Raw genomic sequence first — 72,089 nt, 5'->3', positions numbered from 1 at the left:
TCTGAAGAAGGAAAATTTTGTTCTCCTATAAACAAAGGTCTTCCTGGCCATTGTTTGTGTTTTAAAACAATTCAGAAAGGGGCTTTTTGTGATGTGTTCTCTTGAATTTTGTCATCACTCTTTTACCCTGCAGTTATGCTGCCTAAATATAGCCGAATGAAAGCCCTTCTAAGTAGAGATTTGGAAAGGAAAACCCACACAGGGTCTTTTCAAGCCACAGGTGGTGATGGGGAGGGAACAGGGTGAAGCTATCAGCCCTTTCTAGCTTCAGTTTTTACATTGGGCTTTTAACTGCTGGTTCATTTTGGCAATAAGCAAGTTATTGGGGCTTTTTAGTAATTTGTTTTCTTTGGAGATTAAAAAAGAAAGGGTGTCTACTCTGGCCATTTAAGTCTTTAGTGTTGGCCTTACCCTTGGGGTTTAGAAAAAAAAAAAAAAAACCAATATTTGAAGTCAGAGCACTTGTTATGATACTCTTACTAGCTTTGTGATTCTGTATAACATTCCTGAACCTCCATTTCCCATCCATGAAATGGGAATCAAAATCCTTATTTCATGAGTTTGTCATGAAGTTTAAAGTCAATAGTATATGTAAAATACTCAGTTCAGTGCCTGCCTGAAGTTTAAGAAATGGGAATTAATTGCATTGTTAAAAAGTAACGAAGACTAGTATTCCCAGTTAACAGAAGTAATACTAACAGTGTACTATTCCCTGTTTATTGGCCAAGACCATTTATAAAACTCTTTCTTATTCTTCAAATATTTAGCTTCTTTGCAGCACACATAAGTAACAATAGCAACAAACGCTGTGTCAGTAAACAAACAGAATGGAAAATAATTGACGCAATATGCTTGTGCCCTTGGAATTCTCTATTAGAAATTATAAAATGTAGGGTTTAAATTCTTCTAGAAGGCAAACTGAGCTCAGAGTGGCTTTGTATGTGCATCAGCCATTATTTTATGTATTCTCAGGAATATCTGCTATCTGTGGTTGGTTGTGATTATTTGTGAAAAGCAGACATAGGAGGAAGAGATAGGAAACTGTGCTGGCCTCATAAGATAATGCCGGAGGTATGAACAGCATATTAATATACTCTGCACAAAGATGGCTGACCCAGCTGAGCTCAGATATCAAACCTATCTGTACACACAAAGCCGTTAATTTTCAGTGAAAAAACCTTGGAAGGATGGCAATAAATTCTGGGAAAAGGAAATAGTAGTATACGGATCCCTGCTTAGAAATCTTTGATGTCTGCAGAGAAACCCTTCCTGAAAAGACAATTATTTTCTTCTTTGGTTCATCTTTGAACCTTGCCCCAGCGAAGTCATTTTGCATCTAAAGACCACCACAGAGTTCAGAGAGGGTAGGAGGGGCCTTCCTTTAAACTCTTGGTAAACCATTTGCATTTTCCAAAAGCTAGTTGACAATTACATGGTTTGGGGACTTCCAGTTATAATTGTAATGTAAAAATAATAAGAAACAAGCCGAGGTTATGTTAACAGGCCCCTGGTGGCTGTCAAGGATGTGTGGTTCAGCTTTTGAAGTCAGTTTCAATAGATTTTCGTGTGAAATAATGTAATAAAATGCTCCCATTCCAGGTTTCATAAGCGATATTGTTGAATGTACTGACGCCGTTTCTTATGAAATTATTTTACTTCCTCTGAATAACTACTGTTTCAGAAATCAGACCTCCTCTGTTAGACTAAATGAAACAGAGAGTTGTGATTACATTTCTTTTTATTTCTACTTTTATATATAACAAAATTAATTTCAGCACCCGGTTTTTAAAAAATAAAACTCAGAAAGCTGAAAGAATGAGAAGTTATCACCTCCTTTCTCTAGCTTTTCTCCTCAAAGTTATCACTTTCAAAAAATGTTTTTCTGTATATCTAGAAAATAAAAATAAAAACAAATTTTATGCATGGGTATATGTATATACATATATATATTTAGCTTTTTTTATACAAACAGGTAAATGATGTACTGTTGAGTACTTTGACTTTTTGCTTAATGTATCTTGGAGACTTTTCAATATTATTATGTACAGATCAGCTAAGTACATGTTAGCATCTGCTTACCTTCTGTTAGTTAGATGTACCATAATGTTACCAGAATCTAACCAGTTATTTCTATGTCTTGTTATTATATATTTGTAATGAATAGTGTAAATTATTTCATGCAATTGCTGAATAAAATGGTAAGTACATTTAAAATTTTAACTTATATATTAAGTTCTAAGAGTATGTGAGAGTGCTTATTTTAGGCAAATATTCTATTATCTCTGCGTGTCCTCCTTTACAGCTGGATAAGGCTGTGGAACTTATCAAGGTTGGCAGAATAGGCAAATTAAGGATAAAAACTTGGGATGCAACAAAAGTGTTATTTTACAGGGTCCCAACAGGGAACAGAAGATGCACTCAAATTAAGATTATTTATGGAAGAGTCACTTACAAAGATGTAGGTAGAGATAGGAGAAATCCAGGAGACAGTGCAATAACCTGGAGCTAGTAAATCATGGCTAAACTATTACCATCCCTAAGCTATGACGGAGAGAGGAGGGGCTGATGTTGACCCTCCAGAGGAGGCATAGAGAGAAGCTCACCAGGAAAGAAGCAGCAGTCTTAGGTGGAGGCCCCGGCATGTATGGGGTGCCCTTTTTCTCAATGTCCTTGGAACTTCCTGTGGGTTAAACCAAGCAGAAGCCAGAACATATGCACTCTGATGGACCAGTCAACTTCACAAGGCAAAGAGGAGGGTTAAAAAGTATAAAGAATAGATCTGAAGGGTCAAAGACTTCAACTGATCCCAACCAGACATCATTACTACCATCACTTTGATTTTAGGAATGGCCCACTCCAACCCAGATAAAGACCCATGCAAGATCTTTGTCCCTTAGAGCAAAGTCTATAATTTCTTTTGGTAAAATAGTTAATTTATCCATTATCTAATTATACTATTTTGTAAGCTGTCTGAGGGGAAAGACCATGTCTAACTTACTTATCACAGTTTCCACAGAATCCTGAACAGTGCCTGACACAAATGAATTTCTTAATTCATATGTATTAATAAATAAATGAATATATGTATAAATAAATAAATAAATAAAAGTATATGGCAAATAGTTATCTCAACTTGATATTTTATATTGCTATTTAAACCTATTTGTTCATCCTGAACAAATTATTCAGTGCTGTTGCTATGGCACAAATCATGGGAAATTTCCTTCCAGAGAGTGGCTGCTTCTAGTGCCTTTATGAGATCTCAACCCTAAGAGATCTGGAGTCAGACATAGCTCTGCTCTTTTATTGGACTCTTCCATATGGTGAGTTCCAGGTATTTGGGTTTTACCCACATAGGGAAAATAAGCAATGAGAAGAATTCCTGATATTTAAATGGCATTCTATGCTATGGGAGGTTTCCATTAATACCCTCTACCAAATTTTCTGAGCCCTACTTTGAGAGTCTCAGGCATCTGTATATCCTGTGCTCTTCTTTGGTACACTTTTCTTTTGTTCATGCAAATGGAGGTTATTGTTCTAGGAAGCCTTTTCTGTATTCGGTTGACATTCATTCCATAAAAGCAATGATCACATTCAATTGTGTTTTTTCCTTAAATGACTGTGTTAAATATAAACTTGTGTTTTCTAGATGCCTATGGGGGTTAGATCTTGTCTTTTGCAGCATGGTATTCACAAACACAGAGTCTGACACATAATAAAGATTCAGTGAGTAGAAGTTGAATTTATTCAGGAGTTCAACATCCTTCAAACATTTTCTCTGCTATGCTGCTACATGCCTACACTACTAAGATGCAATAAGAAGCTGATTCTCTCTGTTTTCAGCTGTTGAACAGAAAGCATGAAAATCAGCATAGTAAGATAGAATAAACCAGGGCTTTGATACGAGACTGACCCCAGCCTCACATCACAACTTTGCCATTTCTAGCTCGATAACCTTGAGCTTTATCCAACTTCTTGAGGTTGCTGGGAGAATGTAATGAGATTATACACACAGTAAATTTGCTGACACTTGACAAAATACTAGCTTCCCTTCCTCTATCACTGTCCCCTTAAAAATATCAAAAATTGTACTACGGTTAAAGTCAAAGGATGGGCCAGTGGATTTAAATGAGTGTTTTAAGGAGCTTCTTATAATTTTAGGAAAAGGACAGGAGATAATGGTAACCAACAGCATTCTTTTAAACTTTCTTATCTGTGGAATGTGAAAATTTAATCTTTTTATTACGTGATGTTTCTTTGCTTTTCTCAAGCAAAGTAAATAAATAAATAAATAAATAAACCAACTGAGCAAAACACATGAGTTTATTTATATGTGTTCACCCGTTTTCTATATAAAATGACATTTGAATTTGCCTCAGGAATTGAACCAACAGATGTGGTATCTATATGGTAATGTAATACCTGAACCTCTCATCCTCATCCATTTGTGAAGCCTTGTCTTTTGGTGTAATCTTCAATAATTTATCCATGAGCTAACCTCTCCACGCCAATTACTCAACACCCCTGAATGAGAGAGCTAGTTCAGTTCCCAAACTCACCATTTCTGCCTATCTCACCAGGCCACCCTTCCAGTGCCCCTCCCTCCAAATTTCTCACTTGGCTCCTGGCACCTTTACCTTCTTTGACACTGTACATGACCACCTAATTATTATTCATAAAATTCACTATAAGTGATTGTATATATATATAATAGTAACCATCTTAATACCATCTTACATATATTATGTGTATATATAATAGTAACCATCTTACTACCAGCATTAAATGACATCCCCAAATTCTTTTCCTACAGAATCAGGGTCCACAGTCCATAGTATGTGCACTCCTGCTCAGGCTCAACAGCCCCATCTCGCACCATGCTCTCCCTTGAGTCTTCACTCTAGCATTGTAGGATCTTCTTTGGGATGCTTTAAGGCTTTCCTTTTTATTCTGGAACATCTTCTTCCTTTAGTCCCTCATGTTCCCACTCTCAATCCCACCCACATTGCCAAGATCAATTCATTTCTATTCATGATGCAGTTTTCAATTTGAAACACCTGCCCGTCCAGAAGCCCTCCCATTCACTCAGCCAGCTAGATCATCCATCACACACTGCACTGCCCAGTGCTCACATAACCGCCTGACTTCCTCCAGCAGACTGTGAGCCCTAAGAGGGAAGGAACTATGTCTGCCTGATTTCTTATTGTATACCAGTGTCTGGAATAGTGCATTGCCTATAAAAGATGCTCAACAAATAATTCTGGATCAAAAGTCTGAGCTGAGATATGAGGAAATTTGGTGGAGAAAGGTATTAGTTTCTCTTTGCTGCTGTAACAAATTACCACATGCTCACTTAATATTTTAAAAGAATATGAAGGTATTATTTCACAGTTTAGGAGGTCAGAAATGTGTCTCCCTAGGCTAAAATCAAGGTGTTATCTATCCCGGAGGCTCTGGGGGATATTCCATTTCCTTACCTTTTTCAGTTTCTAAAATTCTTGGCATACATTTCTTTTTCTCCATGTTCAAAGGTAAAAACATGGAGCCAAGCTGCTCTTATGGTGCTGTCTCCCCATCTTGCTCTTCTTCCTCTCTCTTCTACTTATAACGACTTTTGTGATTATACTGGGTTCACTGGACAATCCAGGATAATCTCTCTTTTAGGAGAAGCTTATTTAAACTTATTTAAGTTATTACTTCAATTTCATCTGAATTATTAATTCTACTTTGCATGTAACCTAACACACACACAGGTTCTAGACATTAGGGCATGGACTGTCATTCTGCTTATCACAAGAATGTTACTTTTTTGCTCAAGCTTATATGATTAAAGTAGAGGGTGAGGTTAGTGGACCTCTAAGAAATCTTATATCTGTAGCCCAGGTAATGCAGATAATATGAAATTATTACTCCTTTCTTTAAGGTAAACCATGTTGTCTATAACTCCAAGTCATAAGCCTTAATACATAGGGTAGTAAAAAGCAGTTTCCAACCACAATAATGACATCATGACTTAGATTGGATTCTTAAACTAGCTATCAGTTTATTTTTGGTTTTGATGACCTAGCGTGGCCATGATGTCAAGACCAGACATTACTGAGAGAAAAAAAGATTTTCTCAATTCTTTAGTATCTCATTGGTACATCAAGGTAGCAAGTTGAAAATGTATCTTTATTTTAAACCATGAAAAGAGAAATCCAGGATATGATGCAAGGATATATTTATTATAAGGGAAAGGGGAAAAGCCCACCCACTCTTGTTCCCTGGTGCACAGGAAGATAAGGGGAAGGTAAGTGAGAAGCATATCATAAAATAGGTACCCTGGGCCCTCCTCTCTGTTGAAATCTTTAAGATGTACATTCAAGGCTTTGAGCAAAGAGAGTGTAATGAAAGGAGCACTTACAGGGATGGCTGGGCAGGCTTAAGGTACCAGCTAGAGACAGGGAAATATCCATGGCTATCAACAGAAGGGAAGACTCAGGAGCTCTGGCTGTGGGTGTAGGAAAGGGTCACTGACATGGCTGTAGCTCCCCAGGGTGCGTGTAGTGGGAATACCTCAATTTCTGCCCCACCCCTCCATCTCCAACTAGTGCTGTTTTTCTATTTGGCAAACTCAACTGGAATCCACAGGTCAAGTAAGACTATGATAAGATCTTAAGAGGAAAGTCCTGTAGGAAAAAAGAACAAAACACGTGAAGAATAATGAACACAGAGTGAGTCTTCAACACAGGGGACTGTGCATGGACACAACCGGAGTAAAACTTCTTATTTCCTTTGGCACCAAGGTAAAGGAACACACAAGCTCTTGTCTAAGGGTCTGTTTCTGGGGAACTTGACCCAAGAGGTGGAGCTGAGTCGGTAATCTGCGTCTGTCTTGCTTCAAAGCCTGTACTGTATCTACCACCGCATGCTGGCTTTGGTGTTAGATATTCTTGAAGAAGCATTTCCTTTCTTCCTTTCCCTAATATGTTCTGCCAATGATTTAGTAACATTTAATTCTGGATGAAAACCTTACCTGAAGGTCTTTTAAAAAAAATATTTCATTCAGTATATCAGTTTAATGGCGAAACACTTTTAGAATGCATTTTAAATATTTATATGAAGTGGACATAAACAAAGATTTACTCCTTAATAAATTGCTAAGTGCTAAGAAGTTTGAAATCTTAGGTTTTCTAAACTGTACTTCCTGCATTCAAATTCTCACGTTGGCCCTTAAAACAATATGACCCTGTTATACTGCTCGGATTATTTGTACCTTGCTTTTATGTTTATATAAAGGTGGATTAAATAACTTACCCATAAAATTGTTAGCAAAATTAAATTTCTTTTTCTTTCCTTTTCTTTTTATTTTGAGACAGGGTCTCACTATGTCACTCTCTGTGAATGCTGTGACGTCACAGCTCACAGCAACCTCCAACTCTTGGGCTTAAGTGATTCTCTTAGCCTCCTGAGTAGCTGGGACTATAGGCACCTGCCAAAACACCTGGCTATTTTTTGGTTGCAGTTGTTACTGTTATTTAGTTGGCCCAGGCTGGGCTTGAACCCGCCAGCCTCAGTGTATGTGGCCAACGCCCTACCCACTGAGCCACGGATGCCACCAGAATTAAATTTCTTAATATACCTAAAGTACTTAGGAGATGCCTGACCTATATTAAAAATTAAGGACTAAATAAATGTTATTATTACATAGGCTAGCAAAAATATCTTTTTGGTAACAAACCTTTAGTGAATACCTGATTTATGGAAAGAAATAGAAGAAAGGATTTCTGTACATAGGGAACACCAGAATTTAGCAGGAAAAGTAGTATGTTGATATACAGGATGACTGTAAAGTTTGTGTGCAATTTAAAATTGTTTGCTATTTAGATTTAAAATATTTTACTATTTAAATTGCACATGAAATTTATGGGCACCCTGCATAGTGGCACATGATAAGACGTAAGGAACAGTAAAGGTTTGGTTTATATCAACCATCTTAATTTACTGAGGTCGTCACAAAATTCAGACTAGCCATATATAGAATGGGAAAGGACATAGGGCGGGGAGGAGGGGAAGCATTTTTTAAGTGGTGCCTCCAGCATTTTAGATTAATACAGCAATTGTGCTTTATCATTGACTATGCTGTCAATTTTTGTTTCTTTAAGGTTTTATTGAAATTATTCACTTTTACGTACCAACTCTGGTTTGGGGGAACTTGCCCTTAGTAGCAGCCCAGAGACATGAATTCCAGTGCTGGTGCCACCATCTGCTGGCTTTGTAACGCTAGATGGTCCTCTCTGACCATAGATGCTTCATTGGTAAAGCGAACCCTACCAATCTCCTTCAAGAGGATCTATTATGCTAAATAGTTGGAGTTAGAGTTTAGAAACACTTGATTTTAAATCCTGGCTCTGTCACATACTAGGTGGGCAGGCTTGGCTAAATGATTGACCTGTTTTAATCTCACTCAGTCTCTTCATCTGTGTAATGGAAATAATTATGCCTATCACCTAAGATTGTTATGAGGATTACTTGAGATTGTGTAGATTGTGTAGATTTACCAAGCCCATAAATCGATAAATTCGTTTTATTAACTATTCCATTTACAACAGCATGGGTAGAAATGTTTTCCAGTAATCAAATGAGGAAGCGATCCTGCCTCCAAAATTTATAACAAAGAGTCGCCACCGAGAGAAACCATATGTATTTGTATTTGTCTCCCTGGCTGAGCCAGCTGATTTGAAGTTTTGAAATGTTAGAGTTCAGGCAGGCAGTATGGAAAGACAACACACCACCCCAAATTGTGCCTGTGACATATGCAGAAAGCAGATAAGACTTATCACTTGCAATTTGAAAGGGAGGATTTATTAAACTAGATAAGGATCTAGAATTTGTGATGAATCCTATTTCTGTTTCTTATTCAACCACTTTTATGCTTTTAATAATTCACACCTCTAAAGTTATGTGGGCTATTTAACTCTATTTCATCACACAGTACCTCCAGAAGACACATAAAAGATTGCAAGGACTTGCAGACACCCAGAAACAATAGCAGGAAGACAGAGAATTTGCCTAAAAATTGAAGCTGAGTCAAATGGGAAAAGTTTTGTAACCAAGAGCAACCAGACAGCGTCTACTGTGACATTGCCACATAAGAGACCCTGTTATAATACTAAAGCCACCAGTATCCAAAACTGTAGAGTTTTGCCAAAAACACACATGAAAAATCATTTCCTGTCTGTCACTGAACTACCAAGTTGCTATAATATTATGTCTCTGGTGTGACTTTCAATACAGATAAACAATTTTGCTTTCTTTTCAAAGATAGCACTACCAACAGTAAATTCCAGACGCAAAATCTGGCTATTTTTTTCTTTAATATTTTTAAAATGTAATGTTCTTTTCATAGTTAGTCTATGTGCTTACATATGAATATGGATGTATAAGTATGCACGCATACACACATGTGTTAAATGGAAAATTGCAGGGCAGGGAAATTCTAGACCATTAAAGCTAGAAGAAAGATCAGTGGTGACTTAGTTAAACCCTCAGCTTTAATAGATGAAAATATTGAGTCCAAGAGCTTACTGAAGGTCTCACAATTAGAAGTAGGACTTGGACCACCAGATCTTTTTCTTTCTATTTCTTATTTATATTTACTTTTTCATCATATGATGCTCGGGGTAGAAAAAAAATATTAAAAAAGAGAAAGCAACAAGAAAGAAACCATTTAAAATAAGAATAAAACCACTACAAAACAGACAGACAATAATACCTGAATGCAAAGGAGATATATTTACTATTTTGTATGTCTGAAACATTACAGCTAGGGAGACCACATGTCACAGGTTGTCAAGAATAGTTCTGGCTTGCACCTGTTGTGCTGTTGTAATAATTAACAGTGCCCCGATGCATTCTCAAAAATGTGCTGGTTTGGAACATAATTTATGTGGTTACTCTAATTAAAGCATAGGTTTTATGTTGAATGTCAAGATTCACATTTTACTTGCAAAGAATGTGAAAATATGTTCTAAGAGTTGGTGTCTCATAAGGAAATACACAAAAATTGTCACAGGATTTGGAGATTAAAAAGGGGGGTAGGTGATACTATGTACTTGAAAATGAGCAAGAGTACATAGAGTGAAGGAAGAAGAGCTAGCCCTCACCCCCAAAAGCCAGGAGGGATGGGTAGCTTTGCAAGGTATCTTCAGTGGAATTGTGGTTCTGTTTTTGCTTTTTTTTTTTTAACAAACAAAATGAAAGTACATGAGAGAGTAGTAAGGCCATGTTGTAATTAAAAAAACACAGCCAGGAGTTGTCTCAAGTTCTGTCTTAGCAAAGTGTGCTCTGTTTTGCTTAGGTTTATAGTTTCAATCATCTATAAAATAAAGAGAAGAGTTAGGCAATCTCTGTCTTTCCAGCCCCAATTTTAGACTCCCACAGACTTCCTCAATTTTATCTTTTCCTGGAGAAATGTATTACCTATTTATCCCCAAGTTAGTCCCAATTTCTCAATGATGAAAGAATTTTCTCAAAAACTTCAGAAGGTAAGGACAGTAGGTAATATGAAAAATGTCTCCTCTTGGAATTAGCCTCTGGCATTAATACTAAGAGCACAAAGTTGGAACCAAGAGGGTCTATCTCACTACTTCAGTGTCCCAGTTGGGAGAAAGTCACTTGCATGTCTCCTGTTCTATTTTATCAGCTCAATGGCAAGGTAAGCCTCTGCCTGTGGGCATGGAATGGATAAAATGTGGCATGGCCAATCGGTTCAACTCTGCTTTCTCCTCAGTTAGTTCAGACCATGGAACAGCAACTCATGTTGACAACACAGAAGCTGAAACAATGGCATTAGATATGCTATAACTGTGTTTGATGGCACGAATAGACCTTGCTTCATTGTTTTAGCCTGGATAGCTGAATTTTAATGAGAAGTCCAAAGGTCAATTACTTTTTCACCGCATGTGTACAGACAGAGAATTGATAGCTAGGGAAGGTTGATTGTATTATTCTTTCTGCACACACAGCAAATTGGTTTTCTATTTATAGAGAATGTTTTTTAATTAGTGCTTGAATTATGTATTCAAATTGGGAGTCTATAAATAGTTAACAGATGTGATATTTTCTACCTTAACATTCAAAACTTTTTTCCCCCCTTATTTGATGAATTCCAACCCATAGCTCTCTGTTTACATGTTTGCTATTTCGGTTCTGTGTAATTCTAGAAATAACTAGTTTCAGACAGTTATGGTTTAGTGAATGCAGGGAATTGCTTTAGCTAAAATTATTGCAGCTTGTTTCTAAAACTCCTACAGAATAAATCTACAGTCTTTGGAAAAGCAGAAGTTATTTCCAATGACACATACTATTTGCTGAAAATTTACGGTAGATTGACTCATGCATCTTTGCATTGTACTTAGATTAAAATACTATAGCTTTAGTTGAGAGGTAGATGTGTCAGTGGCTTCTCTGTGGCTTAACGTTTGTTTTGATAGGACAGAGAAAGTTTACCTAATTATAGGAGGCTCATTATTGGTTCTGAAGGAGGAAAAAAGTCATCTCAACATTGATTTCTTCTGGAAATGAATCATGCCGCTGTATAACTTTTAGCCCTGCTGTCTGTCTCCATCTGTGATCTTTTTTTTCTCTTTTAGTTAATGTGAAGTTTGTCATTTCAAATAATGTCTGATGTCTGGCTCTAGGCTATTTGTAGATTTATCCTACTCAACATGTGTCACTCATCTTTGTTTAGAATCTGCAACCTTCGTCCTAGCAACCTCCTTTTGTTTTATTCTTGCTTCTGCTTCATTGGTGGCTGTGTACAGATCATAATGGGCTCTTGCTGTAAGGCCGTGATTAATGGTGGGTATCATAAGTCCATAGTTGTATAGTAAATTGAAATCCTTGACATGAATTTATCATCCAGATAAATATTGGCTGCATCTTATTTCAGCAGATAACTTTGCCCATATTTTATACTGACCAACTCATCCTTTCAGGAGTGCCTCTTAAAGAAACAACAGAAAGTTCAAATGTCTCACCCCACACATTTGCTGTGGCAGTAGAACCTGGAGACATCAGAATTCTTCCAACTATGAAAAACAGATACCTTGGATTTCCAAAAGATTATACTCTTCTTCTGAGTCTTTCATGATTTTTATGAGATACTTTGTTTACCTGCTTGCAAACAAACAAACAAAAAAAATGGATTCCAGTATGGTGTTATCAGCAGGCCCAACATACATTGAACCACAAAATTCCCACCTCACCTTTAGACTTGCTAAGAAGTCAACCAGCATGAATTTTCATATTAAGAACTCAGCTAAGAATGTGATGAGGCCTTGGAAACAGCCAACCTCGGGGAACTCCCTAAATACCGACTTAACTCTCCTAAGTAATTCATCACTCCCTGTTTGAATTCTACTCAACAATATATTTTTTTGGAATATAAACCAATAGATGTTAACGGGTGCCATCTCCAAATAACATATCACAATCACAGAGGAGCAGGCACCTTCCAATAAAAGAGTATTTGTACAGCATACAAGGCAAACAATTTGGGTGCATCTGAGCCTTGGTGAAATTGGTTTACCACTTTGGCTCTCTTGCCACATGGGTAATAGATCAGGCAGCCAGAAAATCATGGATTTATTTCAACTGTGGAAGTTCAGGGCGCTATTCCAAGCCAAAAGTGTGGCCCTGGCCAGCTGTCTCAAGCCTCTATGTGTACTCAGTAACCAATAGTATGTTACAGCATATGCTGTGTCAAATGTAGCCATTAGCCTTCCAGCCCAAGTTACAGGAGATTTTACTGCACTCAGTGGGCCAGCAAGGATGCTTCAGTTGGATTATTGGGCTCCGGCTGTAGAACTGCAAAAAGACTAACGATCAAAATAAAATTTGACTTCTCAGTTTCAGGCTCTTAATAGTAGAATATCCATTTTTATCTCCTAGAACTAACCTATATATGTAATAGGCAAATGCAGGTTTCTCAGACCCTTTTCCCATCAGTTGGAATGATGATAAGTTTTCTCTCTGAAAAATGTTTATGGGCAAAAGGAGAATGTGTTTATTATTTTAAGCATAAACTCCTCCAAAGTACTGGTTCATTTTCTGTACTAATGCTCTTTAGTTTTCTGCATTTTACAGTAAAAAAAAATGAAAACCTAATAGGATAAAATGAATAGCTTTGAGAGTTTAATTTCAAAGTTATCATGCCAATTATAGTAAAGAACAATAAAACCATAACACTCAGCAATAATACAAATAAATAAGAAGTCCAAATTCCCTTCTTTTATTAAAGACAGAGAAATATCAGGAAAACAAGCTTATATCATGGATGTTAGAATGACAAGCCTTCAGGTGTTTTCAGCAACCTCAGTCAGGGCAATAGGCTTGTAAAGTGTGTAAGGGCCATTTTATTTAAGGATGATAGAACATTAGGATCCCTCAAAGCACGAAAATTTGAGGATCCTTACATGGCTGGAATCTGGGTTCCATATTTCTGATATCTACAATATGAAGAATTGTGTTTGAGTTCTCATGAGTAATAGTTCTTAAGAGGGGCTTTACAGTCAACAATGGGAGTTTAGACCCTGACTTCACTACCTTTCTCCAACACTGAAGTCAGTTACTAAATCCTTCTAAAACTAGTTACCTATTTCTAAAGTGCAGATAACACCAGCTTCTCAGTATTGCAGGTGTTAAAAAATGATATGAGTCTAGCACGATGGCTTGCACACTGCTGAACTTACAAAATGACCTCTATTCTTTCCTGTAGTCTTGATTTAGTTAATCAACTTGAAGTAGTTTCCAATAGTCCCTCTGTTATCCATAGGAGATACTTTCCATGATTCCAAGTGGCTACATGAAACTGCAAATAGTATTGAACCCTATATATACCATTTGGTCCTTATATACATATCTATGATAAAGTTTATAAATTAGGTGAGGTAATTTATAGTAAAACAGAATAATTAGAACAATGTGCCCATATCAATGCTCTTGCCCCTTGGGGCCATTTTGAAATGAAATAAGGGTTACTCAAACACAGACCCTGCAATACCACGGCAGTCTGTCTGACCCTGGTAATAATTACCATGTAACTAATGTAGAGTAGAGAGAGCGGAGACAGTAGACAGCATGGGAATTCATGTCCAGATGAGACAGAGGGGATGGCATGAGATTTCATCATGATACTCAGAACAGCACCCAATTTAAAACTTGAATTGTTTATTTCTGGAACTTTCCATTTAATATTTTCAGACCACAGTTGACTATACGTAGCTGAAACAGCTCAACCGGCTAAGGCGCCAGCCACGTACACCTAAGGTGGCGGGTTCGAATCCCCAGCCCGGACCCACCAAACAACAATGACGGCTGCAACCAGAAAATAGCCGGGCGTTGTGGCCGGCGCCTGTAGTCCCAGCTACTTGGGAGGCGGAGGCAGGAGACTCGCTTGAGCCCAGGAGTTGGAGGTTGCTGTGAGCTGTAATGCCACGGCACTCTACCCAGGGGGACAGCTTGAGGCTCTGTCTCAAAAAAAAAAAAAAAAAAAAACAAAGTGCAGATTAGAAGGGGCTACTGTATTTTAAGAACACAACTTCTGAATGTAATTATTCACCGGGGAACTCTTCCATATCATATTACTTATTAAACACTAATCACCTAACAATATTTATATTTTAAAAGATATGTGATGCAGGCCCGGCACCTGTGGCACAGTGGTTATGACGCCAACCACATACACCGAGGCTGGTGGGTTTGAAGCCAGCCTGGGCCAGCTAAACAACAATGAGAACTGCAACAAAAAATAGCCAGATGTTGTGGCGGGCACATGTAGTCCCAGCTACACAGGAGGCTGAGGCAAGAGAATCGTTTAGGGTGAAGAATTTGAGGTTGCTGTGAGCTGTGATTCCACAGCACTCTACCAAGGGCAACATAGTGAGACTCTGTCTCAAAATAAATAAATAAGTAAATACGTGATGCATACAGAAAACTTGTAACAGACAAGGAATCACACCACAGACCTGGGATTGGTTTGAAAAATCGGACACAAAACCAATATTGAGTCGATCTCATTAGTATGATCCAGAACGTACCTGCCTATGTATCCTTAAGACAGCCAGAATTACCCACAGCAATCTTGCTGGAAATCCATAGATTTTAGTTTCTATTTTCTATGATGTATTCTTACCTCTAGAATTAATGTTGAAAAACTTTTTTGCAAACAAAATGCTCACTTATAGACAAAACTTCCTTTAGGTTGAATAAAAATTGTGCAATGTCCTTGTAAGTTTTTGGATTCTTTGACATAAAAAGTAATTGTCTGAGTAAAGACTTAAGTATCTGTGCATGTTATTAAGTAGAAATCTTAGTCATTTATGGGAAATTAGAAAATGAAGGATATTTTCTTGATGACTAAGTTTAGACCTTCCCAAAAGCATTTCTGGAAAATATGTTTTGAGAATTATATATGATGTAAGTGACCAAGATCCATGACATGAAGTCTCTAAAATATAAACAGACCATTAAAAAGGGACATATTATTTATTAAGCCCCTGCTTCCCAGCAGAGCTGAAATAAATATTTATCTCCATACAGCAGAAAATATTTTCCCAAGACTGGGTTATAGTCTGTGTTTTATCAGTTCAATGAAGGCCTGGTAGCCTCTCTGAACTCCTCTGTGCTGGATGTCAAACAAATATAGTAGGTCAATTGCATACTGTTCAGTCTATGTGGAAACCCTGCTTATTGAGGCTTCTCAGAAGCCAGGGGTAAAGGAAAAATGGGAAGTTGCACCTACCCTGAAGAACACTGATCCCTGACCTCTGTGTACCACAGGAAGAGAGGCAAGGATGCTTTTTAGTAACTTAACCTTTATCTGCCTTTTTCTTAGCAACCCATGTACAATGAACCTTTGTTTGACCTATCTCCACAAAAGGAACATGGACCTCATTCTCTGTATTTGAAAAATGGAAAGCCAAGATGTAGAACAAGTAGATAATCACCCTAGAAGCATGATTTTAGATGGAATTGAAAGTTGGCCCAATGCCTTTAAAAGGTCAGGTCACGACTACTATTTAGCATAATTTCCATTAAACATATTCGATTAAATCATCTCTCGGTCCTAAACAGCATAAACCAATTTAAAGGGATCATGTATTTGAGCTGACTACCAAGAATCAAAAATGCATTGTCCAAAAAAGTACTATTGAGTATAAATTTCCCCTGCGTACTGCCAAAAGCATCAAAGAATCTCCCAGTTATAAATCTGAACATGCATTCTCTTCACAGAGTTGACAAGTTACCAAATCCTATTAACTCTTTCTTTAAAATATGTTGGCCATTTTTTTATTTCTCATTTTCGAATTTTTGGGATCTCATCCATTCCAGTGGCTTTCACTGATATATAGATGACACTTTAGGCTGTACCTCTGGGTGGTATTTCTTTTGAGCTACTAGAGAGCGCTCTTTGAATATTCCAGAAAAATGTTGAGCTCAACATATCTAAAATTCAATTTTTCATCTTCTCACCATTTGCATTTTTTTTCTGGCTTCTATAAATGGCATCACATTCAATTGTTCAAGGCAGGAACCTGGGAATCACCCTGATTCTCCCCTCTCCCTTACCTTCCATTTCCAGAGAAATAATAAGTCTTCTCACTTCCACTTTCATTAATACCTCTTGAATCTACTTGCTTCCCTAGAACTCCACTGTCACTGATAATGTCCAGGGGACTTTATTTATAAAGTCAGGCCCTACAGGTTGCTTACCCAGTATCCATTCTTGCTTACCCAAACCATGATTTACTTAATTAAAATATTTAATCTCTTTGTCTTCCTTGCTGCTAGCCCAGAACATAATTCTGGCCAGTGAAACATAAGTAGATTTCACTGCAGAAAGTTTCCCAGAAGATTCTTTAAGATTTTGATTAACTTAGCTGTCTTGCTTTCTCAAGCCCTTGATCCATAACTTTTCCCTTCATCTTTCCACATTGTTGGTGCAGCGTCCGAAACTGCAGCAGTCTTCTTATGACTATGAGGAGAAAAGCCAGATGCAAACGATGAAGCTGGAAAGTAGAATTCTGGTGAAAGCATGGGGCTACTCTGTTAATAGCATGGGGCTATTCTCTGCTTCTGTATTTCTTATAATCTGAAAAACACAAACACAAACACAAAACCAATAAATAAACAAAACACTTCTCACTAAGCCAACAAGCCACCATCGCTGGGTTTCTATTAATATTCTATAAAGACAATGAGGCTCTACCTCTGACGCATCCCCTGTATTCTGCTTTCCACTTCTATTAGTGAAATCTTCTCTCTCTTAAAATCCTTCATGGGCTGCCATTTCCCTCAGGGTATTTTTCAAACTCCTAAGCAGCAGGTACAAAGCCTTTCAGGATCTGGTCCTCACCTATGGCTCCAGCTTCAGTGAACTACTTCTAGTTTCTCACATACATTATTGTACCTCTCAACTAACACTTTGCATATGTATACTGTTCTATGTGCAATATCTTCCTTTCATTCTTCTCCACTCTGCTGGGATAGCTCTGACAGGTTTTGCAAAATCCTGCTTAGGAAACATCTTCTGAAAGAAACCTTTCCTGATCTGCCAAGCCTTGGTCAGGTGCCTCTCTTCTGAGTCCTCATGACAACTATATGGCCGGGATTTATCCCCAGTAGAATATTTCCCACACTAATGGCATCTATTTTTATATTTCTGTGTACCCTCAAGTAGATGGAAAATGATGTCTTGTAAGTACCTCATTTACTGTTAAAACTTCAGAGCCCATCCCAATGTCGGACAAATAATATTATATAGTTGTTGAAGGAGTAAATGAATAAGTTTTCATTATGTATATCAATCAAGCACAACATTCCATCATTATGTGACGGTGTAATTATTCATTCTAATGTATCCAATATTGTTCAAAACATTACTTTATATAATTAATCACAGAAGAACCATAAAGAAAATCAAGAACTTGCCTCTAGCTCCATTAGGAGAGGGTATTGATTCCTCAGTAAGTAAAAAAAAAAAAAAAGTTTAGAGACACCCGTGCTATTTAATATAATTACTTTTCGTAATTAACTTTATTAGTAGGTCTATTGAAATAATAAAATTTAGTTGTATCTACACTGTTTTCAGGTTGTTCTCTAGCCATTTCTTTGACTACAAAAGCCCCACCTACAGAACCTAAAAACATTTCACCGGGGCATACAGAACTGGAAACAATCTGAAGCTTGCTTACTTATTGAACCTACAAGGACTTCTCTCTAAAACAAAGGCAAAGCACAGTTTGTTTAATTGACTATTTTCAGGTTTATAAACACTACTTGAGAAGTATAAACATTGCAAGAGTTTTGAAATGCAATTTCCATGATAGGTTTCCTTATCTCTAGTTTTATGGAGGTATGAATTATATATCATTCAATTAACCACTTGTAAGTGAAGAGGTAGAGTTTTTAGTGCAGTTATATGTTGTGCAGTCATCACTGTAATCCCATTGTATAATACAGCCATCACCTCCAAAAATTCCACTGTGTCCATTTGCAGCCAATCCTGCTCCCACCCTCTGCCCCAGACAACCACATATCTGCTATCTATGTGTACAGTGTTGCCTTTTCTAGAAATTCCATATAAAGGAATCATATAGTATTATCATTTGTGTCTAGTTTTGGCTCAGTATAATTTAGAGCAGAGCTGTCCTCCGTGTGTCAGTAGTTTGTTCCTTTTATTGTTGAACTCTATTCCATTGTATGGATACAACACATTCTGTTCATCCACTCACTGCTTGATGTATGTTTACCTTTTGTTCCATTTTTAATTATTATGAATTTTTTGAGAAAATTTATGTATTCATGGGAACATGTTTTTATTTCTCTCAGGTAGATATCTAGGAGTTTAAATATTGAGTTATGCTTTGAGTATATACTTAAATTTTTAAGGAGCTGCAAAACTGTTTTCCAAAGTGATTGTACCATTTTAAATCCCTACCAAGAATGAATAAGGGGGCCAGACATGGTGGCTCATGCCTGTAATCCTAACACTCTGGGAGGCTGAGGTGGATGGATTGCTAGACTCACGAGTTCAAGACCAGCCTGAGAAAAAGGGAGACTCTGTCTCTACTAAAAATAGAAAAAACTGAGGCAAGAGAATTTCTTGAGAAATATTCCAGAAATTAGAAGATTAGTCCAAAAGATAAACATATTCATGATACATAGTCCTGAAAGAGACATAGAGAGAAAAAGAGAGACAGGGATGGGTACAGGTTGGTGAAGGAGAGGATATTATCAAGAACTAATACAAGAAAATGTATGGTACTTACAGAGCCTACAGATAACCTGATACAGTAAAGGAAAAAGCCCACATTATGGCTTTATTACTGACATTTCAGAACATGTGGTATAAAGAGAAATTTTTTAAGCTTCCAGAGGAAGGAAAAACATTCTGTACAAAGTTTAGAAAATCTGGACATCAAATTTCTCAACAGCAATACTGGAAAATAGAAGAAAATAAAACAACATGTTTTACACCACAGTCTGAAAATTACTTTCATCTTGACATTTTATACCCAGCCAAAATGGTACATAATTTGAAGGTAGAATTGCTGTATTTTTAGGCATGCCATGTCTCAAACATTTATCTGTAGTTCACTCCTTTTCAGAAAACTACAAATGACAGACTACACCAAAATGAGGGATGAAACCAAGATAAAAAAGATGTAGCTATCAGAAAAGGGGTCGCAACACAGATTCCTAGACAATGATAAAGCAAAGTCTCAGGGCAACCGCTTGACAGCAAGCCTTCAATCCAAGTGGAGCAGTGAACTTGAGGGTTCCAGAAGAGATATGGAAGCTAATTGAACATTTATGTTCTCACAGAACTGACAAATCTCAAACAATTGGTAGTTGTTATGGGATTAATACATAGAAAACCATGCAAAGGAAAACAATGCAATTATTAAGCCTAGGGAAAACAAAATTAGTACAAGAAACGAAATGCATTTATAATGCATTATGCTATTCTGCTGTGAATTGTTGCAGATCCATTATAAAATAATCATTGAATATTAAATTAAAATTATAATATTAAATTACTAGAATGGAAAAAAGAATAATGTGTATGGAGAGAGACATACAGATGAAAGGGAAATCTCCTTCCATGCTATGAAGCCATTCACTAGGTAAATTGATAAAAATGAAAACCAGAATATTAATTTCAGTTTATCATTAAAAAATATGGAGAAAATATGGAGGAGATAAATGAAGAAGCACTAAAATGATTAAAACTGTTTCCTTATCAGAGTAAGAAGCAGGAGTGGAGAGTGAACAGAAATAAGCTTCTGTTTTGGGCTCAGCCTGTTAAAAAACCATTTGGTTTTCTAAAAATATACTTTTATAAATATGAAATTTGGAATATAAAAAACATTATTGTGTGTGCTTTTATGTTGCTTTCTAAATGTGGTGTTATTTTAAAAGCCATCCTGCTAATTTCCATTTCTTACAAACTAAATTAAGTTAAATTAAATCACAAGAGAGAGAACTTCAATCCAATAAAATACACATGGGAACGAACAAACCCAAAAGCAGGACCAAGGTTGAGTCATATCAATTTTTCAGGAAATCTCTTCTGGAGAGGATTGTCCTTATGTTACTGCTCTGTTTTAACTAATAAAACGCTTCTGCTTTGAATATGCTTGTTTCATATTCTAGATTTTATTTTCCTCCCAGATATCATGAAGCTGGATGCATAATAATTAAAATGCACAAGAACAGATGTTTCTGGGTATCTGTCAGGCACTGAACAAATGTTTTGATGTGCCATTTTGTCCAGTAATTGTGGATGAATATCTTAAGAATGGTATATAAGTGTCCTAGAGCTGCCTTGACAATTACCATAAACTTGGTAGCTGAAGACAAATTTATTACTCACAGTTCTGAAGGTCAAAAGTACAAAATCGAGGTATAGCTAGTGCTGAGCTCACTCTGAAGGATTTAGGGGAGAATGCCTCCTTGCCTTTTACAGCTACTAATGGCTGCCAGACCTTTTCTTAGTATGAGATTACATAACTCTAATCTTTGCCTCAGTCTGCACATAGTTCTCAGCCCTATCTCTCTCTTTCCTTTGAGTATCTTATAAAGACACTTCTCATTGGATTAGGGCCCACCCAGGCAATCCAGGAGGATGGCATCTTGAGGCATCTGGCTTATTTACATTTGCAAAGACCCTTCTACCAAATAAGTTCACATTGACAAGTTTGGAGAAGTAGGGTGTAGACTTGTGTTTGGGGGACCACCGTTCAGTCCATTAAAAACTATAGAAAAACAGAATAACAGGAGTCAAAATCACTTATTCACTTCATAATGCAGAGCTTGAGTGTAGTGAATGTAGAATGTAGAATGTTGAGTGAGACATTCAGGAATATAAATGGTGAGCAAGCCCACATTTGGGGCCAGAAGGAAAAGGAGGGGCTAGCAAATAAATCCGAGTGATAGCAAGATTTAATGGAAGCCAAAGAACAGGAAAATTTAGACATATCCCTGATGCCAACTAGTACATGGAGGCATAAGATGAGGGCTGAGAACCATCTGGGGGGTTAGGAGTCCATAATTTATTATAATCATTTGTAAATATAACCTTATGAATGAAATAGACCATCCAATGGAAAGATTGTAGAAAGACAGGAAGAAAGGAGTGCTATTAAAATGCCGAATGGAATGGCAAGTAAGGCAATGAAATCTAGACTAATTTTCTAAGAAATTTTTTGGGAAAGAAAAGAAAGATAATGTGAGGAAAGTATTTATAGACCCCGAAGAGTGAATCATCAAAGGGAATATTATCTATGGATGAAAATTGTGAGCCTAATGCCAACATGATTTTGAAAGGTTTTATAGGTTTCTTGATATCCCATAAATATGGGATGACACAAATTTGAAAATGAGACCAGTGACTTCATACGTCATACAAAGTTGTTAAATTCTGTTAAGTCAATTTTCTTTAGTGGACAAAAAAATACTGAGTGCTGCCTGGAAAGATTTCTACTGGCATTGAGAGTTTACTCTCAATTATCCAGAAAATACAATAACTGAGAACTACCTTCAGTGCCATTTTTTGCGTTAACACACGGCTTTAAAATAGGCCACAAGTCTATCAAGTTTATGGCTGGCATGAATAGGAAGAGATCAGTGGTAAATCTAAAAATAGCAGAATCGGCCGCTGACTCATGGAATTGTTCGGGTAGCTCCACCTTGTTCTGACCGCCTTCACCTTCCCTTTTCCACACAGATTGAGCTGTAAATACGCTCATCACAGTGTTCTTTATTCTAACAATGTTGAAAAATACTTAAATTGCCAAGAACACAGCATTGGTTTATTAATACTGTATGTATAAAATAGGGGGTGAATATGCCAATTTAAATTTGGATGTAATATTTTCTACCTTGATATGGGAAGGTATTTATATAAGTTATTGAGTAGAAGCAAAGTTTGGAAAGAAGAGAAATAGAATATGCCGGGGAAATTACTAAGGACTATCATTTGCTTCGAATGGCACCCAGTGAATGGTGAATGTCTATGTAGAAATGTAATGATTCTGTGTTCACCTGTGCCAGTGAATGCTTGAAAAGAAGAAAAGGAAGTGAAATGGATTTACAGCAGTCTACACAATTTAAAGAGCACCGATTTTCAAAGAATCATAGAATTCAGAGAGACCATCGAATGTGTAGTCCAAACTTCCTTTATCTGCCTTGTGGCAATTGAAATTGAGTGATTTGCTCTGTGTCACATATCTGGCTATGACAGACATAAAATTTGAGGCTTCTAACACCATTCTATTAATTCTTACTATTTCCCTATCACAGTTAACCTGACAAACACATCCATTCTGGACATTTTAAGCATGTGTGAAAATTAATGCCTCTCCAAAGCTCGAAAATATTTACCTCTATGGAAACCAAATAGCATTTTAAAAGCAGGTGGTTTGGAAATAGTTTATATTTGATATTTTTGTTGATCACTTTTTCAATTAATGACCTTGCAAAAATTGCTTAAATATTTGAGCCTCAGCTACAGTGCTTGCAAAATGAAAGGATTACTACCTAATCCATGGAGTTATTTTGAGGCTTAAAGGAGATAAATTTGCCACTAGCTCTTAGCCTGTACATAGTGACTATTCAATCCATGCCAGTTTCTTTCCCTGCCGCTGCCTGGATTGCTTATGAAAAGACCAGCTCAGTCATATTCTATGCCTTTTGTTATGAGTTGAAATGTGCTCTTCCCATCTCAAAATCCACATACTGAAGTCCCCGCCCCAGTTCCTCAGAGCAGATTTCTGTTATTTAAATCCCTCAGTTTGTGGTACTTTGTTACAGCAGCCTTGAGAAACTAATACATCTGTATTTCTTGAATTGATCATTACTTACACTGACATGTCTTGGGGATAATTCTTTGACAGTCAGTTCCTACCAAAATTTGTAAGGTCATTGTTTTCCAATTTCAGGGCAAGTAGATCCAAAATCCCTTTCCCTCAACTTTCAACATGCTTTTTCAGAATTGCAGAAGGCTAAGGAGCCTCTCCAATAAGAGGGTTCTGGTTCCAGTCTTCCAATGTCTTACTAAACCTGTGCTCTTTCAACCGGTTATAAGTTGGTGGAATAGGTTGATGACAAAGACCTAGGTCAAGTTTATACACAAATAATCTATTTCCAAATCTATTCTGCTTTTGAGGAATCATAATACCACAAACTTGTTCCTACCATTTATCAAAATCTTGCTGGAAACACCGCTTTAATAAAATTATCATGACATACAGCATTTTGCCATGCATAATGCACACTCACATGTTTTACCCAAATTTTCGAGGAAAAAAATCTTTCGTTTTAATTTTTTATTTAAATTTGTATTTGTTTCTATTTAGGTACCTGGGTTTTTTTTTTTTTTTTTTTTTTGTATTATAGAGGAATTTTAGTACTTATTTCTTAACATATTATTTAACATATTCTTATTACATAAGAAATTTTATGTAACAAATAATTACAAAGCATAAGAACAGGTACAAAGTACAAGACATTTTATGTACTAGTAACAAATTTATGATAGTTATGTACCATCTAAAGAGCTCTTGTCACTGGCAATACCTGAGGTATTGTCTTCTTCAATTTTTATATTACCAGTGTCTCCTGAAGACTCATCTTCCTCATCTTGGTCAATTTTATTATCCTCAGTTCCATCCGTAGCACTGTTGATGCCATATTTTTTAAACAATTTCACAATCACTCCCTTTTTGATACAGTTTCATGATTTTAGGATCTAATCACAAATGTGAGTGCTGGATGCTTTCTTGATTCTGCCTACAGGTTTTAAATCACTATCAAATGAACACATCCACATTGCATTGTCCATTCTTCCTTCATTACAACCTTACAGGGTTTATTTACCGGCACATTCAGAGGTTGAAGTTGGCTGGTGAGTCCACCAGGCATTACAGAAAGTTGGGCTTTCAAGTCTGCTATGAATCCTTTACACATTTTTCAAAGGATTTTCCAATACCTTTTGTAAAAATATCAGCTAGATTGCTAGCTCCTGCCTATAGTACACAAAGAGAAATACCTTGGTCTTTGTTGGCCTAAAATGCTTTCATTGTAAGTCTGTCATAAGCTCAAAGAAACTGATTACCATATTCCAGGGTATTATTTTGCATATGGATATTATTATTGCTTTTAATGTATAAGTATAAATAAAATAATTATAAACATTTATAGAGATACAGAATTAGTATTGCCTATGTATAATGCTTATCCCTATTTTTCCCTCAAAAATTTGGGCAAAAATGTGTGCATTCACAGTACTCTCTCATGCAATTCTATTTACCATAATTTGCCAATATTTAATTTACTATTAGGCAATTGATATCCCTCCCCTCAAATAAAGCTTTCCCCACATTTAGACTATACCCTTGAGATAGTGTACCAGTCGCACAATTACCAGGCCAAAGGTTATAAACATTTTTAATATTCTCCATACTTACTCCAAATTGCTATGCAGAAAAGCTTGTTATTCTTTCCTTTTAGGTTTAATCAGAAGGCCCATTCATGGCAGCACGATAAAGAAATAAGGTCACGGAAAGCCCTGGAAGCATTAGTGTTCAACTGGCACAAGCAGATAACAAATATCACCTCACAAAAAGCTCAAAGCCCTGCCTGGTGTTTGCATAATATGTGGCTGAATAAAGACCTCTCTGGCTCACAACCTTTTTGGAACCCAGCGTTTAAATGTAATACAGCCTATTAAATTGTCAAGTACTGAACAGAAGGCATCTCTATCCTCTTTGCTCTTGGAGATGTTTCTCCTGCACACTTGAGGGCTCAGTTCAGAGATAATTTTTGAATAAACTGTTGTCACTTGAAAATAAACAGACTGGACAATGTATGGCCTATTTGGAATACTGAGAAATAAACAATCTAGGATATGCTTCGTTCTTGTCTTTGTAACCTTTTTGGAATGTGTCTTCCAGATAGTTCCTTTTCTTCCCCAAAGCAGGAGGTTTCAGTTAAAATAAAGCTGTTTATTTGCTTCTGGAAGACCCTTTTCTGAGAACCGTAGCAATGAATACCTTTGGAGTCCTGCTTCGAAGAAACCAATTTATCCTCCTGGTACTATTTCTTTTGCAAATTCAGAGTCTAGGTTTGGACATCGATAGTCGTCCTACCACTGAAGTCTGTGCCACACACACAATTTCACCAGGACCAAAAGGTGAGGAAAGAAACGGAAATTTTCATATATAATAAATGTGATCTCTTTCCATATTGCCCGACCTCATCCCAACTTTCAATGACTTTCTTTTCTCTTCTCCCTAGCTTTCTCCCACTTTGCTTCTATTTTGGAAAATCGAAAGAATTTTTTCCCAAATCTAATCTGTTTAAAGCTCTCCCTTGATGTTAGGTGGAGAACGTTGGGAGGGGGAAACCCAGGGTGGGAATCTGATAGAATGCCAGGGCAGGGGGGAAATTCCCTCTTCCATTCTGCTCCAGGGGAAGACACACAATTAAGGCCTTGGTCTTCGGGAATCCTTTCTTTAAAAGCATCTCTATTCTTGGGCTGCTTTCATCCAACTCCTTTCTCATATTGATGCTGGTAAAGTTATTTAGGCAAAAGGTCAGTAAAGTACAAATTATGTATTAATTAATTAACTAATAATATACAAACTATATGTATAAATCATGTATTTCATAAATTAATGGGCTCCTGGGTTCCATGGTAGAGGACAGGGATTTTTGTCAAGCAAGGGAGGTAGTATATAACGAACATTGCTTTTTTAAAAGTGGAATCCTTGGGGTCAAGTGCCTTCAGCTGAGCAATGATAGACTATTATAAAATTTTTTCAAGTAGAGCCGAGGTCCAAACACACTTTAAAGCAACTAGTTGATAAAAAATCTGTTTTCCTGGTCTCAGTTCTTACTCTTTTGTTCTCAAAGTGGTCACTGCACTGCAGATTGGTGCTACCTTATTAGTAATTCATGCTATGTTTCCCCAGGATATAGGGGGAAGGAACTGCAGCTGCTTAAAATTTTAAGTAGAAAAGACTCTTTCCAAAAAAAAAAAAAAAATCAAAGATGCATTACCCTATGCTTGTCAGTTATTTAAATGTGTATTGCTTAAAGTGCATTTTTCTTAATCAGTGAATTAATTTTCCTCTAAGATTGCAATCCCGGTTTTAACCTTTGATACGATAAAATAAATGCTGGAAGGAACACTGAGACCTTAGAGCTTCCAACTAATTTCTTGGGTGAATAAATGAATAACGTGAGGGCAAACATTCAGGAAAGAAAGTTTCAGTTAGAAATAAAGTATTTACTTAAAAGCATTGCTGGACTTTCCATAGAGTGTAGGGAACTTTGCATTATTCCTGGGGTGTCAGGGGAGGCGCTGAAAATTAAAGCAGTGGGAAAATATTTTCGAGACTAGCACTGTTAAACAGTTTCTCTTGCAGAGAAGCTGCAACTTTCAAACTGGAAACATGAGCAAAGTGACGTTAATGTCCAAAATATAATGTGTTCTAATTCAACAATGCCATTTACTCCAATTTAGCCAACATACATCGAATACCTGTTCAGTGTCAAGCACTATGGTATTGTAGGCACAAGAATTACCTAAAATAATATGCACTAGTGGTGGACACAACGGAGAGATAAATCATTTAGGAGGGAAACTGAGGGCCAAGGAGATTTTCTGAGATGGGAATTAATGAACTGAGCTTTAGATCTGACTCTTTTAGGCAGCTGAGGAAGGAATGCATTCCAGGGAGTGGGTAGAGCTTGCCAAAACCAAGAAGAGAAAACCTGTAGAATGTGCTTGGTAAGGAATCCCATTAATTCTTGCCTTTGAGAATTTACACAGAATAGATAAAAATCTTAAATCCTTCCAACAAAAAATAATAAGTATACTTTTAAATGTTTTTTAAGCCACTGAGCTTCTCTTTATTACCTCAATACACACGCAATTCATGTTTTGAAAACAAGAGTTATTATCACAAGTCTTCATACCTTTGTATTTTTTTTAACCCAATGAAAATCTTCTCCCTCCCTAGTAGAAATCCTAAGATTTCAAGCAATGGAAAACTCCTTAACTTTCTTCCTGATTATATTTGGTAATTATGAGATGATTACAAGCCAAAATGTGGCAGAATGAAAAAGTGTGTGCTCCTTGGGAGAGGGACTTGGGGAATAAGTGCTTTGGAACATGGAATTGTAGAACTAAGTCTGTTAGGGACTCAGGTGTAACTTCTTCTTTCCCCAGCACCTGGAAACACTGCATCAAATGGACTAAGTTTTCTCCTTAGTAAAAAGATTCTGTGATTCTGGCCTGTCCTGAATAGCTACCAAATTCCAAGTAGCATGTTAGATGCTAAGTGTTTGAAGCCAAGAAAAGAAAACTGTCGTAGGACTTGTATCTACATAGCGTTTGGCATTAGATTGTAAGGTCAGCACCTAGTTAACTTGTTTTTTTCTTTGCAAATTGCCTCCTCCACGTGCAAACAAGCATATTCCTCACGGCCTCTCCTCTGCTCTAGGGACTATCTCAGATGTCGCATGATATCTTCTCTTCAGATACAAAGTACGGGCAGTGCCTGTGGCTCAAAGAGTAGGGTGCCATCCCCATATACTGGAGGTGGCGAGTTTAAACCTGACCCAGCCAAAACAAACAAACAAAAAAAACCCCTGCAACAACACCAAAAAAAAAAAAAAAAAAAAAAAAAAAGATGATACAAAGTGCCATGGACTCTACCTCATTCCCTCCTGAGTACTGGGACAGCCTTAACCCCACCTCCCAAAAAGGCAGATGTGTACATTTAGCTCTACACAATAAAAAACAAAAAAGGATGGCTAAGGAAACCTTTTAAAGGACTGGGTTATTGCTTTTGTTCGATTCTATTTTTTGCCTTAGATCCAAATGGTCTATTTATTTCTCCATGGCTGTTCATCTCATTGCCATATTTACTAGCAGTGTAACACAGTGCTCAGAAATTTCTATAATAGACACTCTGGGGAACACAGACAATGAAAGGACCAGCTTTTCCCTTAATTCATTTCGGAGAGTGGAAACGAAATAAATTATTTTGAATTGCAGATGTAAAACCAATAATGCCAACTAATCATAGACTATATTGACCAATATGTAGATATTACTTCCTGAGCACGGCTTAGCAGAAAAAAAGACACTGATTTGTTTGATCTTCCGCGTGTTATTATGTCTATTATGCTTCAGCTTCTTGATGTGCAAAATGTGCCTTCATCACAGACCTGCTTTGAGAATAATATGAGCTAATCAATGTGAGCTTGAAGCTGTATGGATGTCATAAATAGATATTTAACAAATTCTATTTTATCTTGCCTTTCTCTTCCTAGCAGTCTAAATCTGTTGAGTGACAATTTGGGGAATACAAAACTTCTTGGTTACAAGCCATCGTTATTTTTCTTTCTGTGCCTTGCATTTATTGTTTTATGCCCCTTAGTAGAAAAATGTCCTCTCTTTCCTCTACCTCCTCTCACTCCTCCTCCCTCCCAAACTTTGTTGTTTCTTTAAACAATTTGTGTGAAATTCTGACCTCTAGTGGTGTTACTTGAAAACAACAAGGACAAAATAGGTACAATGATTATGGATCCATACAATTTTTAAAGAAAAATAAAGCACAGAGAAAGCCAGAAAATAAATCTTAACAAGAAATGTTTGAAATAATTTTAAAATCAGTAATAAATACTTGGATGATGTGTTGCAATTTTCAAGAAGCTTTAAAACACATTGTCTCATTTAATTCTGATAATTTCTCGTGTGGTAGCAATTTCTTTACATTTAGACCTAAGGAAACAATCCCAGGGAGGCCAAAGAGAGTACTCAGCATTTTTCAGTAAGTACAGAGACACGCAGATGGGACTTCATCCTGGCCCTCTGGCTCCAGGTCTGGTGTCATTTCACAACACTCCCCTAGTTTATTCTAGCTATTTACCAGCTTTGAAAATGCTGCCCATCAGTCACTTTTGGGGTGATTAAAAAATGGATAGGAACATGCCTCAAAATATAACATTGTGCAATTGCACAGTTTGACATTGTGCTGGGTACTAAAATATGCTGAATGCGGTGGCATGTCTTTTCTTCAGTAAATTCATTAATTCATTTGTTTGGAAATTAATGCTATTTCTCCCTATTGCTTACTTTGGCTTTTGTTAGCTTTTTAGCAGGATCTCTTTTCTATCATTGATATTGTTTTGTGTACGGCCTACGGGGCCCTTTTTGATCCAGCTTGCGCGCACTTCTCCCACACCATCTCAAAGTGCTTTTCTACTAGTAGTTTCTCTGGGAGTCTTAGTCTTTCCTCTTCTTCCTGACTCAGGATCTTGGCTTTTTATGTTCCCTCTTCCTGTGCCACCTAACCACAGATCTCCCCACAGATAGTTCCTTGTCTTCATTGAGCTCTTAGCTCAAACCCTATTTGTGCTTCGAGGCCCTGCCTAAAGACTTTGTACTTTCTGCCACAGTTTCCAAGACATTTCACTGTTTTCATAGGACTCACTACTAAATGAAAATCTCAAGTCTTTATTTTGATAGTTGATCCTACAATGCAAGGTGGACACATGCCACCTTGCTGAGTGTGTCTTTCTAAGCCTGGAAGAGTCCCTGACACATAGTGAGGGCCCAATACATATTTTTTTTATTAAATAAGTTAAACCAAATTTTCCAGGAAACCTGCCCCCCCCCCAACATTTTAGCTTTTGGCCCTGATCTATTAACACAGTGGTTCTCAACCTTCCCAATACTACAGCTCTTTAATAGAGTTCCCATGGGTCGCAACCCACAGGTTGAGAACCATTGTATTAACACAACTCCTTTAAAATATTTTCTAAATATGTCATGTAGTTCCTAAAAAGTATAGCACATGTTCCCATAAAAGGACTGCTGCTGGAGGCCGTTGTCACATTGTCATTGTGCACTTCTCCAATGGCTAAAGAATCTCCCTGCCAGTGGCCATTGCTTCTCCCTTAATTACAACAGTGTCACTGTTTCCCACGTGCCCCATCTAAGCCTATCTTGGCCACTAACTCAGTGCCACCTCATTCAGTAAGAAGGGTTTCTGTGGTGACTCCTATGGATAACCACCATAACTCCTCCATACACATGGTCTGTGACGAGATCACAGGGCAGAAAAAGGCCATTTCCCTTGCAGCTTGACTCTAAGGACACCGTCCATCAGGGTAGCCGGAGACGGTTGCTAACACACATTGCATAGTTGCAATTCCCCAGGCATTGTGTGAGCACTTTATAATTGTATTTGAATGTAATTCTTTCCATGGACTTTGAAAAAGAAAACACTGTAATTCCCATTAGACAGATGAAGAAAGTGAACTATGATTTACTAAGTCACTGACCCAAGGCCATAGAGCTGAGAGGGGTAAGTTGGAACTCAATTCAATTCTAGCTGGACTCTGTATTGCAGCTGATCTGCTAAACCCTCTAATAAGCCAGCAGGGCCACTAAGCAGCATCAGCTGTCCCACAGTATTTGATGGGGCCAGATGAATAGCTACTTCAATATTTGCCTAAAGCTCCCCTTGATCCCAACGGAACTCATGCATGGATAGACGTGGGGACACATCTGAGTGGTAGACAATGCAAGCTGTGCACAGTTACCCCTTCTCTTTGGTAAGACAGGCTATGCCATGAGACAAGACTTGGCGAGCTCACCCCCATCCTATGGGGGTAATTTCTTCCTCAGCAAATCTCTTACTCACTGGAAAATGGACTTGTATTTTAGGATCCACTATTTTACTGGACACGGCTCTGAATCCCAGCACTTGACACATTTGAGTTACTTCCCAAGATATTTCTGAGCCACTAACACGAATAAGCCTTTTGATGGCTTCCCCAAATAGATGGGCACTTATGGAATAACTAGATCTCTCTCACATTTGATTGAGTGTCTTACTACTTGAAAAGTTACTCTCAGAGAATTATTTAACCCCAGTTATTTTTACTTACTGAAAACTGAGGCCCAGAGAAGTAAAATAATTTATTCTAGGTCACAGAGCTGCAGGGCTAGAGCCAGAACTCCAGCTCCCTGTTTCTGGACTGGTCTTGATCTGATCCACCATTGCATCATTTTCATCACCGGCATAGTTCTCATTAAGCATAGAATGATCCTTCCATTTTTATAAATTAACATTAGAAAACAAGTTTTGTGAAGTCTACGTATACACTGGGCACAGAATCATTCTACCTTGATCACTGTGACATAGGTTAAGGTACTGATTCTTTTCTGGTGACTTTATCACAAAGAGAAAGCAAGTAGTCATTTTCCCCAAACTTTTTAGTTAAATGTATTAATTCACTTGATTCTTTCATTATGTGTTTTAATGTGGATTTTATGCATAAAGATAGACCAATATTTCAAGCGGCTTCACATTTTTTCATGTTTATGTTCCAGTATATGGATATTCAGAATATTTTTTTTGATCCCATTTTCCCTTTAGGTAGATGCCAAGAAGATATTTCAAATCTAGGTCAGAAGGGAAAAAATAAAATGTCAATCAATCAAAGTATAGGCAAAGATGAGTCCAGAGGTGCCAAATAGTAATGATTAAAAAAAGATTATCATTTCATTTTAATGAGGGCATATTCTTTACCCATGCCATTTCTCTTCTGACTTTCTTATGTAATAACTTGGGTATCAGCTACTAGTAGGGACCATTGTAACAGGCACCTGCATGTTGATAAAGATCATGAGCCTTGGAGAGGACATATATGATGTTGAATTTGAGCTCTGCCACTTCCCTGGCTATGTGACCTTAAGCCTCCATGTCCTTATCTTTAAAATGGAGATCATATTGTACACCTCAGATGCCTATTTTGAAAATTAAAACACGGTTGGCATAAACCATTTCTTTCATTAGCTTTCACTGCTGTTACTGGTCACCATAAGCTTTCTCTCTCCCCACATTTGTAAAGAAAAGTTCATACGATAGATTGGCAAGGTGGATCCCCAAATAAAAACCTGCCAGGAAAAGGCAACCCCTTCCGATACTTGCTGCAGTTTCCTGCCTATTCTCGGTACCACTCCAAGGTCAACTTTCACTCATCAAGGTCTCATCAACTTGAGTTTCTCTTCCCTCCTACTGCCTCCTTTCTGCAGTGCTTCAAAGGAGCCTGGTGTTCCTTGTAAAATGGAAATGTGACAGAGTAAATACCTCCAGGGGTGTAATGGGGATGAAATAAGTTAAGACCACCCAACTAAGCCTTCGTTTTCTCCAGGTAACATGGGGAAGATAATCGTGGAACTACTTTATGGAGTTGTCTGGGGGAAAAATGAGTTACTTAGCACAGCCCTTGGCACTGTCTCAGGGACCCTGTAAATATGAGCAAACCAGAGACAGGTTAGCAAAATCCAGGGGAGAATGAGCTTGGTTTTTAGTGTTTGTTCTTTTTTTCCCCCTTCCTTTAAGAAATATTTTCCCTTAGTCTGTGCGGCAGGCAGGCTTTTCTGTCGGCTTTAGGTCATCGCCAATATAGACCAAACACAAATTATCTGTCTCTGACTCTTCTCGTCTGTGTTTATGAAATTCTGCTTGTAGAAATTTCATAACTCTGTTGGAACTGTTTGATTAGGCCTCCTCACACCTTTTCATGATACGCAACATATAACCAGTTTATTGGGGGGGTTGGTATCACTTATTTGATTTGCAATATTCTATAATTTTACAAAACTCCTTAAATCATATTTTATAGCTTTTGATGCTCTCTTGGGAAAGATTGTAAATATACACAGTAAAGATCTGACATTCCAAGACTGAAGTAAAATAGCGTCTAATTTCATTTTTTTCAAATTATTTATTATGATTGTTCTTGATTTGAAAACTCTGGAAGTATAATTTTAGATCTCTATGGACACTTAAGGAAACTTGTATCTGTTTAAAAAAATTATACGAACATCAGTCTTTAGAATTGACAAAGGGTTCAACCATTATTTCATTTTTGCTCCACTGACATATGTAGGGATCATTACCTCTGTTTCAAAGAGCAGGAAACTAAAGTGCACAGCTCCTATATGTGATTTAACTGCACAGCTGTGAGCAAGTATTCTGAAGAGAGACCCTGTGACCATTCTCTCTCCCTAACTATGAAGAAAGGAACCCAACCCAGCTGGTAAGATGACCCAAGATTTGTTAAAGGAGATAAATATCATCTCAGGAAAAATCAAGTCATGTCTTCATAAGGTTGGTTAGAGTACCAGGATACAAAATACTTTGAAAAGGTCAGTCATTGGTCCCTGGACTGAAAGAACGTCTAGATTTTGAGGGTCATTTATTTGAAGCTACCCAGGCATGTGTGTGTGTGCCAGGCAGTATAGTATCTGGTGCAGCCAAAAATAATTTTAATCCTGTTGTTCTGCCTGTCCTGAGATGAACCAGTATTTAGGAAAAGATTTTGCCATTCAGAGCCAAAAGCTATGACAAAGTTCTCTTTCTCATCAGACCACATACCGGGTGACCAAATGACAGGACAACCAAAGGGACAAGGCCCATATGTCCAAGGGAAGCTGGGAGATGCAGTGGGGCAATAGCTGTGGACCAAAGTCAAGGTCCCCCGAGAAGCAGGAAGACTTTGGTACCCCACAAACAAGGGTCTCTGGAGCCAATATCAGAGTCACCCTAGCACTATTCTGATCACTTGAAGAGGAAGTCTGTACAATACCCCCAATGATTTTGAGTCAAAGCCAGAGCTAGACCACAGACACAGACCAAATCACTGAAATAAAGATCACACACAGTGTACACAAGCCAGGGATGTGACCTGCATTCCATGATTGTAGTAAACTTAAGAGGACATTTCACTTTTCAAATTAAAATAAGCTCAAAATTTGGATTAGCCTGTGTACAGAATATATTTTTCTTATCTCCTTGTAATCAGGGGAGACAATACCATGTTATTCTAATGTGACCAATGTGACACTTTTCTCCTGATCCTTCTTCCTGATTCTCTAATATTTTAGCCCTGAATGAATGAGTGAATGCAAAACTAAAATGTTCAGCATCCAAGACTGCTCAGGTGACCTTGCTTCTGCCTATTACCCTTTATCAATGGGAACACAGTCTCCCAAAGTGCATCATATCATTGTTTTCCTATATCTTCTCTCTCTTACTTTTAGGAATATAAGAATAGGAGTGGGGAAGGAAGAGTTAGGGCACAATATTCTTTGGCATCAAAAAAATCCCCAAAGCAAGAATGTTATTGACTCAATTTTCTGGTTGGTAGAGACCCTGAGTCCTGAGGCCGGGACAGCCAGTAAAGGAGACACAGGTGCCACCCCACCTCCTTTTAGCTGCATAGGCTCGATCTTTTATTAAGGGTAGAACATAGAGTTATGCTCTCTATTTTAGCTCCAATGGCTTCAACATAGAGAAAAACTGATTATACTTGTCTGGTAACCTAAATTTTCAGTGTACATTGGGTTTTTTTCTTTTCCTTTTCCTCTTCAATTTTCATAGTCATTTTGCAGAAGTTCTGAGGTAGCTTGTATGTAATCCAAACAACCAAATGAGAATTTAAGCCAGAGGAACCAGCTGAAGTATTTGAGTAGAATTACAGCACTAGATTCAATTTGTATTTCTTTTTCTTTCTTTCTTTTTTTCCTTAAGATCTGAAGGCTGTGAGAACATCTTGATAGGACCTAAATTAAAAGCAAGAGTCGAATTTGGGTTGTTGGGATAGAGAGAATGGGGTGCTTTGGAGAGTCCTGCAGAAGCAAAAATGGTGTTCTATAATGGGTTCTAGACTGTATTTCAGTTGCCTAAAGATAGCAAAAAGGAAAGTCTCATAAGCAGTTGGAAATAGGATTGTAAATATTTCTTAGGTATTATTTTTCTAGAAGAGCAAATCACATGACCTGTAGCCTTGACTTACAGCTTTTATATTTTTTCTTATTTAGTAATAGTCATCAGAAAAGATCCTGTCACTCTTCCAGAGACGGCCTCAGATTGGGATGTTAGTATAGACAGAGGGCGCCAAAAATGTATATATATTTTAAGAAAGGAAAAAGCTGTATTAAAATGTAAAATTGTCATACAAGTCACATTTGGCTTCTACAATTACAAGAATATAAGATACAACATGTAAGACAACAAACATTATTGGTATATATGGAGAATCACAATTTTAATACAGTTTTTTCCTTTCCTAAAATGGGTATACATTTTTTAGCACCTTTTGTATAATAGCACAGTCATTAGTTACAGTTAATGAAAATACTACTCTTTTCCTTTAAATTTGTTTTTTTTTTTCCACTTTGTATTGAAAGCAATTTTAGGTAGAGGTAGCAAAAAGTGTATTATATCTACAGAGCGCTGTAAACCTTTCAATGCCAGAAGCACAAATCTTCACTGGAAGCAAAAGCACTTGTCAATCAGGATGTTACAAATCTACACTCCAAGGCAAGGACAAAAAAGACACCTTTCCCTTGTTCTCTCCTTTGTACACCACTAGTTTGTAACAGCTAGAAGTTCTATTCAGCCACTTAGGAGATGGGCATAATGTATTATTTTTGGAGTCCTTGCTACCTTCCACACACCATTCTGAGCCCCACCCATGCATACCCCTTACAATAAATAGCTCTGTGAGGGAGGCATTTCACTATTCTGACTTACTGGTGAGGAAAACTGAGGGTTAAAGAACTTAAGTGTGCTCTAGACATCCCATAGCCCATGAATGATGGAGCCAGGACTCAAACCAAGCATTCGATTCCAGCTCCCTTGCTCTGAACAACTGGGCTGCATGGCCGAAGTATGCGACTTAGTCCTGGATTGATGACATTTCTCTTTGGTTTTGTTTCTATGGACTTAGCTGAGAATGCATCTTAATAATGAATGATATGTGAGGCAGAAGCCTAACAAACCTTAACATTTGCCGTTAAGTACAATGTTAGCTCCCCCGACTGCCAACCCTTACTCAGACAGGCGGTGACTGCAAAAGACTGCAGGCTCCAAGTAGTAATCCTTCTTAAGCCAAATAATTCTGAAAACAAAGAGTCAGTGCTTTGTGCTCAACACTGTTGAAATCTCTAGTTTTCTTCTTTGCTAGGTTGCACAGGAACTGGCAGAAACAGAAATGCCATTCATGGGTCTCTGGAATTGATGGGGCACCATTCAAGAGTGGATTGGGATCCTGGTCACACACATCAATGACCTACCTGTTTAGTAAGCACCAGTAAATATTAGCTGTTATCATTATTGACATTATTATTTGATAAATTAATTTCCTTACATAATATACTTCCTTGCATTTGTTTAGCTTATTAATATTGAAAAAACACTTTCATTCCATTTCCTTATTTGATTTTTGAATCTTGTCATTTAAGGGGAGAGCAAATATAGATGAGCAAAAGCCAAATTTTCTGATCCTTATGTCATTGATCTTTCCAAAGGCTCACCATGCTGCACACTGCAATTTCCCTTCAGTAACTTATGTGTAAGACTGTGTTCAATGCCTTCCCCACCCCACCAAACCGTTAGGCATGGGTTACATCTTGTCCAAGATAGTGCTATTTCCCTAATGCCCAACCTAATTTTTATAGCTAGTAGAAAGGCGATAAATATTTGCTCAATCACTGCATAAGAGAGCAAATTGTGCATCTTTGAAGAACACACGAAAACAAAATATAGATTATCTGCTCTTATCACAAGTAACTTAAACTCTAATTAAATAGTTGACATTAATACAAATAGTTAAATAACAATGCATTATGTAAATAATACTCCAAGGCAGCAATTAGAGAATAGTAACAAGGAACCAGATGGTGAATTACTAAGGAATAATTGTATCAATAAATTCAGAGAAATTAGAATTTAACTTGAGACAGGATTCATGGGTAGGATTTATAGAGAAAGAAAGAGCTATAGCTCCTTTTGTAGTATGTATTATTTATTTTTGAAGTTGTAAAAGTATTTCATGTTTGTTATAACATGGAACAATATAAAGATGTACAAAGGAAGGTACATAAAGAAAAAGCTAACAGGGCTGCACCTGTGGCTCAAAGGAGTAGGGCACCGGCCCCATATGCTGGAGGTGGCGGGTTCAAACCCGGCCCTAGCCAAAAAAAAAAAAAAAAAAAAAAAAGAAAGAAAGAAAGAAAAAGAAAAAGCTAACAATCTTTCAATCCTTTTTTTTCTCTGTCACCCTTTCCTTTCTGGATCCACTTCTCCCATGTAACCATCAATAATAATAGCTTTATATTGACATTTGTCTCTTAATTTTATTTGTCTTCCTTCTTCTAAACAGTATTACGTAAATATCAATATATTACTCATATTATGTACAGAGGTATTCTGTACCTAATGTATTTTGGAGCTCACTCTATATCCAAAAAGCTTTTGCTAACTCACTATTTTTAGTACATATCAGCATAATATTATATTTTAATATTACTTTAATCATTATAATGTAACTTTAATCATTGTATTTTTAATCGGTTCCATGACACATTTTCAAATTGTTGACAGTTTTTGTTCTTTCATTACAAATATTCTTGTGTGTACATTTGTTTTTACTATTATTCCTGTAAAATAAGTTCCCTAAGGTAAATTAGGGTATATGTGCTTTTTATTTCAAACATTATTGACAGAGTATTTTCTGGTAATGTTGTCCTACTTTACACTATCAAGAGCAATGAATGACAACAATTCTCTCCATTTATAACATTTTTGATGCAAATAGAATGGCAAAATATGATGTAGACATTTACATGTATATGGTTCTCTGAATAATAGTCTGGGCATTTTCATCATTATTTGTTGGTTAAGTTTTTAAGCCACTTTTTTATTTTATTCATTATTTTTGTCTGCAAACCAATTTATTATGATTCATCAATTTTTATGTCTTTGTGTCCAATGTTTTTCTTTGATAATTTGTTTCTAAACTTTGTACGTGTACATGGTTATCTTTTTATACGGTATCTGTTACCATATAAAAACTTTGAGTTTCTCATGTGGTCATACAGTTCTATCTTTTTTATTTATGATTTGGTGTTGTCTCTCAACTTCAAATGGAAAGAAGAGCATGTACTTTTCAATGGAGGCAGGAACTGAGAGATGTTTTATGAACAATGAATGAACAGGTAGGAGGAGAATAAACGGCCGCGAAAATCAATGTCAGGAAGCAATGTGGGAAAGTTCCATTGATGTCAGTTCACATACTTGACTAATTAATTTGTACTTGGCCCATAAACCCAGAAGAATTGTTGACACATTTTGAAGAGGCAGTAGCATGGTAAAATGTGATTTTATAATGATTAATTTATAAGATAGTTTAGAAGAAAATTTAGATGCAATAAACCCAATATTCCAAAATCTATTTTTTGGACACTGTGCTATGTACTTCAGATGCATGGGTGAATGTAACACAATGAAGACCATTTAGGAATCACCTATAGGGAACAGGGCCACAGCATAAGGACAGGAAGAGGTAGAATGAGTAGGGATGGAGAAAATTGAAAAAAAAATGTGAGAAAAATTAAGAATCAAGATAACAGGAGGGAAGGGAGAGCAATCATAGTTGATTTGGGTATGGAGCACATAGTAATATTGAGAGATAAAGGTAAATTTGAAGAGAAAATAAAAATGTGGGTGTTGAGGATCTGGGCAGGCAGTGGTGCCTGTTTTCCTGGGCTGCTTTACTAGTTTACAGGCCATCACCTCAGAGCTCCTAGAAGACTGGAGTCAGTTCATTCATCAACCACTAACAAGAAAGACATTTCAATCTATTGCAAATTCATTTGACTGTATTGTCATTAAGCTCGCATTTATCCATCTTGTCTTTTAAGGATGCTACTCCTTTTATTTTGAAAACATTTATTGAGCAAGCACCTGCATGTCGGACTCTGTGCCCAGTGCTAGGAACACAAAGGAGATGAGACATTGTCCCTGACCTGTCTCATCATCTGTGACACCGTGTGGTCAGATGCCATGGTGAGGGGATCACCACTCTGGGAGTGAGTTTAATTCTGATCATCAAAGGAAGAAATCGAGGTATAAAGTCTGTAGTTGGTAAAGGAGGCAACACACACATGAGCTTGACCTGTAAGGTGTGTGAAGTTCAACAAAAAACAAAAATCCACATGAATTTTGGGGGTAATTTAGAATCAGCCTGCCCCAACATAATGACAAACATGCATTTTAGCTGATTTTCTTTGCACTTCCATTGAGTATAAGTTTATTCTGGTGGAGCTCAATGTAAAGGATCCCATATACTTTTCTCTAAGAATAGGAAAAAAATTGGGCACAGTGTGCCTTTGAGCATTTATCACAGTAATTATCTGCTTATCTGCTCAACTTTCCCTGAGGGTTTGACCTCCTCCTGGGAAAAGAGACCTTATTCTCTCCCTGTGATTATTGACTAGAAGTTTTATCAGTAAGGGGAAACTTGTGTTGGCAAGTGAAAGAAACCATCACAAAGCAAACTTTGACTGATAAATCTAACAAAGAGAGGAGTGAAGGGGAACTAATGGAGTAACAGGATGGAGTTCAGCTGAGTTAGATCCTGGTGCTCCGGGGGTGTGTCTGAACTTAGTCTCCATTCCTCTCTTCTGCTTTCTTCTATAATGACTTCACAGTTAAAGTAGGTTCTCTCCTCATGGTGTCAAAGTAGATTCAGATACCTCTCCTGCAGAAAGAACAAGTCTCCACTTTTTTAAAAAGTTCTAATTAAACATCTTCAAACTGAGACTTAGAGGCTCTTATTGGGTCACATGTTAATCGCTGAACCCGTCACTGTGATGAGATCTAAATAAATTATAGAAGCACAGAGAGTGGTTACTAAAAAAGAAAAACAAGCAAAATGATGCTCATGACATGTGTGATCTTTCTGAATTGATGAGAACATATTCAATGCAAAGGGCACTGATGAATTTTACCATCCATAATCTCATTTAATCCTCAAGTAACACCATGCAAAAGGAGGCATTATCCCCATTTTCCAGGGTAGGAAATTAAAACACAGAGGTGAATTATTTAGCATAAGGTTTAATTTAAGTTTAAATAAATTATTAAATAGTTCTACAAATCATTTAATAAAACTATTAAAATTTAATTATTTATCAAATTCAATTATCTATTACATTAAAGCAAAAGTATAAATTATTTAAGGATAAGATTAAAGAGCTGATATGTGGCAAATTCAGGATTTGATCTTAAGTCTGTGTGATTATAAAATTCTTGTTCCTCCCACTGTCCTAAGCCTTCAGAGGAAACTTGAATGAATGTCCTATCTGCTAATAGACATGTAGTTCCAAAAGATAGAATCTTTTGACAAATTGTGTCTTTGTAAAGAGTTGCTATCTTTTAAATGAGATTCTTCCTGAGACAACTTTTCTTCTTAAAGCATGCAGTTTCCTATGGACTAAGATGCAAATGATTCTTTGAAACCATGGCCCTACTGTAAGCCCAGAATGACCAATATTTTTTGAACTCCTTAAATATATTGGGAAAAGCATTGTTTTTTACATAAATGATTTTAATTTCATGCACATTCATCATAACTGGGCAAGATAATCTTCAGGTAGATTCTTAGAAAGATCTCTTAAAAGACTTTTGCCCTACTACCCTGTAAATTTTTTTATTCAATTCCTGAGTAGCATACTATTGTTTATTGTTCTTGAGGAAAGTTGGCCCAAATCTGGGCCTTCCTTTTCTACACATAGCTGTCTCATAGCAAAGAAGATTACAAACCTGTCATAGCTACAAATCCTTCTTTATCTAAATTCATGCTTGCTTGCTCTTCATACTTTTATTAAAAGAAATATAGAACTAAAACCTTTCCTTTAGTGTCTCAAATGAGAGGGAAGAGGTGTGAAGAAATGTCACCGTGGGACCATCCTCTCTCCATGGAGCATGCCAACCACTCTGTCTGGGATTGGTACCGAATGCTTACAAAGGGCTGGTTTTAAACTGTATACCACTTTCGCCTGTGGACTCCCATAAACTAAGTTATTATTGCAGTTCTAGGGCACAGGACGGTTGGACAGCTGAACAGTTCAACCTTTAAACAGTGGCAGAAGCAGTACAGGGAATACTGAACATTACCCGGCACTGCATTTGATGGAGAATAAAGGGAACAATATGATGGTTTTCTTCCTCTCCTGCAATTCCCACTGCACAGCTATAAAGTAAATCAAGGCAGCGTGTGTCTCAGAGTTAGGTAACAACCCTCATATGGGGGACTTTTGAACAGGTAGTTGTTTACAATTACGGGTAAGAAAGAAACTTTGAGAGTTTGAATATTACATCTATGTTCACAAAGCTGGTCAGCAATATAGGAAGGACTTGAACTCGAAATGTGTGAGATTGGAGCCTGTGGGCTTCATCACTATGTCATTTTACCTGCCCAGGAACGACCGCCTTCTGTCAATGTCCAGTGGAAATTTGTCTTCCTCCAACCACTCTGTGCAAGGCAACTTCTTGGTCTACTGGTAGTTCTTTCAGAAGAAAAAATGGAATTATTTGTCATGATTTTTTTTCAGAGAACTCAAGCTCACTTCTGTGAGTTTCTGCTTCTCTAAGTACCCACTCCTCTGTTTTGTTAGATGACGTATACCACAACAGGATGAGATCAAGGTAAACGAGATCGCAGAACTCTGTGGAAGTGATTTTAGCAAATACTTGCAGCCCATAACAGCAAGATTAACATAATGATAATGTTTACATGGGAGACTGTTCTTACTTTTAGAGTCATTTGATGAATAATTTAAGGAAGCTATGTCAAGTCAGTAATTTACTTTTAAAAAAAGAATAGCAAAAATAAAAGAGATGATGCAACTACAGCTTGCTAATTGGCAAGCCCAGTAATGGATATACGTGTCTATCTCTAATAGTGTAAAAAGTGTTCGTAGTAGAGTAAGAAGACACATTTTCAAGTGAAAACAGTAAATAATGATTATAGAATAGAGATTGAGGTAGTGGAGACAAAGGAACAATCACTTTCACACTTCCCTACCATTCTCAAGAAAGCAAGAATGACAAGGCACCGAAGTCAATACTTTTCACCCATTGTCTCCTTTAACCCACAGCAATCCTATAAGGTAGGGATTAGTTTCTCCTTTTTATGGACTAGGAAACTGAGACTTGGAGAAAAGAAATGACTTGTTTCAGAGTACTCTTAATTAGGACATTCATTCTTTTACTATAGGGAGAACTGCGCAAAAGTGATTGCGTGGAAGGCACTCAGGAGAGGTAGGGCGTAGGGCAGGGGAAGACACAGGGAATGATGAAATGGGGGAGTAGGGAGGAGCCAGGCAATAGCACAGCCCAGGGGGCCCAGGCAATTCAGTGAGGTGATAAGGTTGACTGAGGATGGAAAAGTCCTCAGGACTGGCGCATTGTATGACTATACCGGTATGTCTGTTGTAGTCTGCATATGAGAGATCTGGGGAATAATCAGTATGGTTATTGAAATTTCTAAGAATGAGGATGCAATTAGCATATATGGAAAGAAGATGTAAATAGAGGTGGGAAGGAGATACCTTAGGCAGGAGCTCTTGCCTGCTTAATAAAGCACACTGCACCATCTATCCCAATGAATTCTAAGACTGATCAGAGAAAGATTGACAACAACGTCTTCCCAGTTTATAAGATTCCTCTCACAACGGAAACAGGACAGCTACTTCCACTAATCTGTTTTCTGGTATTTCTAAAATCAATTGTCGTATTTTTAATAGTTACTTCCTTTAAGGGCAGGGTACTGACCTGGCTTAAAGGCAGAATTCAATTTTGAAAGACTTTTTGCTTATTGGGGGGGGGTGGAGAAAAAGTCCTATCTAAGATGTGGTCAGCTCTGTGCACTGCTGGAATTCTGCTGGTGTGGCTTGTGAGGGTGGGCAAAGTAAATCATTCTTGTAATATTGAAATTGGTTTGTTTCAGTTTATAGATTCTCATTAAATTTCTAATGCAAGTGGTTATTTTAAATGAAGTAAAGAAGTCTAAATTGTCCTACTAATTCAATAAAATATTGCCAGGAGGAAGAGAGCAGACGACTGTGAGCCACACAGGGGATCCTATCCAGAGCTTGCTTTCATATTTCCCTTCTGTTCTCATTAAAGCATGTCCCAAAGATCAAATGAACCCAGCACCCAAGCTGAAGGCAAGGGCATAAGTTGTTTACTTCCTCTCCGCCAGCAGCTCCACTTGCCACCAGGCTGGGATGTAGTCACACGGGTTACAAGAATAATAATCCTATTTTCACCCTCCTGGATCTCCATCAGGAGCCACCAGGGAGCAGCAGATGACTGAGTCACTCACTGGGCTGCCTCCAGTTAGAACACTTGGCTTGCAAATGAATGGGGAACCTCACAGGAAGGGAGGGAAGGAAGGGAAACAATAACAGCATCAATAATTCACATCTGTGAGTCCTTTTGGTTCACAAAGTGCCTCACATACATGCTTGCTTTTGATCTTGCCTTTGAGTGAGCAGGACCTGCATCCTTAGTCCCCTTACGGAATACACAATCCGAAACCTAGAAATGTTAAGACAGGAATTTGTTCCAAATCGTCTAACTTGTTCAGAACACTGGCTTTGAAGACAAATGCCTTGGTTTGAATCCCAGCTTTACCACTAACAAGATATGTGACCCTGGATGAGTTACTTAACCTCTGCTTGACCCCATTTCCTCATCCGTAAAATCAAGCTAAGAATAGTATTCATCTCAAAAGTTGTTGTGGAAATCAAATGATAGATTATATGTCAAGTGCTAAGAACACTTTTGGCACAGAGCACTCAATAAACACTATCATTACATTTGTAAAATGTTTTATGGTTTGCACAAAGCATATCTAGTTCAGCTACATTTATTAAGCCCCAGGGCCAGGCACCGTGCTAAATTTTGAAGAAGCTATAATAAATCTTATGATCCCAGCCATCTCTCAAGTCACAAAGGGATGTAAAGGATGAGCAGAGATATACCAAGCCATTCAATATAAAGTGATATTTTAATCAACAAATGTAATTAGAAGGAGAAATTAGCCCAGTCTGAGAGTGTTAGAAAGGGAAGGAAAGTATCTCTATAACATTACCTTTACTATTATAAAAGCTCCCGGAGGTAGGGGAGGTGTTACTTCATCTATTCTACAAATGAGGGTAGGCTCAGAAAAGTTAAAGAACTTCCTGTGTCCATCGGCTAGTGAATGGCAAACCTGAGTCTCAGTTATGCTAAACTACCCCAACAGTACATTCTCTGTGGGTGAAGTCACTGAGATAATAAGCAGGGCTTTTTTTTTCTTTCTCCCCCACTACCTTTTTTGTTTAAAAGGACACAAAAACTATCTTTCTTTCCTTATCTCCCTTTCTCAAACTGAAAAAGTTGGCAAAGTTCAAATTCTCTAAAATCCATCATCTGCTAAGAATTACAGAAACCTAGGCCAAAAGACACTCCAGCATGCTTTTCGGGATCTGGAGGAACAGAAGTGTACCTATTGTTGAATCCTTGTTCTGCCACTGACAAGCTCTCTAACCGTAACCACAGAGAGTCTCACTTTTTTTCATTCATAGAGAAATGATAGTTTTCACTTCCTAGGATTGCTATGACATGCCACGTCCTTCCCCCTGTTTGGTACCCATTATCGTTGCTCAGCAGACATTCACTGTTAACTTTAGCTAGAAAAATGCCCTCTAGTCCACCCACTTCCCCTCTCTGGTCTGACTACAGAAATTATCTGTGAGTTCTTTTTTGAAAGCTTTTCCCAGGATAAGTCTATAGCTTCCCTTGGGAAGCATCCTAACGTTTGACCCGTCTCACAACCCGGAAACCCAACTTTTCAATCGTTGCTTTTGTTTTCATTCACAATGTCAACATTCTGCTCTCAGGCAAAATCTACAAAGAGAGAAAGAAAATCTCTGGCCGTACATACATTTTTTTCTAAATAAATCAATGAACATCACAACTTTCTCTCACACAAACTGTCTAATCATAACGACTTCCTTTTTGTCTTTGGAAGTTTTTGCTTCTTGTTTCCTCTGGTGATGGACAGGACTCATTAAGTCCTGAGATTTCTGCAACGATAATGTAGGTATCTGGTCATAATATTGTGTGTGATTTACTCTTTGTTTTCAAAGCACATTCGCATGCTTGCCTTGTTGATCCTAAAACAGCTGAGCAAGGTAGGGAGAGCAGATGTCATCCCCATGTTAAGGATGAGGAAACTGAAGTGTAAAGGAAAAAGTAACTAACAATAGCCATTATTGCTAAGCCGCAGTTGTGTCCCAGGTCTCCTATGTATATTATCTTCTATGTATGTGAACATCTTGAAAGCCCTCTCCACTGGGTGTTACAAGTTCAATTTTCAGGAGAGAACGGTGAGACTCAGAGACAGAAGTTGTGTATTCAAATTTCTCTATATGCCAAGCTGAAATTTACGTCTAGATCTGTTTTAGTCCAAGATCAATGAGCTCAGTCACTGGTCTATGGAAAAAGATTTGTTCAATCCTTGAATGACTGACATGATATTAAAATCCAGGAGTCCCAAGTCACAGCCTGGGGCATCATTCATTAAACCATTCATTCAGTCCTCTTTGATTGCTCCACGTGCTGGAGTTACACCCACCTGGGAGACTGTATTGCTGCTCACACAGAGCTGCTCTGCAGCTGTTCCTCATTCCTAGGCTCCTGTTCTTCACTCCCAGTCCATGCCTACAACTTTGGGCTTCCCAAGCATGCAGTCTGTGAGTAAGATACATATGTATATAAATGTGAGACATATCATACTTCCAGAATTTGCCAGATTCTGTAGCAAAAATAAAGGTTTGTCAGGCTGAACAATAGTCTTAGGGACTCAATACCAAGGATATTTCTTCAAACATAGGATGCGGAAAAGAACAAAAGAGACAATGTATTGGATGATTCTTCTTTTTACCTGAGTTCTGTCCATGTGAATTTATGGACGTACTGACAGCTGAATTGTGAAGCAAGCATGGAGCTAAGGGACAGATTCGACCCATGTTCATCCTACCTGAAGGACAATGTGCTTACAGTCCTATTTGAGCTGCTTGTCTCCTATTTTCTTTTTCTTTTTCCTTTTCCTTCCTTTCTTCCTCTCCTTTCCCCATGATTTCCCCCCCCCCCCAGAATATTAGGGGGTATACATATTTTGTTCACATACTTTGTTTTTGAACAAATTGAATAAAAGTTATAACCACCCAGACCACATGCACCATATATAATAGGTGTGAGTTTACTCCCCCCAGCTTGATTTTTATTAAGATTTACTTTTATATGTGCACTTAAGTGTTAATTGATTTGTTCTAATTTGGTATTGAGTACATGTGTTTATTTCTCCATTCTTATGATGTTTCAATTAGAAGAATGATCTCCTGTTCCATCCAGTTTGTCACAAAAGATACTAGATTGCCATTTTCCCTTTATGGTTGAATAGCAGCAGTTCATAGTATGCATATACTAGATTTTATTAATCCCTTCATTAGGGAGGCACTGGGTTGTTTCTGTATCTTTGTGATTGTGAATTGTGCTGCTATAAACATTTGAGTATAGGTGTCCTTTTAATAAAATGACTTTTCCTTGGGTATATACCAAGCAGTGGGATGCTAGATCAAATGGCAGGTCTACTTCAAGTTCTTTGAGGTCTCTCCATATGATTTTTCACAGAGTTTTACTAGTTAGCAGTCCTCCAAACAGCATATAAGAATTATTTTCTCTCCACATTCAGACCAGCATCTGTTGCTTTTAAGAATTTTAATATGAGCGATTCTTGTTGGAATTAGGTGATATCTCCTTGTAGTTGTTTTTTTTTTTTCCAGGTTAATGCAAGGGTACAAACAACCACATTATTGTTGTTCATGCCACATAGGAGAAAACTCATTTCAATTCAAGGTAGGGGTTGGGTGAGTGAGGGAGGGGGAGGAGGAGGAGGAGGAGGGAGTTTGAATTTCTTATGTAGAGTCCCTCTTGTAGTTGTGTCCCACACCCAAAAGGTGTGCCATACACTGCTACATTGTGCCCATTAAATGGGAGCACCCCAAACCCCCCTCATCCCCTCTCCCCCCACCTCAAACTGAAATGAATTTTTCTCCTATGTGTCAGTGAATTAGATCATCTATTGGCTTCATATTAGTATTGAGTACATTGGATATTTGCGTTTGCATTCTTGTGATACTTTACTAAAAATAGTATGTTTCAACTCCATCCAGGTTAATACAAAAGATGTAAAGTCACCATCTTTTTTATGGCTGAATAGTATTTCATGGTACACATATACCACAATTTGTTAATCCATTCCTGAGCTGATGACATTTAGGTTGTTTCCAAATCTTGGAAATTGTAAATTGAGCTTCAATAAACATTCCAGTGCAAATGTCCTTATGATAAAATATTTTTTTTCTTCTTGGTAGATGATGAAATGATTTTTTTTCTTCTACATAGATTTCTAGTGGGATGGAGGGGTCAAATGGGAGGTCTAATTTAAGTTCTTTGAGAATCCTCCATACTTTTTTCCAAACAGGCTATATTAGTATGCAGTCCCACCAACAGCATAAACGTGTCCCTCTCTATATATAGCCATGCCAGCATCTGCAACTCTGACACTTTGTAATGAGGACTATTCTCACTAGGGTTAAGTGGTGGTTTTGATTTGCATTTCTCTGATGATTAAAGACTTTGAGACTTTTTTTATATGTTTGTTAGCCATTGTCTGTCTTCCTCAGAGAAGGTTCTGTTCATGTCTCATGAAAGATGAAATTGTTTGCTCTTGTTTTGTTGATTAATTTGAGTTCTCTCCAGATCCTAGTTATTAAACCTTTGTCAGAGTGGTAACATGCAAAAACTTTTCCCATTATAAAGGTTGTTTTTTGCTTTGATTGTTGTGTCCTTAGCTGTGCAAAGGCTTCTCAGTTTAAGTCCCATTTGTTTATTTCTGTTGTTGTTGCAATCGCCATTGAAGTCTTCCTCATAAAATCTTTCCTCAGGCCAACATCCTCAAGAGTTTTTCCCATTTTCTTCTAAGATTTTTATAGTTTCATGCCTTAGATTTAAATCTTTTATCAATCTTGAATCAATTTTGGTAAGTAGTAAAAAGTGCAGGTCCAGTTCCAGTCTTTTACATATAGTTATCCAGTTCTTCCAGCACCATTTATTGAATAGGGATAAAAACAGAACCAAAAAAATTGATTAAAGGTATGTCTCTCTCACTTTCTGTTTCAAAAGGAGATGATGGTGAAAAAGGAGACCCAGGAGAGGAAGGAAAGCATGGCAAAGTGGGGCGCATGGGGCCAAAAGGTAAGTAAAATGATATGAAGCTGACACTCTGATGCCAGAATTGTTCTCCTGACCTGGAGATGGGCAGCCTTCTTAATGCCATCTTCCTCAAAGATGTGTAAAGTGTATTTCAGACATGAATTAACTCGCTGTCTTAGAGTCCCTATCAGATCGCCTGTCACCAAGTCTTGGATACATTTCACAAGCTGCATCCTTAGGGCTGGCTGGTATGGGGCACATTGGGATCCCCAGCAGAAAGCAGTCTCCAGGAAAATCTGAAAAACTATGAGTTTTAGAAATACAGCTGTGTCTCTCCTCTGAAGCCACTGCTAAGAAACTTTTTTTTTGGCTGGCCTAGCACTTAAGGAAGATAAAAAGAAACAAAAAGAGTTGCCTGACCCATTGATATAGTCACCTTTCCCCAAGCTCTCTGTATTTCTTTAACTCCTATACAAAGGAATAATACAAAAGGGCAAATGACAGTGATATGGAAGAAGTGGGATCAAACATGAGAATAATACAGGGAATATTCCCTGCCAACTGGTGCAAGATGGTTGCCCTAGACCGCTTACTTTAAAATCTTGAATGATTCAAAGAAAAGAAAGAGTCACAGCCTCACAATTTGAGAAGTGCTAAATTAAACTCACCTTATTTTATAAATATTTTTTCAATCAGAAAATTATTCCCACAGAAATAAAATTTCATTAACTGGCAAATAGTTTTCAGATTATTGTAAAAAAATTAACAATTTTGAAAGAACTCAGTGATTCTTAATCATAGTTTTTTGGATGAAAACTCAGAGGGACCATCTCTGATATCTCTTTGACCTCTGGGTTTTGTAACTTCACATTTCCTCCCCTGTTTTAAGTGGCTGTGATTATCAAATCTTGTTATAAAAAAAGAAGGGAAATTGATTCCCAAAGCAATGCCAAAAGGAATCTAGAGAAAAAGAAAACCAGAATGGAAAGCAAGGATGCTTTCACTTAGTCCTTGTCTAACCTTTATTTTAAATAGCTTTTGCCATAATCATTTTAGAAATTCCGCATGTAATTTAATATCATGATGTCCAGGATTTTCATAGTTACCCAAATTTTAATTTTAATACATACATTATAACTCTGTTAAAAATAGATGATATAGCATGGAATATATGTTAGATATCACAGGTAGAAGTATATACATTTTGTTAATTTCCTTCAAGTAAACATTACACATTAACCACATTTTTCAAGGCAAGATAAAATTTTATGATATAAAGATGACATGCTTTTCTTTCTAGGAATTAAAGGAGAACTGGGTGATATAGGAGAGCAGGGCAATATTGGCAAGACGGGGCCCATTGGCAAGAAGGGTAAGTTGCATTTTACTATTTTCCAGTAGCAATTTAAAGCAAATTGAGTATGCTTTTGAAATATTTTTAAGATTTTGCATCATTAAAATGATCCCATTTCTTTCTTCTAAAATGTGGGTTTTCTCTGTCTTAATAGCTTGGCTCTTTCTTCTATGCATGCAAGAGAAAGATACCTCACAGCAGGTGTTCTCAAACTCTGGCCCATGGGCCACATACAGCCACCTAGGACATTTATACGGCCCACTGGGTGTTTTTGCCATTGCTGCCTGTCCTGCTTAGCAGCTGACTAGTCCCAGGGCCCTCAGTCTGGCCCTCCAACGATCTGAGGGACAGTGAACTGGTCCCCTATTTAAAAAGCTTGAGGATCCCTGCCTCACAGCATGAGAAAAGAAAGGCCTTGAATAAAATTAAACAAGATATCAGGAATAGGATTAAGCACTAAATTCCGGTTGTCTTTACATTGAATTCTCTCCTGGGCTCTACTGATTGGCTACTTATCCTTGATACAATCAAAATGATGCACAATAATTCATAAAACACAAAGTAGGCAGAGCAAAGTATAATTTTATTTCTTAATCCGAGTAGAGTAAATGATAATTCTGGACCTGTGCTTTATTAATTGGATGGGAACTTAAAGCATCTATCTGCTTGCTCATTTGTTTTCAGACATTTCCTGCTCTTGTATATAACTGCAGCATCAATATTATAAAACACAGGGAGTCTCCTTTACATCGTCTCCTCCCTACTTCTCATAAAGCCCCACAGAGGGAGCAGGTCCTAATTGCTCCTGATATCTAATAATTCATACATGCTTTAGAGATACAATGCACAATGATAATTAAAATTTTATTGCAGGGGATGCATAGACTATTTAGGAAGATAGAACTTTCTCAAAAAGAATTACAGTACTGAATAATGTGACGACTCTGAGAACCACAAGGGAGAGTAAAACAAGACTGACGTGAGGTATAACAGACATAAATAATTCTTGAGGAATAATAGCATTATAAAAATGGGGCAAAGGCATAAGAGGGATGCCAGAGATTCTTGTGCAGTGGTACAGATTAAGGAAAGCTCAGTGTCATGGGTAATATCATCCCTGTAGACTTGATGTGCACTCCATATTTTCAGAAATGCTTGAGCAGCTTCGTAATTAAACATGGGCCTCACTTGACCAGCAGTATGTTCTTTCAGGCAGGTTCACAGCCTATGGTCTGAGCTGAGGCTGTAGCCTCTCTCTTCCATCATGCAGCTCAGCACTCCCTCTCTCCCCACACTTTTGATTCCTTTGAGGTATTTCCTTCAGCTTGCATTTGATGACAGGAATGAAGGGCAGTGTCACTGAAAAGAATTGCAACAGGTATTTTGGATCTGGTAGCTTATAATGTGTGTTCACCTATAGTTGAAAAGCTCATAGCTGGGTGTGTGTCTGTGCTGATTTTACCATGAAGCTAATGAAGATTCAGCTTCAATGTCTTTCCTTTGGTCCTTACCAAGCCCCTGCTAAAAGCCTTAGCAATGATTTCACATGGCCACATATCTTGATAAAATTTGTAAAGTTAGAGGGGTTAACTTCATTTGTTAAGATAGTGCTCCTCCACATTTTAAAAAATTACTCCCCCCCAAGCCTTTTTAGACCTATTTTTCCTAATTGCCCTTCCCCATGAAATTTTAATGCTACCCATGGACTATATATTTATTTACTGTGTGTACATTTGTACTTCCTATATTTTAAAAAAGGAGTAAAATTTTCTTACTTTCCAAGAATTGAATTTTGCATCCTTCAGTAATATCACTCCATTGACAAAGCATAATTGGGGGAGAGGGAGGGTGGAGCAAAATGGTAGACTAGAGACATTGCCTTACCAACTACTCATGGTAATACAGGGCAAGGCAGACTTCAACCACCTCTAGCTGTGGGAATCTTCCTAGAAACATCACTCTAGGGGCACAGTAAAGCAGTGGGAGATATCAGTAGCCAACAAGGAGGTCTGGAACTGAATATAACCAACAGAAGGCAGGTGCTTGGTATGGGTAAAGGCCAACCACTTGACAGGTTCTACCACAGAGGACTGGAGACAGGAAAGGGCTGTCCCACAGTTTTTGGATTTGGGTTTGACTGCTCACTGGAGTGGTGAGGAAATTCAAACAGTGACCAGGGGCCATCTGGGCAGGGTGGTTCTTTCATCATGTTGGCTGCTAGTGGGGCACCACCATTGTTGGAATGCTGAGCATGGGAGGAAATGTCCACAGGATCCTAGTGCATAGCCAGCTCTGGCATGCCTGCTGAACTCAAGTGGTTATTCTTGAGGTGAGTAGAGTGTCCCCTGCATGCCCTGGAAGGGTAGCTTTGTTACCAGAGGGCACTGTTTGATGGGCCTCCTGGGAAGTCTTGTGAGACCTTTGGGATCCCAATCCTGTGGAGACTGAATACTGACAAAACAAACAGGCTTGAATTGAGAGCAAAGAAGTGAAAAAGACAAGACCCAGTCTCCTGTACAACTACCAAGTGTAGTTGTCTTCTAACACCAGAGCACCACCTGGTGTCCAGGCAATATATTGTAATACACATACATACACACAGCCTTACATTTTTACTTCTTTTTTCAATTTTTCCTTTTCTTTTTTTCTATTTTTTTGTTATTGTTATTATTGTTACTGTTTGTTTTTTTTTTGAGAGGGGGTTGGTTGTATTTGTATTTTACTTTTTTCAATAGCAAGGCTTCTCCATTTTTGTTACAGTTTTTCAGCCATTTTTATTCTCTTGTTCTTTTTTACATCTCTCTTTTTCTTCTCTTTTGGTAGACATTTTTCTACTTTTTCTCATCTGTCCCACATAAATTTCTCGTACAACAGCTAATATATCTCTTTTATTCATTAAATAGTTGTATTTTTAATTTCCTTTATCTATTTCTATTTTTATTATCCTTTTCCTTGTTTTCTCTTCTTTGAGGGCTGGAGAGTCATGACATTTGTCTGGCTCAAAAAGTCTATGAGCTCAGGGACTAGAGTGTCCTTCTAGATTTGGCCTTTGGAAAAACATATTGGTAGGTCTCCACTGTAACATACTTCTGATTTTTTTCTATATTTGACAGAGCTCTTGCTTTTTCCCAGGCTGATAAGGAGCTCCTGAATTTGAGGAACCAACCTAACACAGCCACCCAAAGTCATAGAGTTTGGGGTGTGTTTAAAGCACCCTGCCAAAACATTTCTCCTAATGCACTCTTTCTCCTTCCTGTCCTTTTCCTCTCCTGTTCTTCAATTCTTTACATTTACTCCCCCTTCTTTTTTCTTCATCTTCCTTTTTTTTGTTTTCTTTTTCCCTTCTCACTCTTTAGTCTTATCTTCCTTTTGGCCTTATACCAAAAGGACACTTCAACATGTAAGCTCTGAGGCAAGGTAATTTAAAGTGAAGGAAGTAGTGAGAAGGAAAAAGTAGGAGAAAGAAGTGAATAAGAGGAATGTACACATGAGGAGGAACCAACAGAAAAATTCTAGCAACATGAAAAACCAGAACAGCAACGCCCACCAAGGGATCATGAAGTAGGTACCACAGAGGATTCCATCTGTAAAGAATTAATGGAAATGACAGAAAGGCAATTTAAAATATGGATAGCAAAAACAATAAAGGGAATTAAGGAGAAAGTGGGAAGCTAGAACTAAAAAATGGATGACAGATATGAAAAATATAGAAAGGATATAGAGGAGCTTAGGGATGTAAAGAAGTCAATCAGGGAACTTAAACATTCAGTAGAAAATATCAATAACAGATTATATGAAGAAGAAAGAATATCACAGCTAGAAGATAAAGTTCTTGAGCTAACTTAAGGAGTTAAAGAAGCAGAAAGAAGAGAGAGAAAGCAGAACATTCACTTGGAGAATTATAGGACTTCACAAGGCATTCAAACATAGAAATAATAGGTATTCCTGAAGAGGAAGAAGAATGTCCCAAAATAATGGAAGCCCTACTGGAAGATATAAATGGAAACTTTCAAAGTATCACTAAAGATTATAAAATACTCCCTTTAGAGGGATATAGAACCCTAGGTCATAGTAACACAAATAGAAAATCTCCAAGATACACTGTAATGAAGCTTTCTAAAGACAAAAGAGAAAATTCTTCAAAAGCCCTGGAATAAGTGCCAATTGACATACAGGAACAGATCCATCAGGGTAATAGTGAACTTCTCAGATAAAACCTTCTAAGCCAGAAGACAATAGTTAGCTACCTTTAAGCTTCTTAAACAAAACAATTTTCAGCCCAGAATTTTGCATTCTGCTAAACTAAGCTTCAAAATCAATGGAGATATCAAATCCTTTACTGATATGCAAACATTGAGGAAATTTGCCAAAACAAGACCAGCTCTATAGGAAATGCTAAGACCAATTCTCCATACTGACCATCACAATGGACCACCAGTAAACACCCAGGAACTAAAAGACAAAACCTAGCTTACATAATTGCTCAAAGGATAAAACTAAGGCACAAAATAAGATGAATCGAATTCTATCACACTTATCAGTTCTCTCAATAAATGTTAATGGCTTGAATTACTCATTGAAGAGACACAGACTGGCTGATTGGATAAAAAGGCACAAGCCATCTATATACTGTCTAGCCTTATACACACCTAGCCTTGAAGGACAAAGCAAGACTCAGTATGAAGAGATGGAAACAATATTTCAGGTAAGTGGAAATCAGAACAAAGGAGAGGTCATAATCTTATTTTCAGATACAAGTGGATTTAAAACAACTAAAGTTAAGAAAGACAAAAATGGCCCCTTTATACTGATCAAGGGAACAATACAACAAAATGACATTGGAATCCTAAATCCTTAAGCACCCAAATTAAATATTCCTGGAGTTATAAAATAGACCTTGATTGGTCTGAGAAATATAATATCATCATAGCTGGGGACTTTAAAACCCTTGTGGAAGAACTGGACATATCCTCTAAATAGAAACTAAACAAATATATGAGGGATTTAAATGCAACCCTAGAACAAATGGGCTTAATAGACATATACAGAACACACCATCCCAAAGATAAGGAACATACACTCTCTTCAACAGCCCATGTAACATACTTCAAAATATATCAGTCGTATCCTAGGATACAAATCAAATCTCAAATAAATTAAAAGAATTGAAACTATACCTGTATCTTCTTAGAACACAAAGCAATAAATGTGGAACTAAACTCCAATGAATATTTTCATCCCTACACAAAGGCATGGACATTAAAGGAGGAAATTATTAAATTTCTCAAACATAACAACAATAAAGCTACAAGTTACCAAAACCTGTGGGACACTGCAAAAGCAGTCCTAAGAGGGAAATTTGTTGCATTAGATAAACAGAAAGAGAACACATCAATAACCTAATGAATCATCTTAAGAAAATGGAAAAAGAAGAGCAATTCAATCCTAAACCTAACAGAAGAAAAGAAATAACCAATATTAAACCAAAATAAATGAAAATGAAAGGAAAAGAATCATTCAGAAAAATAATGAAACAAAAAGTTGGTTATAAAAAAATAAATAGAATCGATAAACTTTTGGCCAGATTAACTAGAAACAGAAAAGTAAAATCTCTAATAACCACAGTCAGAAATGAAAAGGGAAAATAACAACAGATCTCACAGAGATACAAGAGATTATCTTTGACTACTATAAGAAACTCTATGCCCAGAAATTTGACAATGTGGAGGAAATGGGTTAATACCTGGAATCACACCCTCTCCCCAGACTTAACCAAGAAGAAATAGATCTCTTGGACAGACCAATATCAAGTACTGAGATTGAAGAAATAGTAGAAAAGCTTTCCAAAACAACAAAAGCTCTAGGCCAGATGGCTTCTCACCATAATTCTATCAAACCTCCAAAGAAGAGATTTACCTATACTGCAGAAACTATTCCAAAACATCAAGAAGGAAGGGACCTTCCCCAATGCATTCTATGAAGCAAACATCACCCTCATACCAAAAGGAAAGAACCCAGCTAAAAAAGAGAACTATAGACCAATTTCACTAAGGAATCTAAAGCAAAAATATTCAGTAAAATCTTAGCCAATAGATTATAACTACACATTAAAAAAATTATGCATCATGATCTAGTAGGCTTCATCCCAGGGATGCAAGGCTGGTTTAACATATGCAAATCCATAAATGTAATCCATCATATCAAGAGAAGCAAAAACAAAGACCATACAATCCTCTCAATAGATGCAGAAAAAGCATTATGAATTTTTTTGTTTGAATGCAACCCCTAATTCTTCAACCTTAAGACAGTTATTACAGACATGTTCTAACTCATGGGCCACAAACAGTTTTGTAGATGGCTTTAAATCATAATTCATTTGGGGGGAAATAGCTATTCCAACCCTCAATCCTTAATGAACTGGCTCAGTACTTGGCATTCATTCCTCTGTCATAACTCAGATTTAGGGAGCAGAGGCTAATAGTAGTTGAGCTTCTGTGAGTCAAGCCCAGTGCTAATCCCATTATGAGATAACATTACTGTACCTAATTTATTATCCTTAATCATCTTAGTTTTAGGTACCATTATTTCCACTTTAAAAATGAAGAAATTGGGTTATAGCTTTCCTATGAAAGCTATAAATTAGTTTCATAGTAGGGCTGAGTACATTGGATACTTTTTCTTCCATTCTTGAGAGAAGGAGGGGAGGGGAGGGAGGAGGATGGGTGGAGGGAGGGTAATTGGTGGGATCACACCTATGGTTCATCCTATAAGGGTACATATGAATCTTTCTAAATGTAGAATATAAATGTCTTAACACAATAACTAAGAAAATGACATGAAGGCTAGGTTAACCAGTTGGATGAAAGTATTTCAAATTGTATATAAAAACAGCACACTGTACCCCATGATAGTATTAATGTACACAGCTATGATTTAATAAAAATAAATAAAAAATAAATAAAAATCAAGAAATTAAGGCTTAAGGAAATTAAATAACCTGCCCATGTGTGGCCAGATTCAAACTGTACTATTTTGGGGATTCTATGGTCTTTGACTCTACCATACTACTTTGGTATTCCTATTTGTCACAAAATGAAAGAAAATCAAGTTAAAATACTGGAAAGTAGTTACAGTGCTTACATCTTCTCAGAAAAAAAATCCACATGCCAATTTTAAAAGTTGTTTCCCACAGAAGGGATATTGCTTTAATGAAGCTTTCCATCCTCTAGTCCAGAGCCATCTTTTCCTTTTCAAAATTCCTACCAGGTTTTCTGTTTATTTCAACCTGTTAGTACGTCCCCTTGACTCTCTTATGTGTGCTTAGCTTTCCCTAAAAGCCCATCATTTTCCAAAAGCACTCTATTTTATGCTTCTTTTATGCCCTTTATGGAGTTCAGCCCAAAACTAGGATCATAGCAGAACTGGAATCAACGTGCAATCCATGTTGAATTGAAAGAGAGTCACACACAAAGAAAAAATATTTTAAAGAATTAAAGTATTAAACCTATGTTCATATGATCTTCTAAGTTCGCATTGGTTTGGGTGTTGATAAGGACTGCGAGTCTCTTCAGCCTTGGACAACATTTTTCAAACACTTTGCTTTTCTTCATTAAATCATTGGTTAATTCATTTGAAAAGCACTATGAACCAGAAAGCCAGAAAAGGCTGGATTTCCCTGCAATCACTGCCATTTAATTACTGCTGTCTTTAACATTTTATGAAGAGGACACCCCGAGCAATTGAAGCAACATCAAAAATACACTATTGGGACCTGATCAAACTAAAGAGCTTCTGCACAGCCAAGAACACAGTAAGTAAGGCAAGCAGACAGCCATCAGAATGGGAGAAGATTTTTGCAGGTTATGTCTCCGACAAAGGTTTAATAACCAGAATCCATAGAGAACTTAAACGTATTAGCAAGAAGAAGATGAGTGATCCCATCTCAGGATGGGCAAGGGACTTGAAGAGAAATTTCTCCAAAGAAGAACGGCGTAGAGCCTACAGATATATGAAAAAATGCTCACCATCCTTAATCATCAGAGAAATGCAAATCAAAACTACTCTGAGATATCATCTAACTCCAGTGAGATTAGCCCATATCACAAAATCCCAAAACCAGAGATGCTGGCGTGGATGTGGAGAAAAGGGAACACTCCTACACTGCTGGTGGGAATGTAAACTAGTATGTTCCTTTTGGAAAGACATCTGGAGAACACTTAGAGAACTAAAAATAGACCTGCCATTTGACCCTGCAATTCCTTTGTTGGGTATATTCCCAGATGACCAAAAATCACATTACAACAAAGATATTTGTATCAGAATGTTTATTGCAGCCCAATTCATAATTGCCAGGTCATGGAAGAAGCCCAAGTGCCCATCGATCCACGAATGGATCAACAAACTGTGGTATATGTACACCATGGAATACTATGCAGCCATTAAGAAGGATGGAGACTTTACATCCTTCATGTTCACATGGATGGAGCTGGAGAATGTTCTTCTGAGCAAAGTATCACAAGAATGGAGGAAAAAATATCCAATGTACACACCCCTATTATGAAACTAATTTAAACCTTTTTATATGAAAGCTATAACCAAATAGCCTAAGAATATGGGGAGGGGGAGGGAGAAGGGAGGGGGGAATGGGTGGAGGGAGGGAGTTAGGAGGGATTAAAAAAAAAAAAAATTACTGCTGTCTTTGAGCAACTTGTTTTGCCTCTCTGATCCTTGATTTCTTCTGTTGTGGAATAATGATAATACCTGGCTCATAGGATTTAGTATTATAACATGTGTAAAGCATGCAGAACAGTACTTGGCAACTGATCGGCACTTAGTATGTGTTGCCTCCCTTCTGTTAATATACTGGCAATATCTGTTCTTACCTTTTCCAGCTTATATATAAGGGGAATGAGGGATCTGCAGGATGCCCCTGAGGTGCAGGCAGATCAGTCTTCTTCACCAGGAATTTGCTCATGCTTTTTCCCCTGCGGTACCTTCAGTTGTATGGTGTCCCTCACCTTCTTCCTCATTTCAACCGCTGGAGATTTTCACAGCTTAGCTCAAATGCTGAGGCTTCCTTTATATTCACAGCTGAAGTACTCTCTTTGCTGGCCTCCCCTCAGGGTACATTATCTCTGCTTAATGTCTCTATCACAACAGTCATCACTTGCTATGCCTATAGATTTCACTGTTGTCTCATTTCACCCAAGTACAAGTTCTGAGGCTTTTCCTGCACACGTAAGCTGCGTTTTGGAATTCAAGGACCTCCTCCTTCTATTAGGGGACCACATGAATGTCTGGCATCTTACAAAGAAAAGCATCCACATGGGTCAATTTAGAAAGCCTCAGTAAGTCCGTGGATCTCCTTGTTCCAGATAATCTACTGTCACTACATAACAGACTCTGAGGGAAAAGCATTCATTACACAGAGATGATGAGACAACCAAGGGAGGTCCCCAGTGCATGCGATACAAGGCACCATACAAGTTTTAAAGTAGCTTCTACTTTTTCACTGTTGCTGGTGAAAAATGAGGTTAGGCAGAATCTCAATACTGACTCCATCTACTCCCCTTCACATTGTCGCTTTGGGTCATATCACCAATGTCCCGGACACGCCAAACTCCTAAGCAGATAAGCCCCACACTCCCAGCCCGAGTGACCCTCCTACATTCATCATTCATTGAGCTCCTGCTCAGTCTTTTCCCAAATCCCCACTGGAACATAAACCTTACTTTATTTCTCTCAGGGTCTTCTCTTTTGATTCTCAAAAAAACTTAGCCAAGCATTTCTTCTTGCAAATCAAAGGCTTTCGCTTTCGATTATTGAGTCTGGTCTGGGCTTCCAGAGCTTATTTTAAGGTTAATAAATCAACATGTTTTTCTTTCTCTCTGCTTTAAAAATCCTTCTTCTCTGAGAATTATTTTGTAGATCCTCTAAATGAGAAAATTATCTCCTATAAAGAAGAAAAGAAGGGAAAATTACCAAAATTGATATTTCAGTAGAATATAATTTGACATTTTATATTACAGGTATTTGCATACATCACATCTTTTCTAAAAATTATAAACTCCTTCAAGTCAAGATTTGATCTTGCCTCTCTATATCCTCGCAAAGTACCTGGTCTTTTGTCTTTCACTGACTAAGTAAATAGTAAATATTTGTTGAATTAAATTGTAAAAACATAACACATTTTTTTTTAAATCCAAGGGCAAATCCACATGAACTCACTCGGGGAATAATAAATACACTGACACTAGTGCTAATTAATCTGGATTTAGAAAACAATGCTATTTTGTAAATTAAAAACCTGCTGAGGATTGTATTAGCCTTGTGCAGAAGGCCACATCATAAAAAAGATTTTAGTGAGGTGAGTAACGTAGTTTGGTAATGTTCCTAACACAATCTGCTACTTTCAATCTAAGTTGATTATGACTCATTTTATTAACTGTGCTTGTGCAGCCAACTCAAAATCAAATTATTAGAGATATTAGTTGGAGCGATTGCAAATAAAATTTTAGAACTACTTTGATTTTAGGCACGAAATAATTCACCCTTTATTCATATATATACATGTTTGCACATATAACAATAACTATATTATATTATATTGTTATATATATTATATATGTATATATATTGTTATTGTTTTTATTCAGGTGACAAAGGAGAAAAGGGTTTGCTTGGAATACCCGGAGGAAAAGGCAAACCAGGTATGATATGCTCCTATTTCTCTTTAATCTGCAGCATCATTCCAAATGTATTCCTCTCAAAAATAAGTATGTCTGAAATAAAAACAAGAGTCTTTTCAGTATGCTAAACCTTATTTTCCTTGGGCTAGATGAAAAGGAAGAAGAGAACTTTCCTCTCTACTCACTGGCGTCTTTCCAAGCCCCCTGGGAAGGGAATGATGGCACATTCACCCCTGCCATGCTTACTGTTAGAAGCAAACCCAGAACCTCAGGAAGCAGCCCTCATTCTCCTGGGCTAAGAGGAAAATCCAGCAGTAGCACCTGCATCCTCATGCCATGCCTTCCTTCCACTAGCATCTCAACCACATGCTGGCCAGCAAAGTGCTAGGAGCAACTCGGCCTGATTTAGAAAGACCTCATGCTTATAGGACGTGGTTTCCATGGCCATGTAGATTCTCCCAGAGCATTAAGAAAAGATTTTATTCTCTTATGTGGATGTGTATTAAATGGTTACTGGCTTCACATTAGTATTGAGTACACTGGATGTGTGCTTTTGCAAAGGTATATGGCACACCTCTTAGGTGTGGAGCCCAACTCCATGAGGGACTCTACCTAACAATTACAAACATTGTAAATTTATTGTTTTTACCCTAACATTAATCAGAAATTTAAAAAAATAAGAGTTTTATTTCTAGTGCTTTATTTAGGGAAAGGAGATAGATTGTTCTTGAGTAATTTCAGTTGTTTCTATCCACAGGGATGTAGTGAAGACAAATTCTAAGAATAGCTTTACATTCCTTATATTTAAGCATTAACAGGGATAATAAAATGACTTTGAATTTTCACACTGTAAAAGAAAACAATCAACCCAAATGTGACATGAAACAGCCATCAAATGCAAAAAGGGAATCATTGAATTTTACATAATTTTCTTTATAATTCCTTCTCTATCACAACGATATTTGTAACTAGTTGAACAGCTAGGTGAGCAAAGAAGACTGAAGTTAATAGTCGTAGTTAATCTACAAACTGAAAAATAATTGAATTTAAACCTAGTCCTTGAAACTTACAAGCTATACCTTAAATGAATAATCAGAACTAACATTTGATTTAATGACAAAAACTTTCTCCTGTCTTAGGAGAGGTGTGTGAACTAGCGAATTATGCAGAAACAGCCAAGAGGAATGGCTGGAAATATGTTTTAAGAAAGCTGTAAAAATTTTATTTTGAGATTAGGGAGACACATTCTGTGTTCAGCAAAAATGCCAAATGGACCACAATGTGTGTGCAGGGGTTTGTCATATTTATTCTTCCTTTCAAAAATCTAGTTTAGAGTTGTCTTTTAACTCATTCAAAACATTTAAAAGATATACTTTCTGGATTTCTAAAAAATAATTTAAATTGGAGATCTTGTTTTAAATAAAAGATTAACGTCTACTCATGCACAGAGAGAGAGCCAGACTTGAAAAAAATAGTAAATATTGGACAGAGAGCAAATGTCCCTTTCAACTGCTCTTCAGTTTATGTACTTCAGTGTGAGTTCACAGGTTTTGTCATTGAACAGGTACTGTGTGTGATTGTGGACGATACCGGAAAGTTGTGGGACAACTGGATATTAGTGTTGCTCGTCTCAAGACATCTATGAAGTTCGTCAAGAATGGTAAACATACTGTCTTTTGTTTTGTGCTATGTAACTACCGATTAGTCTCTTTCAACACTACAATTTCCATACTTCTAGCAGGAATACTTTGTGTTAGACAAAGGTGCCATGAAGGGAGCATCACCAAAAGGAAATTAAAGGTCTCTGATCAAAATGCTGACTACCCACTCAGACCACAAGAGCCTTGGAGTTCATGGCATATATTCATACATATGTGCACGGGCAGATAAAGGCATTTTCCTAAGAGAGGGGAGATGAGAAAAGGACAGAGTTTGGCAACATGTGCCTTAAGAATAAAAAGGAGATAGTAAGAGTCAAACAGGACTATCATCTCAGAGAATAGAAGTAATAAGAACAATAATAGCTACTTTCTTGAGTATGTAGAATAGTGCATAACTACTAATGTCACCTCCCTGAGTTTTCATAATAATTGTTATGATGTGGGCGCTATGATTAAACTGAGACTTAGACAACACTACCTGTAGATACAAACCTTAAAGGGCAGTGGGGCAGGGAATTCCGTACACGTTCTCTCACGTCTACTCACAGGACAAATCAGCATGAACATTGTGTGTTTCTCTAATGTTTGCAACTTCCTGTATTAGTCGTGTTTGTCTGTTTCCCCATGATGGTTATCAGTAAAGCCTGTAAAATGGGAGGGGTTATTTTATTATCTTCTGAGACAATACTAATAAGGGAACCATCATAGTTACTGCCTCAACTGGTTTCATTTTCTTGTACTTTTATTTACTGCAGTCCAGTCATATTTTTGGTACATTGTTGGAAGCACATAGATGCCTTCTTGTGTTCATCCTCATCTTGTAATACTAAAGGCAAAGGAAATACTTGATATTAACTCACCACCCAAACTGTAACTCGGATATAACCCATACTGAAGAGTCTGTCCCTGATATGATTTAGACTGTCATGAATAAACCAGACCACGATGGTAGAACACAGAGCAATAGTTCCTGACATTGTAGTGGTCATAGACCTCTTTGTGAATTAAAGTTAGGAGCCCTCAAATGCATATATAGAAGCCCCAGAAGCTCAAGACATATCAAAACATACCAGGAGATCTCAGAATGATTCTGAGTCCCTAGCTCTGTCCTGAAGCTTACTCAGTAGCTTACTCTCCCTCTTGTACCTGGGATGAAGTATGTACAATGTACATGTTCAAAGCTGAGAAATTTAGCTCCAAATGGGCAGATGTCTTTATTATTCCAGTGCCATTTCAAAATGCATTTATCATCCCCTGAAATATTTCAAGCACTGAGGCTGAAGAGTGTCAAAGGCATGGTCATTGTCCTCAAGACATTCACAGTTGAGTTGGAGAAATGCATAGAGAAGCAATTAGACTAGGTGTGTTGACCGCTATAAAGGAAAAAGTGGAAGAGCCAGTGGAAACACAGGAAAGAGCACACAAGAACTTCCATGTCTGTCCAGAGTCATTGGAATGACTTCTTATAAGAGAAAGGATTTTCACTGAGATCCAAAGGATGAGTAGAAGTTTGCCAAGCAGAGAGGCAAGACTTCCCAGGCATGAAAGGCATGGAAATGGAAGAGAGAAGGACATGCCCTTAGGGCTACAAATGTGGCTAAAACATAAATTATGCTGGAAAAAGGAGCATGAGGTGGGCTATGTGGCCATTCATGTAACAATTCTTTGTTAACACAGCTCTCTGCTGGACAGCTGTGGAACATTGAGGAGGAAGAAAAGCAGAGGACAAGTGTTTGAAGTGAGTTCTCCATTTGGTAACTAGAAAGGGGAAGAAAAGAATTAAACCAGTGACTGCCTCATGTTAGGGACTTACAAAATAATTCTTGAACATTGAGTAAATGAATTTAAATCTGACAGTGTCATATACTTGCCTTTTCTCTCTTCAAGATACACACTGATACTCTTCTTTTCCTCCCTGCAAAGTCATAGCAGGGATTAGGGAAACTGAAGAGAAGTTCTACTACATCGTGCAGGAAGAGAAGAACTACCGAGAATCCCTGACGCACTGCAGGATTCGAGGCGGAATGCTGGCCATGCCCAAGGACGAAGCTGCCAACACACTCATCGCTGACTACGTGGCCAAGAGTGGCTTCTTCCGGGTGTTCATCGGGGTGAACGACCTTGAGAGGGAGGGACAGTATGTGTTCACAGACAACACTCCACTGCAGAATTATAGCAACTGGAGTGAGGGGGAGCCCAGTGACCCTTACGGTCACGAGGACTGTGTGGAAATGCTGAGCTCCGGCAGATGGAATGACACGGAGTGCCATCTTACCATGTACTTTGTCTGTGAGTTTGTTAAGAAGAAAAAGTAACTTCCCTCATGCTATGCATTTGTTATTTCCCTGTTACTATTATTACAGTTATTCTTATCCATCCTGCTCTTCCTAATGACATTAAATTTATTGTGAATCAATACACTAAATTTGTTCTGACTCAAGACAAGTAGGAAATGCCAGACAGAGGTTTGGAATCTTGAGTGTCATGCTCTTTTGTGACATTTACATATATGTGGTATCTTACTGATCCAATAGCCCACAGGTTTACATGGATCCCAGTGCAGAGTCTGAATTATGAATTGTGCAGGAGGTAGCTGTTTATGTCTCAGATGAAATGTTCTCTTGGCATTTGCTTTGCCATCTCTCCCTAGAGCCCTAAACCACTCTATCCAGCTCAGTGGATAAGTGCACTGTTGATTGGTGATGACTGGGTTGGTTGGTGATGATTAGGCTGACCTGCCCTTGCCCAGAGCCAGGCATATAAGTGGGCCTTTTGTGAGTATTGTCAAGATTTTTTTCGAACCCAAAATGGGCGGTTCTTTAACCATTCACCCACCGTGGCCACAGCCATACTTGGAAGTCCTTGCTTGCACAAACAGAAATGCTTTAACCCCAAACCTCTGCAGGAGAATCTGTGTCCTGTTCCAGACCACGTGGAATCACAAGGAGTCCTTTTTGCTTATGATCAACAACCTTCACTAAAGTACAATAAGCAGATCCCTTGGGCCCCTTTGTGCAGGCTCAAATCTTAATCTCAGGCCCCTCGATATGAACCCTCTGACTTAAGAGAAAGGGAACTCTAGAAATCAGAAGAGGAATTTGTTTCCAAGCTATATTATTTATAGTCCTCCTGCCAAACTGCCCCCTGTGATTAGCATGACTCAATTTTTCTATGATTTAGGCTTACTTGTATCAACTTTCCTCCCCTTATGCCTTGGGAATGAGGGAAGAGTTTTGTGAAGAGTTTTGTGTTGCCAGCACTAATTGTCCAGGCCCCTTCCTCCTTGCCTTTAATATATTACTCATGGTGACATTTCATGGGAGGCCTTTCACTCTCTGTAAATTTATATGGTTTAAAAAAAACCATCCCAGAGATTTCCCTTTCTAATCTTCTGACATCATAGAAATGTGTTGGGCATGGAATTTAGAACATGACAAGAACTCACATTTACGGAGATGATAAAATTCTCCCTTGAACTGCAGATTAAACCTCAGAACAGCTTTCCCTTGGAATTTTAAAAATAAGCAATTCAAAGAAACCCCATATTGTCACTTTATAAACTGCTGCTCCAGATATGGTTTGTGACATATGATTAGACTGTTTAAAATGCTGGCGAGTGGTTAAGGAAATAAGAGAAACAGATCAACAACATATGTTCACCTTAAACCATCTGTCCGTGATTTCACTCATGACTAACTGGTTATGAGGTAGGATTTAATTAGGTTATTTCTGTGGGTTCAACAAGGGTCACGAACTCAGATCCTACAGGGAACTAACAATGACATGAATAAATGAAGTGGGACAGGTGTGGACCCTTGCTACACTGAAGGCAATTTGCCCTTCTGAAAGAGCCGGCTGCTCCCCAGAGGCTGCTCTTCTTGCCAGGGAGGACCCAATTTTGCTACATATTCCAATATTCAAGAGAAATCAGAAAGCTCCATCTTCATAACATATTTTCCTATTTTTAACTGTTGGCAACTAATCAATTTTAACCTAGATTTTAAGTCAGACAAAATGCTTCTGGCCAAAAATATGATCATTCCGTTTGTCACCTCTGGAGAAAAGTTCTGAACATTCCAAACATATAGCATGTCATGAGGGTACGATGACATGAATGTCAAGGTATCCCATTAATACCTTATTCAATTCAGCTCAGTAAGAGGAATTTGTCAACTGTTTAACGTGTCTCAGGTTATTAAACCAGTAGGTTAAGCTCTGCTGGGAAAGTAGCAGAAGATATTTTGAAGGCCTAGAACAATGTAATAAAAACTACACAGCAGGGCCCTCAGATGCGCTGGCTCACGCCTATGATCCCAGCCCTCTGGGAGGCGAGGGCAGGAGGATTGATTGAGGTCAGGAGTTTGAGATCAGCCTGAGCAAGAGTAAGATCCCCATCTCCACTAAAAATAGAAAACAATTAGCCAGGTGTGTTGCATGCCTCTGTAGTCCAAGCTACTCAGGAGGCCGAGGCCAGAGAGTCATTTGAACCCAAGAGGTTAAGGTTACAGTGAGCTGGGATGATTCCACTGCAGTCTACCAGGGCAAAGGAATGAGACTCTATCTCAAGAAAAAAAAAAAAAAATTACAAAGCAAGACATCATATCAAAGCCAGTATCCTTGCGTAAAATGTCAGTCAAGATCTGAAAAACCAGAGCCTAGAAAAACCTATAATAAAGGGATAAGAAAATAAAGGGATAACAAAATAAAGGGAAAGGAAAATAAAGGGATAAGAAGAGATAAAGAGAAAAAAGCACAACAAAGATCGCTTAGGGGAAGTTCCTCCTGGGATCCATGTTCTGATTTGGTCTAAGCCTCCAAAGTATGAGTATGTACTGTGAGTACTTATTATTATTTACTACGAATGTTATAGTAACAACAGTTCTGTCAATGACTCATCTTTGCTGTTATGCTTCCAAGAGAAGGTAACAGAGCTTCAAAGAACAGGATGCTTGCTGCAGTCTTGTCTGGAAGAAATTGTGAAGGCACTGCACAGTTAGAATGACTGTGGAAACTCACGCTTTGATGCACTTTGTGCTTCGTAGAATGCTTTTGTGTATCACTTCTCATTTAATAAATTGTGAAGTAGAAAGAGCATTTAATAAATTGTGAAGTAGAAAGAGCAGGTGTTCTCACTGCCATTTTCCCAATGATAATACTGAGGCCCAAAACAGGTGGCACCTGTAGCTCAAGCAGCTAAGGCACCAGCTATATACACCAGAGCTGGTAGGTTTGAATGTGGCCTGGGCCTGCCAAACAATGACAACATTTAGCCAGGCACTGTGGTCCCAGCTAATCAGGAGGCTAAGGCAGGAGAAGGAGTTTGAGGTGGTTGTGAGCTGTGAGGCCATGGCATTCTCTAACCAGGGCAATAGCTTGAAGTTCTGTCTAAAGAAAAAAAAAAATTACCGAGGTCCAAAGAAGCTAAGCAATTTACCAAACTCAGCTCATTTAAAAGAAAAGCAGGCCCCCAGCCGCTGATGGAGACTGCCAATCCTGTGTCCTTCCCAGTTCCTGTCTGTTGCTCTTGCATTGAATGGAAGTTCAACCACAATGGCCTTAAGGAGCAGGAGCTCAAATAATTTCTATTACATTCCAAAGTCAAAGATGAGGAATTAATATATAGAGATGATGGGGATTCAGAAACCAGCTTTTCAAATTTTGTGTTCACTGGTTTATTTTCTTGACACACAAATGTCTACAAATGGCATAAATGTTGTGGAGGGGACTTTGTTTACCCTCACGTACAATTTTGCAGGTAACTACAGATATAGGGAAATCACATCATATATATAAAAATTAAGGTTTGCTCAAAATACAAATGAGCAAATAATTATTCTCCCCATAAAAAGTGTATTAGGAAAGTGAGGGATTATGCAAACACCGTAGAAAGTAACACCCTTGCTATAGAGCAATCTTTTTCAACCTTTTTTATCTCATGGCCCTGTATTGAACTTATAGTTAAATTCCCATGGTGTACTTAAATTACATTGATCAAAAATAAAAGAGTGGAAAACAAAAGAATATGCTTACTGTTCTTTGAACTTCTTTTGAAAATTATTTAATTATCTTTAAAATTTTTCATGGCATTCCTAAGATCTAGTTGAAAATCACTGAGATATAACAAACATTGATTGAACTTTGTAAGACTCACCCATAAAAACTGCAGGCAAAAAAAAAAATGCATTTTGTCCTGTTTGAACCTGTGTTACACAAATACGGGTTGCTTTGAATGTCATTAATCAAATAACTACTAGTGGTCTGGACTGCATATTTTGAGACAACAAGGTATCTGTGGAGTAGAAAAAATGAACCAAGCAGCATCACTCACAGCATCATCAGCACACGGAGAATGAATTATTGCAGGGATTATCAATGGCAGGAAAATCCTGGTGTGATTCCATGCACGGGAGCAAGAGTTGGACAGCATCACTCAGAAATCCGAAATCTAGATCTGATGGCATGAGTGACTGAATGGCGTGCCAACTGTGCCTCTTCTAGCCATTAGGGGAATGGTAAGTGCTCTAACCCTTGTTTAACCAACCTATATGTGTCTCCCCATACAGTGTTGTGGCAAATAAGGGAGGTTATGAGGTATTCAGCAGAATGCCAACTAGACATGTTACATGGGTACCATGAAACTTAGCCATTGTTACCAGCTCCATGTATAACCCGCTACATGTCGAAAAGAAACAACCATATTGTAAGATATATATAAAAATCACTTATGTGAGTATATATGACATGTATACTATATATACCACAAGCATATACTAGGTCAGACAATTACGTGAATTCACTTATGTGAGGATAACATGTATGCTATATATACATCACAGCATATGTGAGGTGGGATAAATAAGTTCACAAACTCATCCTAGAAAAATTGTTTTGAAGGGTAGACTAGGAGCTGGTGTGGGTGCAAAGCTTCCCAAGGTGAGTGCTTTGAAGGTACTGTAGTGATATTCAGCAGCGAGATATGTAGCATTTCTTTTCTAGGATAAGTTGCCAAACTTAATTGTTCAATCTTGTATATGTATGTACTTAATGTAGGTTGTGTATGTATACATAGCAAGGTAAATTGTTTTATCCTTATTTATAGATAAAATTTTTATCTTCAAAGAAGTGAATAAATTTGCAAAATTTGCACTGCTTGGTAGAATTAGAGCTAAGGTTCATAATGGGATAGGATTGATTCTAAATCCATTTATACCGTCTTTTTTTAGGCTGAAGATCATCTGAACCTATGCTTATCACATTAGAATTAACTATTTTTTTAAATTAAAAATGAAATCACTAATTTGTTTTGTTTTATAGTTGTAAGGTTTTCCTAATATAGCCAAGTCCTTTAAAATTGGGGTGTGTGTGTGGGGGGGGGATCTGCCATGTCCTTTTAAATAGGATGGAAGGAAAGGAACGATTTGCCACATATTATACACATGAATCTTTTTATAAATGTAGTATTTTATTTTAATGTCCCCCAAATATATGGTCATGCCATCTATATTTGAGCATTTTTAGTAATTTGATATGCCTATTAGAAAGTTTGTGCTTATAGTGATCTAAAATATGCTTGCCTCTAATTGCCCCTCAATATCCATATTCTGCTTTCTGCTGTTTATAACTCTGAAAGGCCCGACCCTGGGACTAGCTGGTGCAGCAATAGCAGACATTAAAGAAAGCAAAAATAGGAATAAAAAGAACTGTCCTTACTGTGGATGCCAAGGTGGATATCCAGTAAGACTCCTTTCTCAAAACTTAGATGTCATGCTCTGTATCCAGAGAAGTCAAATTTTGTTGGTGAGACACAAGGAAGAGGGTGTATGAATGGTATTCAAAGTCAAGTGTGACACATCAAACATAAATCATCTATTAGGAAGGGGTGCATGGTGAACAGGATTGATCTCCAAAGGAGGTGGCTGTTAAGGGGTAGATGGTTGGAAAGGCCCCACTGAGAGGGTTCAGGGCAGGTTCCCAGTGTCAGTGGGTGAAAGAAGTCAAAATCACAGTGTAAATTCCCTGGGGAACAACTGGGAAGGCTGTAGCTTCGTGAATAGCAAAGTTAATTAACCCACTGATGCATCAAAAATGTTCACAGAGTATCTAATATGTTTGTGAGGAAGTATGAGAAGGGCTAGAGACACAGTGGAGAAGGAGACAGGTCATATTTCCAGTCTATGGGCAGGATTCCCTTCATACTCATTGGATGTCAGGTGTAGGACATTGAGGCTCAAGATTAATCCCACTGTCAGGAATATATAATCCTATCCCATTTTTACACCTGTGGTATGTGACAACATAATAGCTCTTCAAAAGTATACAGAAATAAATTGCACCAAGAATGTAGAACTGCTTCACCTTTTCGTGAAGAATGGCATTAACACATGTGTTCAAATGCATTGGCATATCCACTTTGGCTTACTCACTGGAATGCGGACAAGAAGTTCCCATGTCAATGTGGATTCTCACCCATACCATTTCCTCACAAGATAGAACGTATCTTTGTGGTTGTGCATGAACGAGCATTGAAAAGTGGAAATTCTTCTTTTACCTGATTTTTTACTGTTTTACTATTGTTTATTGAAAACAATTTCATCTATTTTGTGCTTAGATCACAGGAAATGTGACCTACCCTGACATTCAGAAAAACTCAGATTCATCATACATCATCACTTTCATCATGAAATAAGGAAGGGTAGGGAGGAAAAGAGAAATGAGTCCGGCATTTTACAATTTATTAAAATATGAGAATAATGCCAAGCATGGTGGCTCATGCTTGTAATCCGAGCATCGGAGTGACTGAGGAGGGAGGATCACATCAGCTCAGGAGTTCAAGACCAGCTTGAGCAAAAGTGAGATTCCATCTCTTTAAAAAATAATAAATAGGGCTGGGCTCGGTGATTCATGCTTACAATTCTAGTGCTCTGGGAGGCTGAGGCAGGTGGATTGCCCTGAGCTCACAAGTTTGAGACCAGCCTGAGCAAGAGGGAGACCCCTGCCTCTAAAAATAGCCCAGCATTGAGGTGGGCACCTGTAGTACCAGCTATGTGGGAGGCTGAGGCAAGAGAATTGCTTGAGTCCAAGAGTTTGAGGTTGCTGCAAGCTATGACACCACAGCATTCTACCAAGGGTGACAAAGTGAAACTCTATCTCAAAAAAATAATAATAACAAATAAATAAAATAAAACATGAGTATAGCAACCACAAATTACCATGTTGGAGACTGCAGTTGGGAGATCGTGCAGATCGGTGGGTGTTCATACAATTTAAAGGATATATAACTCTTTGACACATGTATTTTCCAGTTTGGAACTCTTAAACTGATTCATTGTTTAATAGTTAATCTTTGTTCCTGGGTAAATCTGGTCCGCAGGCCTTCAGGAGAGGAATTGTAGATGCAGACTGTCTCCAGTCCACCTCTCGATATGTTGATAGAATGCTAGTTTCCAGAAGGGCACTCCTAAGCCTGTTATGATATGTAGAAAAGCCAGGAAGGCACACAAGCACTTTCCTACTCTTGAGGAAAAGAACTTGGGGGAAGTGCAATTACAAAGAACATTCAATCCAATAAGATCTAGGTGAATAATTTTACAAAGTCTGTATATTCACAACATAAACTAGTGGAAGACTCTGCCTT

At 37.7% G+C, this 72,089-nt stretch overlaps 1 protein-coding gene across 1 annotated transcript; it reads left to right on the top strand.

Moving 5' to 3' along the window:
- The first annotated feature begins 25,501 nt into the window (after positions 1–25,501).
- Positions 25,502–64,911, top strand: COLEC10 (collectin subfamily member 10). Its single transcript, XM_003782388.3, has 6 exons — positions 25,502–25,738; positions 48,723–48,794; positions 50,053–50,124; positions 60,762–60,815; positions 62,359–62,454; positions 64,379–64,911. The coding sequence occupies exons 1-6, from the start codon at positions 25,591–25,593 to the stop codon at positions 64,768–64,770; spliced, it is 834 nt and encodes a 277-aa protein (XP_003782436.1). The 5' UTR covers positions 25,502–25,590; the 3' UTR covers positions 64,771–64,911.
- Positions 64,912–72,089: the final 7,178 nt, after the last annotated feature.

The sequence above is a fragment of the Otolemur garnettii genome, unplaced genomic scaffold, assembly GCF_000181295.1.
Source record: "Otolemur garnettii isolate 467f Iridium unplaced genomic scaffold, OtoGar3 scaffold00004, whole genome shotgun sequence".
NCBI lineage: Eukaryota > Metazoa > Chordata > Mammalia > Primates > Galagidae > Otolemur > Otolemur garnettii.
This window is presented reverse-complemented; position numbering and strand designations above follow the sequence as displayed.

Coding starts and splice junctions, on each gene's coding strand:
- COLEC10 (XM_003782388.3), top strand. CDS start 25,591: ATGAATACCTTTGGAGTCCTGCTTCGAAGAAACCAATTTATCCTCCTG. Junction 48,795..50,052: donor GGGGCGCATGGGGCCAAAAG/GTAAGTAAAATG, acceptor TTTTCTTTCTAG/GAATTAAAGGAGAACTGGGT. Junction 62,455..64,378: donor TATGAAGTTCGTCAAGAATG/GTAAACATACTG, acceptor CTCCCTGCAAAG/TCATAGCAGGGATTAGGGAA.